This window comes from Nelumbo nucifera, chromosome 2 (genome assembly GCF_055504915.1).
Source record: "Nelumbo nucifera cultivar China Antique chromosome 2, China Antique-T2T, whole genome shotgun sequence".
Taxonomy (NCBI): Eukaryota; Viridiplantae; Streptophyta; class Magnoliopsida; order Proteales; family Nelumbonaceae; genus Nelumbo; species Nelumbo nucifera.
The window spans coordinates 95,625,187-95,686,134 of record NC_142650.1 but is presented as its reverse complement, the minus strand read 5'-3'; the positions used below and the strand labels follow the sequence as shown (position 1 = coordinate 95,686,134).

At 38.2% G+C, this 60,948-nt stretch overlaps 1 long non-coding RNA gene, 1 other non-coding gene and 1 pseudogene across 3 annotated transcripts; 1 reads left to right on the top strand and 2 right to left on the bottom strand.

Moving 5' to 3' along the window:
* Nucleotides 1-8,146: 8,146 nt before the first annotated feature.
* LOC148802573 (small nucleolar RNA R71) lies at nt 8,147-8,251 on the top strand. Its single transcript, XR_016083250.1, has one exon. It is a non-coding gene; the product is annotated as a small nucleolar RNA R71 (small nucleolar RNA).
* LOC148802572 (uncharacterized) lies at nt 8,221-14,286 on the bottom strand. 2 transcript variants are annotated; one of them, XR_016082226.1, is made up of 4 exons: nt 13,858-14,286; nt 13,328-13,447; nt 11,361-11,410; nt 8,221-8,724 (listed from the first exon to the last, which is right to left on the bottom strand). It is a non-coding gene; the product is annotated as an uncharacterized LOC148802572 (long non-coding RNA). The 2 variants fall into 2 exon arrangements; XR_016082225.1 differs by having other exon boundaries at nt 13,328-14,275.
* An 11,380-nt stretch (nt 14,287-25,666) lies between these two features.
* LOC104590283 (wall-associated receptor kinase 2 pseudogene) lies at nt 25,667-38,660 on the bottom strand (annotated as a pseudogene).
* Between the last annotated feature and the right edge of the window lie 22,288 nt (nt 38,661-60,948).

Genomic DNA, 60,948 nt, shown 5'->3' with positions numbered 1-60,948 from the left:
ACAAACCCAGCATTTGATCAACACTTATCTTTAATCAACTGGGTACGATAGCGCTCCATATTAATTAATGATAGCATTAAGCTTTGTGAAAACAGTTAAACCAAAACAACAATAATTGAGATAGCTGCAATTATTGAATCTTGTTCCATCGATTCCTTTTAGGTTAAACCATGTCAATACATTGGTCAAAGGCTGTCACAAACAATTGACCCAAAAAGATATTAACCTAATTGCTACTTGTACCACTATTCGTGACAATTACGGATCACCGAAATCATGGATAGCAGTAGGAAAATCAACATTAATTCAGTTTGTCAGACTAATTAACATTAACATCCAATAAAAATGTGCACAAGAACCAATGAATACTTGAATTAAAAAGCAAGAAAATAAATTAACTATAGAACTTCACAATGACACAATCGAACATCAGCCCTTGAACCAGAAAAAAAAATGCTTAGCTGCTCATGATCTACGCAATCTCCATGCTTTGCTTCTCCATGGCCGAACTGATCTTCTTGAGTTGCTTGATGCTTGATTGCTGGATGATTGAGTGATGCTAGAGCTGGTTTGCCCCCTTCTTTATATAGCCAAAGGAGATGGCTGTTTTCCAACTCCTTCTAGGAGATCATCTTATCTTTAGGGAGTCTTGATATTGTTTTGAACTAATCCTATCCTATCTCTTATCTAATCCCAACCTTCTTATCCTTATAGGATTACATTCAGAGTTTAGATCTAATAAGACTCTCTTCCTCTTGGGAGATTACATTCGAATTAGAACTCTAGATTCTTGTATCCGAGTTGGGCTTCTCTGCTACTTGGGCTGCTTCCAGGTTCTTCTGCGAGTTGGGCTTCAGCTGTTAAATGGGCCTGGCTACGAACTTGCTCTGACTTCGGGCCCGGTTTCGTACTCGATGCCGACCGAATCAGTCAAAGCCCAAAACATAAAAGTTGTGGGTATTTCTTTCTTCTTTCTAATGCTTCTTGAATTGCCCAATTCGGAGTCTGAAATTATGAGTTAGGCCCAGATCACTAACTATCGCCGAAACTGTGCAAAATCACACGAATTGGCCTGTTTTCTTCCAATTGCCTTCTTTATTGCCCTCAATCGAAATACAAGAGTAATGAGTATATTTAAGTGCTAAAGTAGTGTAAAAGGATGAAATTAAGGGGAAAAAATAAGGTTTTTCTAAGTCTCATCAATTAGACATGCAAGAGGATATTGAGGTTCCTCTTATCCTAGGGAGACATTTCCTAGCTACGGGGAAGGCAATGATTGATGTCCAACAAGGGCTATTCAGCCTTAGGATTCAAGATGAGGAAATAATTTTTAAAATGTCTTATGCTATGAAACATGCATCTTCTTGTGATGATTCTTGTTACATGGTTGATGTTATTGATTATGCGGTTGATGATTGCTTTCAGGTTAGCAGGTTGGCCGACCCCCTTGACCTTTGCATACAAGAGGGATGAGCTACAAGAGATGAAAATGAGGAGATTCAAAGCATGGAAGCAATACCTGAATGCCAATCCTCACTTTCAAGGGAAGGGATTTCTCATGTTGGAGAGCTTGGACAGACCGCCAATACCAACAAGCAAGCTTTCAAACCACGAATCTCCCGCCCCTTGAGCTGAAGCAACTTCCACCACATTTGATGATTGATTATGCGGTTGATGATTGCTTTCAGGTTAGCGGGTTGGCCGACCCCCTTGACCTTTGCATACAAGAGGGAGGAGCTGCAAGAGATGAAAATGAGGAGATTCAAAGCATGGCAGCATACCTGAGTGCCAATCCTCACTTTCAAGGGAAAGGATTTCTCAAATTGGAGAGCTTGGACAGACCGCCATTACCAACAAGAAAGCTTTCAAACCACGAATCTCCTACCCCTTGAGCTGAAGCAACTTCCACCACATTTGGAGTATGTTTTCTTAGAGGCATCATCAACTCTACCGGTAATCGTATCAGAAGCATTGAGCCCTTTGCAAAAGGAAAAATTGTTGAGAGTGTTACGGGAACACAAGACAGCATTGGCTTGGAAGGTAGCCAACATCAAGGGCATCAACCCATTAGTATGCATGCATAGAATTCTGATGGAAGTTGGTAGCAAGCCCTCAGTTCAGCCCCAAAGACGTCTGAACCAGTACATGAAAGAGGTGGTGAAGGCTGAAGTCATTAAGCTCCTGGATGCTGGGATTATTTATCCTATCTCTGACAGCCCTTGGGTGAGCCCCGTGCAAGTAGTACCCAAGAAAGGTGGCATAACCGTTGTACCAAATGAAAAAAAATGAACTCATCCCGACTAGAACTTTCACCGGGTGGCGAGTATGCATTGACTACAAAAAGTTGAATGAAGCCACACGCAAGGATCACTTCCCTCTCCCGTTCATTGACCAAATGTTAGAGAGGCTGGTCGGGCATGCGTATTACTATTTCTTGGATGGGTATTCAGGTTACAATCAGATTCCAATTGCACCGAAAGACCAAGAGAATACCACCTTCACTTGCCCTTATGGTACCTTTGCCTATAGAAGAATGCCATTCGGATTGTGTAATGCTCCAACAACTTTTCAACGGTGTATGATGCCAATATTCTCTGATATGGTTGAAAAGTTCATGGAGATTTTTATGGATGATTTTTTAGTCTTTGGCTCTTCATTTGATGCATGTTTGAACAATTTGGAAAAGGTACTTAGGCTGTGCAAGGAGACACATCTAGTGCTGAATTGGGAGAAGTGCCATTTCATGGTGCAAGAAGGCATAGTGCTCGGGCACAAGATTTCACAGAGAAGTATTGAGGTTGACAAAGCCAAGGTGGAGACAATTGAGAAATTTCCACCACCAACATCAGTCTGAGCTGTGAGAAGCTTCTTGGGCCATGCTGGGTTTTACAGAAGATTTATCAAGGACTTCTCCAAGATAGCCAAGCCACTGTCCACTTTGCTTCAAAAGGAGGTAGCCTTTGAGTTCACAGCCGAATGCCTACAAGCATTCAACATCCTGAAGGACAAGCTGATCAATGCACCCATTATGATAGCATCGGATTGGACACTTCCATTTGAGCTGATGTGTGATGTGAGTGATTCAGCCGTAGGAGCTGTGTTAGGACAAAGATTGAACAAACACTTTCAGCCGATCTACTATGCTAGCAGAACCTTGAATGATGCTCAACAAAATTACGCCAACAACTGAAAAGGAACTACTAGCGGTAATCTTTGCTTTTGATAAGTTTCGTTCATATCTGATCTTGTCCAAAGTTATTGTGTATACAAATCACTCGAAATTAAGGCACCTACTCGCCAAGAAGGATGCAAAACCGAGGCTGATTAGGTGGATCCTTTTGTTGCAAGAATTTGATGTTGAGATATGAGACAAGAAGGGTACCGAGAACCTAGCTGCTGATCATCTTTCCCATTTAGATAATGTGGATTTAGAGGAGAAGACAATCAGCACCATCCGAGAAGAGTTTCCGGATGAACAACTCTACTCCATTCAGGAAAATTCATCACCTTGGTATGCTGATTTTGCAAATTACCTTGCTGCACATGTTATCCCTCCTCATCTTTCATATCAGCAGAAGAAGAAATTCTTCTCTGATGTGAAACACTATTTGTGGGAGGATCCCTTGCTGTACAAGGTATGTGTAGATCAAGTCATAAGGAGGTGTGTACCCGAGGAGGAGATGGAGTCGGTGCTCCGGTACTGCCATGATAGAGAAGCGGGAGGCCACTTCGGAGCCAACCACACTGCAGCCAAGGTTTTGCAATCCGGTTTTTATTGGCCTACCTTGTTCAAGGATGCTCATAGGTATGTGTCCACATGTGATCAATGTCAGAGAGCAGGTAACATTTCCCAGAAGAATGAAATGCCCCTCACTAATATTCTGATTTGTGAAATTTTTGATGTATGGGGTATAGACTTCATGAGACCCTTCCCGATTTCTTTTGGCAATAAGTACATCCTAGTGGCTGTTGATTATGCATCTAAATGGGTGGAAGCCACGACTTTACCCACAAATGACTCTAGGAGGGTAGTACATTTCCTAAAAAATCTATTCACCCGATTTGGCACACCCTGAGCTATCATTAGTGATAGGGGAACCCATTTCTGTAACACCCAGTTTGAGCGACTGATGCGAAAATATGGTGTTACACAGAAATTAGCTACCACATATCACCCTCAAACCAGTGGCCAAGTAGAATTAGCTAATAGGGAGCTCAAAAGAAATTTGGAGAAGATAGTAGACTCTGCTAGGAAAGACTGGGCAATTAGGTTAGATGATGCATTATGGGCATATAGAACTGCATATAAAACACCCATCGGCATGTCTCCCTACAGGTTAGTTTTTGGAAAAGCATGTCATTTACCTGTTGAATTGGAACATAAGGCATATTGGGCACTAATGTTCTTAAATTTTGATTCACAAGCCACATGAGCAGAGAGGCAGCTGCAGCTGAATGAATTGGATGAGTTCAGACTTACCACCTATGAGAATGCCAAGGTTTACAAAGAGAGAAATAAAAGATGGCATGATAGGAAATTGTTGAGACGTGATTTTCATGTGGGTCAACAAGTGTTGCTGTATAATTCCCGTCTCTGGTTGTTCTCGGGCATGTTGAAATCGAGATGGTCTGGACCTTTCACCATCACACAGGTTTTCCCCTATGGAACCCTAGAGGTCACCCACCTAGCATAGGGCACATTTAAGGTGAATGGCCAGCGCCTCAAGCCATATATAGTGGGAGGAACATTGCCTACTCCATCCACTGTGTACTTAGATGACCGATGATCTCACTAGACTGGCGAGTTTCAGAAGAACTGTCATAAACTTTTTTGTTTGTTTTCTTCTTTTCTTAGTCTTATCAGTTGAGTTTAGTTTAGTTTTTATTTCTTAGGTTGTTAATTGAATAAAGCTACTGTTCTATCTCTAGTTTTATGTGATTCTCTGCAGCTAGAGGCTTCCCATCAAAGGAGCTATTGTAGAATTCAGAATGATCCTCAGGAGAGTCCTCTAAACCCCTCTCCTTACTTGATATTGCTCTTCATGCCCTTACCCTCATTGCTGGATTCATTTTCACTGCCTAACACTAGGAGCATTGAGGACAATGTTCATCTCAAGTGTGGGGGAATTAGGCTATAGCCATGCACCTCACTCATCCCAATACATACATACATGCATGGACAGGCCGAATAGACTGAAATTTCCCCAGATTATTGATGATTATTAGGTGAATTCTAAGAGGGAATACATTGAGTCGAGGGAAATCAAGGTAAGTGTCCGAGTTTATTCTTATGAATGATCCAAACTTATCACAATTCATGAGGTTAAGGGAGCTGAATATGACTTTCAATATGACCGGTCCTAGCTACCTTCATGTGTAGAATAGACTTAATTGAATAATTAATGATCATTCGAGCTAGTTCACATCTGAACTGTTAATGCATGAGGTTCAATAACTGAAAAATAAAGAAAGAAAAAAAAAACTAAAAGAGTGTGAGATGGAGCATAAAATACACTCACACCAAAAGAAAAAGAAGAAAGAAAAAAATGCCTCATGTGAGATGGAGAATAAAATGCACTCACACCGAAAGAAAAGAGAGAAAATGCCCCGTGTTAGATGGAGCATAAAATGCACTCACACCAAAAATGTGGTTAAACAAACCAAGCTCATAGTAATGATTAATTTTAGAGGTCAAGTTGCTGATTTGCATGTTGAATGGAAGTGAATGTTAGAGCATGAAGAATTTCATATTCTCTCCTCCTTGTCTCTTATGTATGTGATAAAAATGATAGTTCATAGGAATGAACTAGAATACTTACAAATTTCCTGACCATTCAATGCATTCTCATCCAAAAATTCATCCGGTAAATGGTAATAGAGGGGGGGGGGGGGGGGTGATCAGTTTATGGGTTATGTCTTTGCTTGAGGACAAGCAAAAGCTTAAGTGTGGGGGTGTTTTGATGTATGCACAATTTACATATAAATTCTGGTGTTTATGCATGGTTTTGATGCTGATTTGTGTGAATTCTTACCCCAATTGAGCTTGATTTCAGGAAATTGTCAAAGGGGACAAGTCTAAGAAAAACAAGCATAAAACCATGCTAAATGAGGCCAAAGTGAAGGTGATACAGCCCAGCTGGGAGCAAGGCCCGGCCGAATGGTCAAAGGAGGGCTATTCGACCCTTAAAGTCCATGCAACACTCTTTGGGAGTGCCCAAAGAGAGAGCACAGCCGCAGCCTTCCAAGGGAGCTTATTCAGCCCAGCAAGGAGGAGGTCCAATTGTAGCTCAAGAGCAGCCCAAAGTGCAGCCAAGAGAGCTAAGGGCAACAACTTCTAGAAGGTTCAAGAGGCTAAAGACGCCAAACTTTCTAGATGAGAGAACTTTCTAGATGAGAGTACTTTCTAGAGGGGAGAACTTTCTAGATGAGAGAAAGGGGCTGAAGAGAAGGCTATAAAAGGAGAAGAGAGCTAAGGGAAAAGGGGTGAAGAAGCCATTGGAAGACTATTCAAGAGAAGAAGCTGATTTCGAATTTGGAGAAGAAGCCATTGGAAGAGATCAATCTAGGTTGTCTTCCTCCTTGATTTCTGCACAAGTGGTAATCGAATTCAGCTAGGGCTTTCATGTTTTCTCTATTAATTCAATCTTTCTTGTTGTAATTGAATGATGTCTCATGTAATTTCAGATTTGTAATTAGTTCTCTAGGGTTATTCGCATAGATTAGATTCAAATTTGATGTTTCTTGATTAGAAATTCAAAGAACTGCTAGCCGAATTGCTATTTTGTAATCTCAAATCTATAATTTCAGATCATGAAATTGTAATATCTGAATTACTTGAGATAGAATTCAGGTAGCTTTAATTCAGTTTGGCCGAATTATTCCTTGGAAATCCCAGAGTACTTGAGAAAGACTCTAAGATTTCAGATCTGCTAATCAAGAATCGAATTAAGTGGAAAGTTAGATATAACTTACACAATTTGGTTGGTGATCATTGAATCTGAAATGATACCCTATAATTTTAAATCTTAATGCATCCATGGGGATTAGATTCTTGCTAAAGATAGAAGAATCATCACTCATACATAGAATGAACATAAACTTGAGAGAGGCTCTTCATTGCCTTGGGGTTTCACCAAACCAAGGCTGAATCCTAATCTAATCGAATGACCTATAGATCTAATTGCTAAATCAATTCTGTGCATAGTTAGCTTGTCTTCTCAATTCACTTGCAAGGTGTTTGATCCAATGTTTTAGAGATAGTTTTGTAGTTAGAATTTCAAATTTGAATTAGATTTAAATTTCGGCTAATCAGATAAGAGTAGGCTGATATATTACTAGTAGTTGCTACATAAAGTCCTTGTGGGAATGATACTCTATTCATCACTCTATTACTTATGCGGCTAGTGCACTTGCTAGTGTAATAAATACGCATCACAAAATGATGGCTTTTACTTGTTCATTGGGATTCTTCTCGGTATTGCTAGGTAATCCTCCTTGTAGCCTTGCCGAAATTGCTTGAGCAAGTTGTCCAATTTGAGTTTCCAACCCTTGAGTTCTTGCCTCTGTACTATTGATAAATTTTGCCATCATATCCTCCAAATTTGTCTTCTTCTCTTGTGGATTTTGTTAGTGTTGCTGTTGAAAGTCGGGAGGAGCTTTTTGTTGGCTATTACTCCAAGAAAAATTTGGATGGCTTCTCCATCCTAGATTGTAATTGTTGGAGTAGGGATTTAAATTAGACCTATTGCCACTATGAGAAACAAAATTATCTTGTTCGGAAGAAGAAGAAAATGGATTTTCCACTTGACAGTCTACACTAGCGTATCCCCCTTGCCTACAAAACTCACATGAAAAAAAGGGAAAGAAGAAACACTCATAACTAAAACCCCCAAATTTTCCAATTTCTTATTTAATGCAACAAGTTGAGCTGATAAAGCAGTGATAGAATCGACATTATAAATTCCAACTCCCTTTTTATTTTCTCTCATTGCCCCATTGATAGCTATTGACCGCCATCTCCTCCAAAAGTTCATATGCTTCTTCGGGAGTTTTCCTCATAAGGATACCACCTGCAGCTACATCTAACATTGAACGATTAGATTGATTAATGCCACTATAAAAGTTTTTCACTTGCATCCAAACAGGTAGACCATGGTAAAGACACTTCCTAAGCAGTTCCTTAAATCTCTCCCACGACTCATATAAGGTTTCATTATCAAATTGAGAAAAAAGTTATGTCATTCCTTAATTTTAGCCATTTTAGCAGGCAAAAAATACTTAGACAAAAACTTTTGCGCCAAGCCATCCCATGTAGTAATCGAACATGCAGAAAGAGAATTAAACTAATCTTTTACTTTATCCCTTAAGGAGAAGGGAAACAACCTAAGTCTAATGGCATCATCACTAACTCCATTATGCTTAAAAGTATCACATATTTCAATAAAATTAGCAATATAAGAGTTAAGGTCATCATTGGGACTAGAAAATTGCACACTCATTTCGATCATCTGAATAATTGCAGGCTTGATCTCGAAATTGTTTTCTTGCACATTCGACCTCCTAATGCTTAATGTAGTACCATCCAGAGTAGATATAGCGTAGGAGCTCAAAGTCCTTGGATTATTTTGTTCTTTCTCTCCCTCGTTTGCTTTTTCAAAGTCCTTTCGATTTCTTGATCAAGGGGTATTAATTCTCCACCACTAGTGCGTGTCATGCACTAAGAACCTACAAAGAAAAGAAAAAAAATTAAAAATTTCCTAAAAAATTTTATAAAGCCGAACCCAACAGAAATTAAAATAGAAAAGAAAATTTTAAATCCGAAAATAAAATAAATAGAAGTTCAATCTAAGGCTAATTCAGGTAGTTTTGATATGAAATAAACTAGTCCCTGGAAAGTGTACTTTAGTCAGGCAAGTGTACTTTAGTCAAATGTAATTTATGTACAGTTAATTCAGGCAAGTGTACTTTAGTCAAATGTACGTATAATGATGAGAAAAGTGTTGATCCCACAGAGACTAGATCACAGTACCAAATCAATTTTAAACTAGCATAAGTTGAACTCGTGAATCAATTAAATGAATAAAAACTAAAAGAATTAATGCAAATCCAAGAACGTAATAAAAATTGAATTGATGGATATTTTAATCAAGCCCAGCCAAATAAATTGATTATGCCTTATCTCTCTCAGAATCTTCAATTTTGAGTACAATTCCTGCATGAAGACAGATTGTATGACAGTTCCTTAAATATAATTATCATCAAAGTATTTTTCAGGATTAAAGATCGATTGGAGATTCATGTTTCAAATGAATAATTTAAATTTCCTAGTTCCACAACCTCTACTACAAAGCCTAGAGAATGATAAAGTTAAGTTTTATGCTCAAACTAAATAGAGATATTTTCCCTCTGGGTTGTATCATGCACTAAGCTTTATGCTCAAACATTGTAAATACCTATAAGAAAATAGCTCTATCTCACCTCTACAAAGAACAAGATTACGTGTATGATTAGTTAATGCTCATCACAAATATATAGAATATGCAAACTTAGGAGTCTGATACCCTGAACAATTAACTAATTCGATTAATTAAAGAGATTGTATTACTTATTTGGGTTATTATTTAAAATCACTCTTCACTTTTCTATCTTTCTCTTGGGTTTACCCAAACTTTTGGACACCTCCAGTGAGATAGTAACCCTATGTCAAACTTTTGCCTTTAAATACCACACCTCCAGTGAGATAGTCCTTGTACCAAGAGAATTTCAAAAAAGTGAAGGGGAGTTTCACCTAATAACCCTTCTTTTAAGTCATCATCATAAGATTATGAAATTTAGCAAACTACAAAAAAAATGTGTTGTGGTTTTGGATTATGGAATTCAGATATGTATAAGATTTAAAGGAATTGGATAAGAATGCAGTACACTAGAATGAGACTGTAAAAGAAATTGGAAGATTCAAACTGGTTATCACATTGTCCCATCTAGCCCTGGATTACCACATTCATATTGCCCCTATTTACTCTAGCCTTAGCCAAACTGTAAGCCAAAGCATTTGTTGATCCTGGGCTCCACCAAAAACAAGCAGTTCAGGTTAGCAGACAATTTCCTTGTTTCCCTTACCAGAAATCTTAACATCCAAGGTACCTTGCTCAGATGTTAACATTAACATATTATTTCACCATAATCCTCTTGGAAGTAGAGATGGCCTGGATGGGTAATTGACCAATCTCTAGAGAACATGGTGGCAGAGCATTTGAAGTTGCTTTATTGCTGCAACTAATTAGTTCACCTATTGTATGAAGAGACACTAATCCCACTACACACTTGAGTGATGGCCGAGGCTGTTGTCATATGGCATTAGTCCCCACACATACATAATTAGTTTTTTTCTTCTAATTCTCAGAGACATTCAGAATGATTAAGCAGTGGATACATGGTACTGAAAGGTGCTATTCTCTTGTGGGATGTGGTGTAGGTGTAGGTGTAGTGGATACATGAATTTCTCTGAGAAATTCAGAAATTCATTTCATATATTATAAAAATAAAACGTATGTGGGATGTGATGTAGGTGTTATTTTCTTGTTTGGCTCAAAGGTTTCATTCCCAATTATATATGTACAAGAATCAGATAATGGATCTGACCATGATATATATCAATATATGCCACGTTAGTCAGAATGATATGCATGACAAACACACACACACATACCCCCTATATATGTGTGGAATGGATCCTATCATGATTGGCCTGGTACCTATAATTGTAGACAAAGTAAATTTCCAAAATGTAAAAAGATCATTGATGGTAATAGAGAAATGGATATAATAGGTGCATCCTTAAACCCAATTTGTAGCTTTCTGTGTTAGCTTGCTCAAATATGAAATAAAACAAGAAAAGAGAATGTTTTAATGAAAGTGTAATGGCTCATATAAGAATCCAATGAAACAAAAATGTTTCATAGGAAATGTAAGGATATGAATTGATTTTAAATTTTTAAAATACCATTTTTCTCTTGGTACATCATATAACTCCTACAAGGTGTGACCATTTTCTCAGTACTGTCACATTTGATATTAAGAGCCACGAGTCTAGTCAGAAACACTTCAATGAATGACCATGTGATACAAATCCATGAGCATGAGAGAATACAAGACAGTAAACAAAAAACTTCAAGTTTCAATGCACTATCATATGCATGATCAGGACCTTCCAAAACTTTGTGAAATGGTTACCTCTTTCTAGCCAAATAAGCAAGAAGTTGCCATTCATTTTCAAGCCAAGGTAAGAATTATTGCAGAGGTAAGAATTTTCTTAGCTGTAAATAGAAAGATGTTAAGTTGTTAAAGGTGGGATAACATACTCTTCTTCACCAGAAGAGTCAATCGACTTCATGGATGTGTTCTTCCTGGTCTGTAAGAAAAATAAAAGGATTAAGAACAATATGCCAGAACTTTGATTCTAAGAATGAAATATCTCACATCCTAGTACTTAAGCAGGAATTGAGAACACTAATATTTTAGAAAGTATAAAAAACTTCTTATTTACACTAACTATTCTAAGTAAAAATGTTAGAACAACAATGCAACCACAAAGAGAGGCCAATTGCTGATTAGGGTTTGCAGAGATCAGTGTCAATGGTGTGATAAGATATTGACAGCATTCAGATGGCCAAGTGCTAATCATGTATTATCCATCAAAAGAAAGAAAGGGTAAATTACAAACTGCCACCCTGTACTTAGGGTTTAGGGGGTGGTGACACTTAGCCATCAAAGCTTTGTTTTGCAACAAAGACCCCCTAAACTTCTGGGTTTCAGCACTCCCTCTGCTCTGTTAACAGGGTTGGACATCTTATAGTGTTCCTTCCCCAGAAAGTCAAGTGCTTGACATTGAAGCTGGAGCCATTTAATTTACTTGCATGCTTTTCTACACATAATTCAGGTCCAGGTGTAGGACGACTAGTCCCGGATCCATTGAAGACAGAATCTCTCCCGTTGATTGGTGAGATTCATTGGCAGGTAAATTTCTACTACCATCCATCTCATTCAGTGGGTTCTCACTCATTTGTCAATGTTCCTTGCTGCTCATTATGTTCACTATTGGAATCTTTAATTGACTTCTGAGAATCTCCATGTTGCTTCAAACTTGTTCCCAAAGTGTGGTTGTCTCTAGGGGATTCAGTATCAGAATCATCACCTCCAAACACTTATAGATTTATAAACATTGTACTAAATGACTAAAAGAAAGAAATACAGAGTTGAACAAAAATTTGCTATGAATTAGTCAAAAAATCTGTTCCCAAGCAAAGCAGAGGTCCTCTCTCAGTCTCTCTACTAAACATATTGGAATGGCAATGCGTTCTCCCCAATGTGGCCAAAATATAATTTTCCACCTAAAGAAGAAACCCAATTCATCATTTTTGTAAACAAATCCTCCTAAATAAACTCTTCAGTTCATGCTAAATACTTCTACTCCCCACTAACACCCAAAACAAGGGAAACTAATAGGAACTTTTTCATGATTTGATTGTTGTTTGCAATTTATAGGTCTCATCAGAAATTATCATCTAAATTGTCTATGCCTACACATGGCATAAACTTTTGTTTATGCGTCTATGTTTACGTACATAACATGTGTATATGACTATATGTTCACTAAAAAAAAAGTATTTGCATATGCATATGTTATCACACATTAAGTAGATTAAATCAAGCAAAAAGCATAAAGCTTAAGTTAAGTTTCACAAATTAAGTTTTCTCGTGTGATATTCCAGATAGTTCTAACGAAAAAAATGAATGACTGAATATGTTTAGGAGATGGTGTTAATTTCCGATGTAAGTGATATTTGCTTTTGTACCTTTAAATGGGGATCTGCAATCTACAACTAATTTGCAAAGCATCATAATTATATCAAAAGTGCTCATAACATTGTCAAAAATTAAATTCACAAGAAAAAACACTGAAATTTCAACACCGTCAGAAATCTCATACGCAAAATATGAGCAGGTATGAGAAAAAAACAACATAAACAAAAACTCCATTGACAAAAAGCTATGAATTCATAATTCCATTATTTCATCCTAGAGTAATGGATCCATGTTTTCCATCATTTCACCTATTCACCGTCCATTTGATCTCAAATCAGACTAAATTGAAACAAAGATGATTGAAATAAATAAATGCAGATAATGCCATAATCACTAGAGAGGAAATCACTCAAAGATCAAATAGATTATTTAAAGGGGGGAAATGAACTAGAATCTACGAAACCATTAAAAAAAAGGGCTGTGAGAAACCATAAAAAAATAGAATACTAAGAAAAAGACTCACTTAGAGCTTCTCGATTGATTTCTTCGTATAGTATGGGGCAAGGAAGATTCAAGTAATCAATTTTCTCCACAGCCTTGGGCTCATTGCCCTTAGAGGGTGCAGGAGGACGAGGAACAAAACCTACGTGGGAAGCCACAATTCACTTCTAAAATCAGAGAAAACAGTGAAGAACCATACGAACATGAAGCGCATCGATGGAGAAGGTTTTTTCTACTAGAAACTCCACTTGAACAAATTTAGGGCAACAAAACAGAAGCAGAGGGTTTGTTAAGCTGAATAGGTGGGCACATTAAAGAGAAGGAGGGCATAGGTTAAGGAAAAACTCTCCTCGTCAGGGTTTTCCATGGCCACAAACAGATACTGATCGAAGAGAAGAAGGCGGGAAGAATGATGCTCTGGGCTCCAAAAGGTTTTTCATTAGGTTACTAACTTGATGACCAAAGGGTTTTTCATCAAAAACCCTTCCCTTATACCCTTCGACCTCTTGATTTAAAAGTATAAATGTTAAACCCAGAAGGATATAGCATTACCTTCTCTTCTCCTACTCGAACGAATAAGGGTCGATGTTGACTTGGATATCTCCAAATTGAAAGAAATCTTCAGCTTTGGAGTCGCATAACACTTATAACCCTAGATTTCCTTCCCAATCTCTATTTGAGCAATGATTCAGTGATTCTCCCTCTACAATATTTCTTCTTCTTTCAAAAAACTATTATCCGGTTCTCTGCAAGGAGACCTTTTGTCTCGTCGAACAGGAAGTAGAGAGTGCGCGGGAGAAGTATTTTTGGCTTCCCCGCGTCCTTTTGTTAGACCAGTTCAAAGGTTTATTTTTAAAAGTGTTGTGTCTATTCTCTTAGAACTTCGTGCCTGTTCTTAAATTCAATAGAGGCGGTGGTCTTGGAAAGACCCTTGCCTTAGATATTAGTATAGCGGTGGTTAGAAAGACCGCCGACTTAGGCCATTTTTCTTGTAGTGTCAAGAAAATTAAAGGAGAAATATAGAAAAATTACATCAAAGAATGAATAGAATAACAAGAAAACTTTAACCTTTGGAGGTTGAAGACAAGTGTAGTAACTAAGCCTTCCTCCTTCTTAGATTTAGATTCTTCCTCTCCTTCTCTAGCTTGCTGAAACTCCTTTCTCTCTTCTTCTCTAGCGTGCTGAGACTGTTTCATCTTTTCTTCTCTGCCAAATTCTCTTTAAGGATGTGTTCCTTTGCCTTGAGCCTATGGTCCTTTTTATAGTGCAGCCTCCCCTCAATTGCTTCTCAATGCAGTCTCCTAATTCAACACAAATTATGTCTCTTAGTCTTTATCTCACTTGAATTCCTATCTCTTTTTCACTGCCAACTACTAGACCTGAAACTTGCAGCTCAAATTTCACTTCGTTGGCGGCGGAATTAGGGTGAGCGATAAACATAAGAGTTGTAGCCCTATCTCTTAGCTTTAACTAGACGTTAGAATCACCTTAATCCGAATTATAGGTAGAAAGCTATGCCAAAAATACGGGAACTATATCAAAACAGGACAATTCCCGATTTTTGTGCATACATATCAAATCCGACTTCAATGGTTTCTCTCCTTTATGGCTACATCATGGAGCATCATTGCTGCATGGTCCTTTCTCTATGATTATCTTGATCAATTAAATCAAACTCCTCATTAAAATTTCACAATTAAGCTCCAAATTACCTTGCAAGACAATTTCATCGTAATTAGTGCAATACCATGTTAATTCCAAAAACATTATTACCAAAATCATCAAGTTAGAGGTATGAAAATATGTGCAAATATAAGCTTATCAAGAAATAGATCATCGACCTGCTGAGCTGCGAAGAGATGCACCAGAGTCAAGTAAGCGGAATGACCGCGACTAGGCATCTTGAGATCTGCCAGCAAAGGAGAGGCAGATCTGTGGGGTAATCAATATGATTACCGGTGGACCAATTGTAGCAGGTTGTAGCACAACAATGGGCAAGGCAACAGTCTGAGAGCTTGAGCATGAGGACAAGAACCCGCTGAAGCACCCTCGGGTGGAGGAAGTGATCTACTTCACCGAGGACGATGCTCGCAGGGTCCAGTATCTGCACGACGATGCCCTCGTTGTCAAGATGATCATCAATGACTTCGAGGTGAAACGAATTCTGGTAGATTCAGGTAGCTCCACAGACATCATCTTCTTGGAGGCATTTGACAAGATGAAGTTAGATCGATAAGATCTCCAGCCAGAAGATACACCCTTGGTCGGTTTCAATGGAGATGTGGTGAAGCCCCTCGGTAGGGTCATAGTGCTAGTGGTAGCAGGAATGAAGCCCAACATGGTCTGATTTGATCACACATTCCTCGTGGTCACCACCCCGTCCCCTTACAATGTTATTTTAGGTCGACCCATCATGCATGCACTACGTACGATGATGTCAACCAGCTGTGGAGTGGGGGTAGTACGGGATGACTAGCTGGAATCACAGAAGTGCTACGTCACAACGTTAAAGGTCTAATCAATGCTAGTAGATGACGTCGAGCTGGAGCCGCCCCCTAAACACACCAACGAGCAAGCTGCATAGGTGGAGGATATGCTCTAGGTCCCGGTCTCATATACTGATCCAACAATGACTCTCCAGATCGGCGCTCACCTAAATGAACCACTTCGATCACAATTGGTAAGTTTTTTATTAAATAATCTAGATGTTTTTGTTTGGTCGACAACAGAGATGTTCGGTATTGACCCTAGTATAATAACTCATAAGCTTAATGTGGAACCTTTAGTCAAGCCAGTCAAACAAAGGAAAAGAAATCTTGCCCTAGAGCGGTGGAGGGTAGTAGATGAGGAGGTCGAGAAGCTCCTTGCAGTAGAATTTGTTAAGGAGGTTTAGTACCTGAGTTGGGTAGCAAATCCAGTCCTTGTGAAGAAGGCCAATGGAAAATGGCGCATGTGTGTCAATTACACCGACCTCAATAGAGCCTACCCAAAGGACAAATTCCCTCTTCCAAGAATAGTTTGCCTGGTAGATGTAACCTCAGGGCACGAGTTTTTAAGCTTCATGTATGCATACTCCAGTTATAATCAAATCCGGATGGACCTAACTGACCAAGATAAGACTGCTTTTGTAACAGAATTAGGGTCATATTGTTATAAAGTCATGCCCTTTGGACTGAAAAACGTTGGAGCGACCTTCCTGAGACATGTAAATAAAACTTTTGAGCCTTTGATAGGCAATATAGTGGAGGGTTATGTAGATGACATGATCTTGAAGATCCAGTTCTCCCCCTCTTTAATCGATGATCTTAATTACGCTTTTCAAATTCTAAGAAAGTTTAACACGAAGATCAACCTAAACAAGTGTGCCTTCGGGTTCACGTTGGGAAAGTTCCTCGGTTACATAGTGAACCAGCGTGGCATCGAAGCCAACCTGAATAAAATACAAGCAATCTTAGATATGAGACCACCCTAGACCATAAAAGAAGTACAAAGGCTAACTGTTTGAATTGCCTTCTTGAACCGATTTATGCCTAAATCAGTTGGTTGGTGTTTACCCTTCTTCAAGGCCATAAAAAAGAACGAGGATTTTGAATGGTCTAAAGAGTGCCAATTCACATTTGATGAGCTCAAAAAGTACTTAAGTACCCCACTGGTTTTAACCCAACCTGAACCTGGAGACGAGCTTAGACTATACCTCTCTACAAGTGACGAGGTGGTCAGCTCGGTACTAATAAGAGAAGTAGACTAAGTTCAAAGGCCCATCTACTATATAAGTTTTGCAGGCAACTGAGACTAGGTACCTCAACATTGAAAGCTGGCCTATGCCCTAATCTTTGCAACTCGGAAGCTACACCCTTAATTCCAAGCCAATATCATCATCACCCTAACTGATAGACCACTGAGGCACGTCTTACAAAAGCCCAAGGTCTCGGGAAGGATAACGAAGTGGGCCATTGAGCTAAGTGAATACAACATCCGGTTCAAGCCATGACCAACCATCAAAGCACAAGTCTTGGCAGACTTCATTGTCGAATGCACGTTCAGCATGCCGACCCCTGAGGTGGCTGAGCCGACCAGCATGTCGGAGGCTTCGACCAGCACGACACCCATTCTAGGTAGGGAGAATCCCAACTTGGGACGAGGAGCCCTGGATCCACCACAAGGATGGCTCGGCTAATCAGTGAGAAAGTGGAGCTAGACTCATACTGTATGGGCCAGGCGAAGTAAAGTTGTTGTACGCTCTTCGTTTTGGATTTGAAGAAACGAACAATGAGGTGGAGTACGAGGTGCTAATATCCAGGTTGATGTTGGCAAAGGAGGTCAGTGTGAAGCATGTCATGGTATACAGTGACTCTCAACTGGTCATGAACCAGGTGAATGGAGTGTACGAGGCTCGGGAACCCGCCATGACGGCCTACCTGGCCAAAGTGAGGAAACTCCTGCACGACTTCCACTCTTGGTTCATCTAGAAAGTACCGAGATCGGAGAATGCTAAGGCTGATGCATTGTCAAAGCTGGTCAGCATTAGTGACATCACCATGAGGACGGTGTACATTGAAGACATGCCGTGACCTAGCATCATGAGGGCGGTAGAAGAGGTCCTTACCATATTGATAGAAAAAACAAGCCAGATCAATCCTCTTGTTGACTATCTACTCCACAAGACCCTACCAGCAGAGCATAATTGGTCTCGACGGATAGAGTGTCAGTTAGCCCAGTATGTCCTCATTGACAGGCAGCTGTATAGGAGATCCTTCACACTCCCCTACTTGCGCTACTTGTGACCTTCAGAAGCGAGCCAAGTGCTACATGAGATCCATGAAGGTCTTTGTAGAGGACACTTGGGGGGTAGGGCTCTTGCCCAAAAAGACTAAGGCAAGGATACTACTGGCCTACTATGAAATCGGATGCATTGTAGCTCGTCCGGAAGTGTGATAATTTCCAAAGGCACACTAAAATACTTCACGAGCCCACAATCGACCTGAAGTATCTGACCAGCTAGTGACCTTTCACCCAATGGGGGATAGACATCCTTGATCCATTCCCACCTACAATCGAGTAGAGAAGGTTCCTGGTTGTTCTAGTAGGTTACTTTATGAAGTGGGTGGAGGCAGAGCAGTTGGTGACTATCACAGCCTAGAATGTACAAAACTTTTTTCCGGAGGAATATAGTGTACAGATTTGGACTGCCAAAGGTGCTGATCTCCGACAATGGGCAACAATTCGAGGACATTAAGTTCCAAAATTGGTGTGCCAAGATAGGGATCCAACAAAACTTCACATAGGTGGCGCATCCACTAGCAAATAGACATGCTGAGGTGATGAACAGGGTGATTCTTCGTGGACTAAAAGCTTGGCTAGCACGAGCAAAGGGTTTGTGGGTTGATGAGTTGCCCAGTGTCCTATGGGCCTACTGGACTACCATCAAGACCACGACAGATGAGACCCCATTCAATTTGACCTATAGTACGGAGGTTGTCATCCAACCTTGACTTGATCGAAATAGGATGAGGAGGCCAATGACGATGAGTTGTGGACCAACCTTGACTTGATCGAAGAAGTACGCGACCTGGCCTACATTTGGACTGTGGCTTACCAACAAGTAGCTCGGTTGAATTAGGCTAAAGCAGTGTTAACAAATTAAAATAGGGTTTTACAGAGGTGGGCTGAATTGCATCTTGCAATTAGCCATTAAACCCTCAGCCCATATATGGAATTTTAGGACTGTGAACAACCCATATTGAGCCATAGATTCGGTTCAACCAGTTTGGTCCAATCTGGGTCGAATGGATTTAGGGTTTGGTGTTTAATTCAAGATCCAATTCAAGAAGACTATCTGAAAATTAATCATGGTTGATGAATGACACTCAATAATCAGCAAATAAACATATCAGTGGCTTGTTTGTGTGGATCCAAACCTGCAAGAAAAAGATTAGTCACTGCTTGTAGATTTGATTTTTGCAAATCGTAGATCGCAGATTTCTCGTCTGCGCAAATGTCTTCTCCTCCACGTGAACTAGCTTCTTCTTCCAATGAAATAAAATAGAAAAAAAGCCTAATTTTTCTATTAATTTACATCAAAATCAAATCCTATACATTCCGTGTAAAAAATAAAAAAAATATTTACAGACCAAGAATGAATAGAATACAGCAGTTGCGCAGATTCATTGCACCAATAAAAGATTTCAATCTCCACCATACGAACAGCCCAAAATCTAAGAAATATAAATAGAACAACTCTAAATATATTAGAGATTAATAAAGATTTAATTTTCAGATCATTCGCCCAAAACTAGGAACCTTTTTCCCAATGAAACTACAAACTACACAAATCGGTTCAATTGAACCTAGCTCTGATACCATTGAAGGGATGGGAGATCCATCATATGGATGGCCGAGCCCTATAGGAAGGTTGGGCAAAATTTCAAAAATTTCTTTCGCTCCCATCTGGGAATCGCATTCCCTAATTCAGAAAACTACATTTTCATGGTTCGTTCTTGAATCCAAAACCGGACCAGATCTTAAACCAAAAGGGAGGAGAGGGATATAACTGATACAAAGTAACAACAACGCCCAATGAAGGTGTTCACACCCAAGCAGAAGACCAAAACCCGCCTCCATTGAAGATGACACAGTGTGTGATGAAGCAGGATCAACAGGACGACTCTTCAGCAAGAATGAAACAAGGGCTGGTGAGGACGACTTTAGATTGTTTCTTCAGCCAAGAAACAATATCAAGAACCTTTCTTGATCTGATCCACAAGTGGAAATCGAACTGGGTAGGGATGGCAAGAACAAGAGAGAACTCTGTAGATTACTATGTATAAAACTGAGGAATTCACCCCCTATTTATAGTCTTCTTTGGATCAGCCTCCTAATCTAATTAGGAGAGAGTTTCTTGACCCAAATTTGATATTTGGATCTGGACTCTTAAATGGATAAGACTTATCTTATCCTTTCAGCTAATCTTAATCAGATTATAAATCAGATATTGCCTCCTTTTAATTAACTAACTTAAGCCCAGTTCGAATTGGGCCTCAAGCCCATTAAACTTATGTGCTCACTTACTCCTTAGCCTGCTGCCCAGTTGGCTCTCTTTGTATGGCGTGTGACCCTTACATCAATCTACACTTCAGCTACATGGGTTCAACCCAGCCTTTGCTATAAGGCCTGGCCGATTTCACTATAGGAGACAGTGAACCCCTGAGTCCATCACCATGGGCTCTTAATGAGCCCAACATTTACACTAAATGGTTCTTGGATCCAACCACCTTATGAAAACCCAAGAACTATGGGCAGATGCAAGATTAGCCCATCAGGTATTACCCTCAATGGTTTTACACTTAACCTCTTAGCCCATAATGATCAAACATTGCCCGACAAGAGAGGACCTCTCCCTCAGCTGCAAGGTACAACGCTGCACTCTCTACTCACATGGATCCCAGGAATTAAAACCTTTTGCAAACATTTTGAAACCATAATATAAATATATATATCTCTATATAAATATATTTTACAATAACAAATTTCAACGTTTGAAATCAACTGCCGACAGTTTAGGATTCCATCAGAGATAGTGCATTCCCCGATCATTCACTTTGTCCGATAAAGGGGCTGATCCTATCACTATGATCACCCACTCAAGTGAATTCTCAGATTGTCCCAACATACCCAGTTTTGACCCCCTCTAAGGATCTCACTGATTGGCATATCAAAGACAGCCCAATCTGACACCTAGTGCAGTACCATAATCGAGTCTAGGGGTCAAGTGTAACATTTCAGTTTTTCCCTTCTATCTCCAAGGTCCAGGGCAATATTGGAATTTGGTTCGATTCAGGGTTTCAAGAAAACTTACACTACATGTACCTTAGGTTTCACCCTAGCAGTTGAGACAAGCCACCCCAACCAACTTGGCGGCACATTAGTGTCAGCCTTGGCAGGATAAATCTCCCTATTCCAACAGTTGTGAAGATTCTAAACTAACACGAGTCTCATAAGTGTCCAATTTAAGGGTATTACACAGAAACACACAACAATTACATGAATCAATTATGTACTTTATTCATTTACAATAAATGTCAAAAGATAGATCAATCTGATTGGAGCTAAGGGAATAACTGTCTAATAGTAGCCAACTTATAGAAGCAAATCAATTCTCTTCAACCTCTTTGGGATCACGTCGCACATCTGCTAGCCTTATCCTCATCCCGCCCAGATCGGACGGACTCGATAAGCCTTATTAGCTAGCATGAAGTTCACCTCCTGGCGCAGAATGGATTCCTAGTAGTGTGGGCCAAAGATATCAGAGGTGTTTCGTGAGACCTACATTAGCTCATCTATATATGGATACCAACCCCAACGTTTAAAGGTACATGCAATTTATTGCTCACTAGCCTACTAGCATATAAGCTTTTAGATCGCACACCAGAGAACTAACTTAAGCATCGGAGCACCCACACTGGATAAGCCACTCTAGGTCCTCTGAGCCTTCCTCTTTTGCAGTTCGACCAGCCAACAGAGCAGACTGACATCCGAATTGCCCTCTAGCTAAGGGCATCCAGATCGCGCACCATGAGGAGCCATCCATATAAATTTCTCTCTTTTTCTTTTTTTATCCTTTCTTTTAGACTTGGGTTAGTGGTACCACTATAAGTGGATTTTATATTTGAAAAAATTCATAACCACCATGGTTTTGTAGTGCAAATAGTAGACTTGAAGCCTTGCATCATATATTTTTACTCACCATTCTCTGGTAGGTATATGAGGTTATAAATAGGCATTATAACATGGTTATTGGAGGATGTGTAAACATATTTCATAGTTAATTATATGAATAAAAAACATTTTTGTTAATTTTATTAATGTTTTTTAAATAGGAAATCTCACGTCTTTTATGGCATGGTTTGGTGTTGGTTTTTTGGCTTCCATATAAACACATATGTTTACCTTATAATTCTAGATATTTTTTTTCTTGAATTCTATTAATAAGTGGATTATCAAGTTTGATCCCACCCTAGTTACCGCCTTAAATAAGGAAAAAAATAGTTTTGAGCAATCAATCTCCTTCCCTTTTTAGATCTAGATTATCACATAATATTGTAGGTTTGTTGCTGATTTGCATATTGGAGAAAGCGATCAATGTATCATATAAATTAGCATGTTTCATATGTTAGTGTTTTCACTATAACAAAGAATTCAGCAATGTCACAACTTTCATGAAGAACTTAGTTCATGTGATTTTCCAAGATACAAACTACTTGGGTTCTTTTTTAGTTGTTACTTTTTTCCCCTTTTTATTACCTTTATTCTCATTTATTGTATTTTACATGATATCTTTGTGGGCTTCCCATGGTGAATTTCGGTATGGAATCATACATGCAACTTGCTAAGCAGAGGGGAAGACAATCGATGAGAACAATATGGTAGGATTGATGCAAGTTCAAGTGGTTTTTGTACTTACAAAGAAGGCTGCTAAGTTGATGTAGATGAAGTTACAGTATTTAAGAGTTTCATAGGAGTTTTGGCTTTGTAGTTAGAACAGTAATGTTGGATTTAAGAGTAGTTAAGAGTCCAACTTATAACAAGTGTATGGATTTTGTTCTCAACCTGAAGGTGAGGTCCAAGTTATATCTTTTTCTACTTCTAATTTGTATATTTTAGGTGTTTCTAAAATTGCATAATGGGAGTTTGATTTATAAGCTAGGTAATTGTTGGCATTTATATTTCAGTTATTGAATTTAGAATTCAATAATTAGAATTTGATATATCAATGATACTTATTTCCTTTTCAGTTGCCAAACCTCCCTTGGTTATTTGAGAGTTTCTTAAACCTCCCCGGTGGGATGGCATATACTTTCAATAGCTCAATGAAAAAGCATTAGTAAATGCAGAAATTTAATTCTATTTACAAATTGTTTTTATTTAAAAATCAGGTTATTTTTTAGAGAACAAGTATTATCTTGAAATGGTTTTCACATTAAGGCTCGTTCTTGGTTTGGCAAGGTTTCACTTTTTTCCTCTTCAAAATAATTGATGGATATTTGTATTATGTTTTGGTTATTTTTCTTTATAGGGACTAGTGCATAAAATACTGTTAATAAAATGGGTTGAGACCTTAGTAAATATCAAACTTAATAAACGCTAATAAAAATAAAAAATTTAAGTATAAAAATATTAATTGATAGTTTTAATAATATTATTAGATAACTTATGAGTTGAGACCTTTATTGTGCAAAATGAACTCAAGATTAAAAATGATAAAAATTAATGAAAATTTAAAATGCAGAAGCCATTTTATTAATAGTATTTTATTGCAAAAATTACTGAGTAATAATAAAAAAGATAAAAAAATTAATTAAAAATAAGAATTTTAAATATAAAATATTAATTGATAGTTTTAATAATATTATTAGATAACCTTGTATTAATGAATTTCTAATTAATTAATAATTTTTATGAGTTGAGACCTTTATTATGCATAATGAACTCATTAAAAATGATAAAAATTAATGAAAATTTAAAATGCAGAACCTGTTTTATTAAAAATATTTTATTTCAAAAGGTACTCATATGCAAAAATTATTTAATAATAGTGAAAAATACCAACAATTAATTAAAAATCTGAAAAATTCTGAAAACCCTAAACATAATTAAAATACTAAAAATAATAAAAAATTATTGAAAATTAAGAATATTTCATATTAAAAAGGGTATTTTATATTAACAAATTTTGATTATTAATTTAATATTAATTAATAGTAAATAAAATTATTAAATCTTTCAGATTTTCCCGTGCATCACATGGGTCCTTGTTAGTAGTTGTGCTTAAGATTCATCAACGAACCCAATTTTGGCCCAATCCTGAGCCCAAACACAATATTGACCTTGGACTTGGTCCAAATGGGTCGGCCTGAGTTGGTATTAAACCAAACCCAACCCATTAGACTTGCAGCTAGACATGTTAATGGGCTAGGCCAGGCTAGGCTCGAGCCGGGCTTTCACTCTGTATTAATAGAATTTTCTAAGGCCCGAGCCTGAGCCCGGCTCGACCATCGGGCCAACAACTTGGGCCCAAGCCCGAAATTTAGCCCATATTGTTAGCAGCTAAATAGAGAGAGAGAGAGAGAGAGATTATAAAGAAAAGAATAAAATATATATATATATATTAAATTATAAATATATATTTTAATAAATATTATATTATTTATATATTTCATATAATATATAAAATACATATTATATATTTTATAAAATATATAATGTTGAGTCAGGCTGGGCTTTTTTGACAAATCCCGAGCCCGACCCGAAATACAGTCGGGCTTATTGTGTTAGGCCCGAGGTCAGGCCCGCGGGCCTAATTACATGACCAAGCCCGATCGGGGTGCGGGCCGGGCCATCGGGCTACCCGGCCCATGAACAAGTCTACTTGCAGCCCTACCGAGCTCAAACAAACCGGTTGGGCTAGGTGAATGGTAACTGCCTAGAAACTTAAAGCAGATTATGGGCTCATGAGTTGTGGCTTGCAATTAGAAGCAAGAAACTGGTTTGAGTACGAAACAAGAGAGATTTGGATTGGCTCCGTCTGGTACATAACATTAGTTAAAATATTCACATCAAGGCGATCATGGATAATTTAGATATTGCAATGCTACATGGCTATAGAGAAGTAATATGACTCATTTCAGGGATCATTCTCTGACTAGCATAATGTTAAAACTCTCATTCTTGTAATTGGTTGGTTTCTCTTTGGTAATGGTTAATAAAATTTTAACATGAGTGAAGTTTGGGATTATATATTTAAAAAATATATTTGATCTGAGTTTCTCTGAATATGTTGTTGAAATTCATCTTGACTTAGCTTTAAGAATGCACATATAGAAATGCATTAATTACAAAATATTTATTATTTAATATTGATATATCTTAAAAGTTACTTGCGCCTTCAGAGTGCAAAATGCTTTTAGGCTGAGTTTTATCAGAGTTGCATAGACTTTTTAGCACAACTCATTACAAAATAACCAAATATGTTATAGTTCATATCCTTGCAAACTGTTTTCCACATTAGAAGTTAATATACACAAAATTAAGATGCCATGCAACTATGTTCTTGTAATAGTATTCTAACTAAAACTTTGCACCTATGCTCTTACTTTCTAACTTATGAATTTAGATGTTTCTAATGACACATAAATCTATATAGAATAGAGTAAATCTCTTAAGAAATAGAAAATTCAAGCAGTATCCAGTGACAAGTAGTCATTATATTAAAAGTTACTATTCTTCTTTTCTATCAACGTAAGAATTTCACATCTAAATTATTACAAATCATATATATAATTAACAAGAAAAAACCACACAATAATCCAAAGACTTCTTTATATATAGTCATCGCCCACAATCTAATGATATTACAACTTGATTTCCCAAACTATCATATTCAGTAGTATTGAAGTTTTGAGAATTTGGTGGATCCCCAAGCAAGCATTCTACTTCTTCATGAGGTTCATCACAAAGATGTTTGTTAGACCTACGCAACCCCTCCAGTTCCATCGCTACTTCCTTCATTGTGGGTCTTTCTTCTCCCTTCACTCTTAGACACCTCTCTACAAGTTTAGCGACTTCATGAAGTTGATCCTCATTAGCTTCATAAAGCACTCTATCCTCCAAAATATCCAAAATATTTTCTTCTTTCATGGAACTAATAAAGTGGAGAGCCAAGCTTTTCTCTTTTTCAGGTCTATCAAATTCAAGTGCTTTTCTACCAGTTAATAGTTCTGCAAGAACTATGCCAAAACTATAAACATCACTCTTTTCTGTCAATCGACTTGTGTGAAAATATTCTGGGTCCAAGTACCCCATTGTGCCCTGTACTAATGTAGTAAACTGAGTTTGGTCTAATGGAACTAATCTTGAAGCTCCAAAATCTGACACCTTTGCTGTATAATTATCATCCAAAAGAATATTGGCAGATTTAATATCTCTGTGAAAGATTGGGGGAGAGGCTGCAGAATGCATATATGCAAGTGCTGATGCAGTTTCTGCAGCTATCCTTAGACGGTTGTCCCATGAAAGTGAAGATCTCTGTCCCTCATCATGAATATGATGGAACAAAGTCCCATTAGTAATGAATTCATATACTAACATTGGAACTTCAGACTCTAAGCAACAACCTAAAAATTTCACTACATTTCTATGGTTAATTTGGGAAAGAATAACCACCTCATTGATGAATTGTTCAACTTGGCTTTCATCAACTATTTTGGACTTCTTAATGGCAACTATCTTATTATTAGGAAAAATTCCTTTATATACTGTACCATAGCCACCACGACCTAGGATCCGATTCTCATCATAATTATTAGTTGCCCTTTTGAGCTCTTCTTCCGTAAATATCTTTGCAATGTCCACACTTACATCATATGAAGAAAGTTGTTGTCTCAGTAGGAGCCCTCCATTTTGTTGAAAGTATTTTTCCTTGCATATGTTCTTCCTTCTATTTTTTATTCTCCAATATAGCAAAGAGCAGACAAATAGTACAAATAAGATGCCAACGGAAACACCTGCATGGAGATGAGGGTGTTAGAAAATGAGCTTAAGTTGTTAGTGCATTTTTCTTTGCGAATTTTTATCTTGTTGTTAGAAATGGGTGGAAATAAATAAGGGGGTGTAAGATCAATTTGACCGTATTAGCCAAAAAATAAATAAATAAAAAAGAAAAGTTTGACCGCAATTGTTGATTTCCATTGATCTTATTATCCTTCTCATATCTTTCATTAGAGGTGCATGGTGGTATCCATTAATCCAGATTCTATAGGTGATATCCAAATTCAATTTGTATTTAATTGGATTGAACATGGATCTATGCTATTTATCTCATATAATATGGTCCATTTGATTTAAATCCATCAGCTTATTTATACTTAAAATTTCTATTATTCTATCTATTATTAAAATTGGTTTGACAGTACTTATGTCTTTATGGGAGAGTCAACATTGGTTCATGCTTTATAAACTTTATCTTTCAATACATCCTTTAGGTAAAAATAAAGTTTGTAAAACATAAAACAGAGTTTAAGATCAAAGAAGCCACAAAAAGCCACTGAAAAAATTGATCAACTCGGTTGATGTTCATTCTTAATGATATAGCAAAGCAGGAACCAGCCCCAACCGAACCAAAAAGATAGACCACCAAACTCCAAAAAGGATGCCATTACCTCTCTACTCATATACCAACTAGTTCTATAGAACTTCATCCAAGGATATATGGTTGAATTGTTTACTTGTCACATAGACAAAAAAAGGTTTTGCTTTTGGGTCATTTTTTAAATATGAGTTTTATATTATTAAAAATATTGGATATAGATCTAATTAGCAGGGTTTATTTATTAGAAAAATACTTTAATTCAATAGAGAAAGAATGAGATTTAATATCTCATATGGCAAGCTTAAAATGAAACTGTTTTTAAAAGTATTAAAAGAAATGCCCATTGGGTTCTAAGAAAAATCAATGGAATGATGAATATATAGAATCCTAATATTAATTCCAATAGTGATATAGTTATGTATAACATGTTAAATCTTCCATCTTTGTCATATCGTAGTGTTTTTATATTACTAGAGAATGACCCCATACTAAATACGGGGTAACTAAATGTGTGTATAATTTAGTTTGAAGTTTACTATTTAGTTAAGAAAAGTTAAATTAAAAAAAAACTAATATGGTCTTGTATCTTTGCAATTGACAATCTATTTTGACCTATTTTATTTGAAAACCATTATTAATTTATGTTTTTTTTTTTAATTTCATTTAAGATATTAAATGTGATCTTATTCGTAAACAATAACCCACTTTATTTGGGTTATTTACTTTTAAAAGTTAAATTAGGTTGCTTCCTAAAAGTTAATCCAAGTTTGTAACTAATAAAGTATTTTCTTTTTGAAAAAAAAATCATTTAAAAAATGTGGGTTTATGATAATATTTTAATGGGTCTCACCATTTGTACTTAATAGACTATGGATAAACATGTGTTAATTAATAAATAATTGTCTATTGGGAATGCTTAGGAGTGAAACTACCCACTTTTTAAATCCTATTTTTCACTTAATAGGATACTATGTGTCTAAATGGAGGTAGTGGGCTGTGGGTTTTAGCGGCAGCTTCTCAGAAAATTTCATGTGTCTAGTTTTCCAGAAAAATGAGAAGGCTACATGTCTAAATGGTGGGGGGTTGTAGCCTAGTAGTGGGCTGTGGGCTTTAGCAAGAATTTCTTAGAAATTGCCACGTGTTTAGCTTCCCAAGAAATAAGAAGGCCACTTGCTTGAATGGTGGGTGGTTGTAGCCTAAAGACCTTGCTTTAATGTATATATATATATATATATATATATGCATTGGGGGTTTTATGAATGACAAGAAGGGGACTTTTGGATTTTGTTTTTATAGTAGATTTTTCAACTTTGCTGTTATTATAATTGGTAAAGTGAATTTGGTTAAATAAAGAGCCAATTGAGGTAGAGCTTATAACAAATTTTAAAACTTTGTCATTTACTTATCAGAGAGGATGACAATAAATAATAGTTGTTCCATTACAAAAGTGATGGTGGAGGCATTGAATGGCAATGAGCTATCAATATCTTGGTGTTAGATCGTTACATAGATTAAACTAAGAAACTTGCAAAATAGTTTTCTTTTGTCACTTTTGTTCACTGACATTTCACTAAACTTGCTCATATTATACCTTAGAATGTTAGACTTTTGAATGAATGTTGTATATGAAAGAGTCCCTTACTTGTAGGGTTATATATGAATTGGATTCAGATTAGATTGACCAAAATCCGAATTTGATATGATTATTGAAAACTTGCAATTGAATGCGATCTGACTATTGAAAAGTTGCATTCAAATCTAATTCAAAATATAATTGGATTTGGTTTGAATCAAACTCCGCATTCATTTATAAAATAGAAAATAAAAACTTAATTACTTTTCAAATTTTATATATAATAAATTAATATAAATATAACATATTGACTTTATTATATATAAATTCATATATAGTATAATTTATAAATTTTTTATAAATTTTATATGTTAAAACCAATAAATAATTACAATCTAATCAAATTCAAATTTTAATTCGGGATTAGATGGTGTCAAAAGTAGAACTATTAATCTCCACCAAACAGGAAAATAATTTCATATTTGATTACATTTATATTATGCATTTCATTTTCATCATTAATAAAGAATTCTTTTTATTACACTTATTGTTTTAATTTGATTAATAAAAAATCATAAATGTGTCCAATTTTTCTACATTTTTTATAATTTTTTATATTTATTTTTATTTAAAATAATTATTATGACTTCATGGATTAACCAATTTGATTGGGATGGTATTGCTTAGTCACCACTTGGATGAAAGTATATTGTTTTGTTTATGTGTAAGTTTTAAAATACAACAGTTTATATTATTAACAAATATTAAAAATAGATCTTATTAATAGCATTCGTTAGTGAAAAAAATGTAACTTAATGAGAGATAATGGGAGTTTATACTTTAATATAAGATTTAATGAGAATGAATTAAATAAAGTGAAAAGTTTTTGTTGAAATTATGTTTTCAACCCTCACAATTAGTATAATGATTATTGCAATTTCATTCATCTTAATTAAAGTTTTGTAAAATACAAATTTACCCCTTAGATATATCAAGTTGAATGGGAAAATTTTATCCAATAAAAATTTCAGAAAATTACACCCCAATGCATCAACGTCACTATCTAGATCCCTCCTCTTGCACCCCAAACCATATCATGTATCACCTTGGCTCTTTTGACTGACTTATTCCTATTTTATTGCTGGAAAAATTTTCTTGGCATTCTCCTCCCCTCCTAGAAAGAACTATCCCTAGATTTTACCATTTGAACGACATCCTCAATCTCAACACTACATTTCAATGTAATCAAAGGTGGATAGGCCCCCTTGAATTTCTTGTTCTTCTTGCAATCTAACTAAAGTCTCAGCACCTTGATCATAACCATCTCCCAAGTCCTAACTCAACAACTGACTTTGTACACTTTCTATTTTCTATGTTCTAATCAATGTTTCATTCTCACCTTGGCCTAAACCTTTTCTAAGCAAGTCTCTAGGTTATGGTTCAGCGTAATCAAAGGTGGATAGCCCCGCTTGAATTTCTTTCCGTATTACAATCTGCCTAAAGTCTCAGCACCTTGATCATTATCATTTTCTAATTCAACCACCGAATTTGGATAGTTTTTATTTTCTAATTAAGTTCTAATCGATTTTTCATTCTGCCTATAGTAAGGAGACCTATTCTTTTATCACGACTGGATTGCTTGCCTTTAGTCTAAGCTTCTTCTAAGCAAGTATCTAGGCTGAAAGTAATATATATATATATATATATATATATGAAAATTGGTCCTGCCATGTCAGCAGCCCTCTCCTTGCTTCAAAAATTTTTTATTTTTTTAATTCTACATAATTCCCATTAAACCAATAAGTAAATCACATATGCTTAACTACATCTAACAACCATAAAGAAAGATAGATTTGCTTTTTGAATATTTAGCCAAGTGGCACCACTTTCCCCCACTTCCTCCTATATTGTCTCTAATTCCTATTTATCTCCTAAATTATCTCTAACTCTTATTTATCTCTTAAATTATCTCTAATCTAGTACAAAGATTCCCTTCTAAACTATTTCTGATTCCTATCTGTGCTCTCCCCCACTTTTTATCTATATCTATCTAAAGAAAGTTTCAATTAAAAAAAAAATTCAAAGCTATTTAAATGTTATAACAAAATTATATACTAAATTTAAAATATTTATTCAAAACACAAAAAAATAGATTGAATGATATTCATACTATTAATAATTCAATATTTTTACAAAATTCATCATGAAATTATGTAGTAACAATATAAACTATAATTTTGTGAATTATTCAATTTAAATGTTATTCAAATGATACAAATTTAACATTAAAAATTAAACATTATTTAAATATTTCAATACCTAAAAATCTTAAACAAAAAACATTAAAAATAGCTAAATAATAACACAAAATATTTAATACTACACAATAATATTAAAATAATGAAAATTTTTAAATATTTTACATATTACTTAAATATTTAAACAACAAAATATTTAACATGACAAAATTTAACTAGTTAAAATAACGAAATTATGAAATAAATTTAAAAGAAATCTTAAAAGTAGAAAAATAATTATAATATAATTCATAATATTCATATTAATAATAATTTAATATTTTAAAAATTAATAACGAATTATGTAATAATAGTATAATTATAATTTTATGGATTATTGAATTAGATAAATAATTAATATTTTAAGAATTTAAATAACAATATTATTTCAATAACTAAATAATATTGTAAATAACTAATTTCACTTATATCAATTAATAATTATAGAAAATAACTATCAACAAAATTATATTTATTAGTAATCATTTTACAATAATAGTGTATATTCATTATATATTTATATACTATAATTAATATTTTTTTATTTTCAGTAACTATGTATTGTTTTTTATAAATATGCTCTCAATAATTATTTATAAATGTATTTTTATTTTTGTTATTTAATAGAAAATTATCAATAATTATTGGAGATTAAACAACAATTATTTAACTTTTGATATTTAATTTATTATATTTTTTTATAAATTTATTTTTAGTAATTATATTTTTAAAATTTATAGATTAATACTTATTAGAGACAATTTAGTGTACTTTTAGAAATTTACCATGTAGTTGATACTCAATATATCCTTTTGGTCATTTCTATCATCAAATTGAATATTGGGTTGATGGGACAGTGTTTTCAAAATTAGATCAAAGCAGATGGTTAGACTAGAAAAATTGGGAATCAGACACCATTTTACCTAAAAACCGCTTTTTGTCCAAAAATCCATTTATTTGGTTAGCAAACCATTGACTTGGGCAGTCGAACCATCAACCTAGATGATAGTTTTCTGCCTTTTTTTGTTTCTCTATTTTTTTTTATTTTTTATTGTCAGAGCAGGTCATCCGTTCGGATCAAATAGTCAGACTATTCAACCCTAGAACTGTTCAACCCTAGAACCCTAGAACAACTCGCACTTTGTGCGGGCCACATGCGGGTCATGTCGTGCCAACCTTGATGACCCAATTTACACCTCTACTTGAACCCGTCCAATTCTAGGGATGGGGCAGGGAAATTCGAGGATTCCCCATCCTTGATGAGGAGTGGGGTGCCTTGCCCTTGAAATCGCCCAACATTGAGGAGTGGTTACCTTGCCCTGAACCCGCATGACACTAGGGATGGGGCGGGGATAGGGTAGAGTGTCTTGACTATAGGGCAGGGAAAGGGATGGGATGCCTTGCCCTAAGCCTACCCTACTGTCATTCCTATATAATTGTTAATTATTAGTGGAATTATTAAAAATGTTAGCTTTTATAATTATTTGTATTTATTTAAAATTAATCAAAATGTTATTTAAAAATAATAAAAAGAATAAAAATTATTAAAATTACTACTATTTATTAATAAAACTAAATTTATTAAAAAATATTTTCTCATATTCAATTAACAATAATTATTTTTGTAAATCAAAATTAAATGAAAAATAAAAATATTAAATCTTTCAGATATGCACGGGTCCCTACTAGTATAGGTATTTATACTAATATTAAAAAGAGGAAACAGGGAAGGAGAAGGGCCCTCTTCCACAAAGCTCAGATAGTCCTCCTCCTTTCATTGCTCACACGTGGTTAATTAGTTTTAAATCAAGTTATCAAAATATAAGAAGTCAAAATAAAAACCTTGCTATGTTTTAATTGCTTGATTATTTCTAATTAGATTTATATATGGAATCCATCAAAATTTTCAGTTTTGTAATAGTTTATTATTACTGTTGTTGTTTTATTATCTTAATATTACTTTATAATTATATATAATTATGAGTATATTATTATAATTTTATATTTTATTAATATTGTATTGCTATTGTTTTATCATTGCTTTAATAAAGTTTTATTAATAGGTTAATAATAGTTTTCTATTTTACTATTACTTTATTTATATTTTGTTACTATTATTATCATATTATTATTATTATCATGTTATTACTATTTTAACAACATTTCATTAATGTTAAGGTTTGGGGTTTTATTTGTCAAGAGTTTATTTTTTCGATAAACTTTAGAATGGGATCCCATTCCCCACTGGGATTGGCCATTCACCCTTTTGGTGGAATACCATTTCATCAAGAATGGGAATTAGAATCTCATTCTAATTAAATAAACAGTTGGAATCAAAATAGACCATTTCAATTCTGCTTCCAAGCACCTATTCTACATAACCAAATGGACCCTAATTTTAAATTCAAAAGAACCATCCATGAATTCCCACAAGATGGCTAGACAACCGTTGGAAAGCAGTGCTACCTATCCATCCATTCCTTCTTCTAAATAGCAACGAGGTGGGGCAGAGTCAATTTTATATATGCTATTTATTTATTTATAAATATATTATTTTTATTGTATTTTGTAATTTTTTATTTTTATAAAAAACATGTATATAAAAGATGAAAATAGTTGAAAAAATACTTATACTTTTTGTATTTATTTATTTAAACTATTATATTCAATTTTATTTTAATAACTTATTGTTTTCTAAAATTAAATTGGATCGGATCTAATTTGAATATCTGACATCCTTAATGGATTTGAATTTGAATCAATATCTCTGAGATCCGGTTGGATCTTCAAATTGGACTGGATTTGTATATACCCTAATTTGAATCAGATCCAATACATTTGCATTCTTAGATTTTGGGATGGACTTGAACTTGTCCTTGACCAAGTTGATTTACTTTTCTTAATTTGTAAATTCTTCTAAAAGTTTTAATATCTTTATGCTTTAATTTTTAAAGGGTATATCAACCATTAGGACGAGCTAGTTGGATTATGACATCCCTACCTAGTCCTTGGTCAAAATAGTTTCAAATTTCCCCAACTCACGTGCCCCCATGGGGGCTCGGATGTCCTACCAACAATGATCCTCTACTCACACTTTTCCTACATTGGGAATATCTTCCGCATATTCTCTACATGGGAGATGTTCCAATGTAAAGTTGTGTCTCATGGGTAGGATTCTCCTTTTTTTTTTTAATTATTTATTTATTTTTTAATTCCGTGTCTTTTTTGAAACAATCAAAGGAATGTTCTCCTTCCCCAAAAAAAATTATCTAAAATCTCTCTCTCTCTCTCTCCACACACACATAGACACATTTCCAAAATCTCAATCTCTTGCTGACATCTAGCCCCATAACATCGCAACCACACATGGAGAACATTTTCATCCTCCTACATAGTATTATGCAAGGGGTGATGTTCCCGATTCACAGGGGTAGTAAGTTGTAGATAGATGTGGGCAGAGTTTTGGTGGACAAGAGATCCGGAATCATTCCTAATAACCTAAATAATCTCCTTTCCTAAAATTTCTCATAACCTACCTCCCCCACTTTCTCCTAAATTATCTCAAATTCCCATTTATCTCCTAAATTATTTCTAATTTAGCAGAGAATTTCTCTCCAAAATTAACTTTAATTCCTACTTATCTTCTCCCCCACTTTTTATCTATATGTATCTAAAGAAAGATTGAATTAAAAAATTTAAGAATTATTTAAATATTCTAGTAAAATTATATACTTACATTAAAATATTTATTAAAAGTAGAAAAAGTAATTACAATATATTTAATAATATTCATATTATTAATAATTTTATATTTTATATAATTCATCATGAAATTATGAACTAAAAATATTTTAATAACTAAATATCTTAAATAACAAAATATTAAAAATAGATAAATAATTATATAAATAAATATTTAACATTATGTAATAACTTTAAAATAAATACAATTCTAATAAAAAATTATATATTTTGCAAATTATTGAAATATTTTAAATAGTGAAATATTTAACAAACCTAGATTTTAAATAGTTAAAATAACGAAATTATGTAATAAATTTCAAAAAAAAATCTTAAAAGTTGAAAATTAATTATAACATAATATTGAAATTAATAATAATTTAATATTTAAAAAAATTAATAATGAAATTATGTTATAATAGTATGAATTATAATTTGTGGATTTCTAAATTCAGTAAATATTAATATTTTAAAACTTAAATAATGGTACTATTTATATAACTAAATAATATTGTTAATAACTAATTTCACTTATATCAATAAATAATTCGAGAAAATAACTTTCAAAAAAATTAATAATCATTAATAATAATTTTAAACTCTTAATCTATATTTACTATATAGTTATATATACTAAAATTAATATTTATTGTATTTCAGTAATTATTTATTATTTTTGTGATTAATATATTTTCAATAATTATGTATAAATTTATTTTTGTTTTCTTATTGAACAAAAATTTTTTAATAATTATTGGAGGCTAAACTAATATTGTTTCACTATCCTAATTTTTGTTTTTGTTGTATTTTGTTATAATTTATTGATTAATATTTATTAGAGATTTAAGCTATTATTTGAGATTATACTATTAATTATTGTATTTGTTGTATTTCTATTAATTGTTTATTTTATTTTCATTATCAATATATCTTCAATAATTTTGTACTTTTTCTATATACTTTCAATAATTATTGGAGATTAAACTATTGTTATTTATTAGAGATTATACTATTAATTTAGCTAAAATTAGGAGTGTTCACGGGTTGGTTGGGTTCGGTTTGGTTGTAGGCTGTTTGGCCAACCAAATTGATCCAGTTAGGTTGGAGAGTTGGTTAGCGTGACCCGACTGACCATTTCTGAAAATTGGCCCATTTGGGTTATACTGTTTTGGGTCAACTTATGATTTGGTTAGTTGGTTCAAAAGATTTAAATTTAAAAAATTAACTTTAGATTTATAAAATTACAGTGACATTATTAAAAAAAATAAAAAATTAAATTTATGATATAAAATATTTTAGACTAAGAATTATGAAAAATTTTCCACTTTCTCGTGTTAAAAAAATATTTTAAATATAAAATATTAATATTTATCAATGGTTAGTTGATTCAATTTTGGTCAATTTACAATGACAAAAGCAAAAATTATCCAACTTGGTCGGGTTGAGAAATTATTGAAGCAAAGCTAACCGAAAATACTAGAAAACCAACAAACTTAGGTTGAGCGGATCAGATTGATTGGTTTCATTAGTTTGATGAACTACCCCAAGTGAAATTAATTAATATTATTTTTGTATTATAAAAAAATATTAAAAATAGTACATAAAATATAAATAATTATTAATTATTTAAAAAGTTAAAAATATAAAACAATTGTATTCTCTTATAGGTTTGTTTAACAACTCTCATACATCACATGTCCTGCTAATAAAATATTAAAATTAGGTCTCGAGTCAAAATCAGCCCCTACAGAGGTGCTCACAACTCTCATTACTACCGTCTCTTCCCTCTCTGTCTACTCCCGTATCCTCATCCCCGTTCTTCCAAACTGCTGTTTCCAGTTTTATAGCCGATTCTGGGGGGCCGATCTTTGCAACTTATAACTTTTCCCTACCCAATCCGATCGGTTCACCCTCCCAACAACTGATACCAGTCCTTCCATGACAATTTTAGCCAAGAACAATTCTCTATTTACTTCCAGTGGGAAGAAACATGTATGGAGTGGATCGGCCGGTTCGCGACCAGACTTGTAATCACAAAGCTCCTATGTTTTTCCAGCACAGATTCTCAAGACCAACATCAATGAATATGTTTTATTCATCGTAATTAATCAATTTATCAATAAGGTATAAATATTTTCGATATTTAAATAGTATATATTATGGAGATTCCGGACTCTGATCACAATACTTAGTTAATTGTCATGGGTTTTATGAAATTACCTAATGGGATTTGAAACACCCGAAGTTTGGCCTGTGAAGGTGGTGGAGCAAGATGGATGGGAATGCAGCCGCGCCTTCCGTCTCCCTCAGTACCAGATGGGCAAGAGCAGTAGTAACTCCCAGGTGTATTGACGCAAATTCCTGGTGATGAGCACTCGTTCATAGTTGAATTCAAGCATTCATTTATATCTGCGAACGATTTATATATATAATATAAATTAAACTCGAACTGGATTGATCAACGCTAAAAATCGAACTTTTAGAAATACTGATGCATGGTGAATATGAATGACGTACCCTGGCATCCATCTTGGAGATAGGGGTTGCCTTGGTAACCTTCCAAACATTTGCAAAGATATCCCCAACCGTTAAGGGATGTGTAGCAGCTGCTGTTGTTGCCACATGCATAAGTAGTCGCGTTTCTCATTGTAACGTTCTCGCAGGCTTCATTCTCTATTGACCAGTCGAAAACGACTGGAATCATTTTGTCATTTCTTGCATAGAAATCATCACGGCCCGAGAGATGAGATACCGAGGTGTACCACTTCGCAACAGAGATGAAAGAATAAATGCATGGATTGAGAGACATAGATGAATTATCTACGAAATCCAAATGCCAAACAAGATTCTTTGCCCCCTTGGGGATGGGGGCCTGGCAATAGCCCTTTCCTGCATTATTGGCACTGCTGCTGCTGCAGTTATTGGAACAACCGTACTGAAAGGATGTATACTGCTGGTGCTGATACTGGGAACTTACATTAGAGGAGACATCAATGTAAGCATGAGCGCTGCAACCGACGGACGTGAATACGTTGCTGCTGTCGGAATAGGTATAGGGGGTATTCGTCCAATCTTGTTTGATTCTGGCCTGCCCACGAAAAGGGGCCAGCCCAGGCTTATAACACACAGTAGAGGAATTTCTGCTCATAAAAGGCCTATAATAACACGAAGCAGAGGAATTTCTGGCCAACTCAGGGCTATCACGCGAAGCAGAGGAATTTTGGTAGCAAAGATATTGCATGAAGGAATGGACGTGCAATTGACCTTCTAATGATATGTCTGTAACTTCCAAATATCCATTAGACCCAAAGTCGTAGTTTCGGCCTGTTTCCGGATCCACAGTAGGAAGCAGAATCAATTTGGGAGGTTTGGAAGTTTGGTCGCAGGATAGTCGGAAGCCTTCTCTGTAGCAATTTTGGTTTCCAAAGCCAAACGGGTAGGGAACGGTGATGTTCCCACATTTGTCTGGGCAGCCGGGCTTTGCCTGCACTGACTTGGTTAATGATGATATTACCGGCGTCGTTGCTGCGCATAAACACAACACCAGCAGTAAGGGGAGCCGATGAAGCAGCCGCAGCAAAACAACCGGGGGAAAAGCCATTGACTATTGTTAAGTGGTATATCGCTACTCTTATTTTATATGTGTAGATCTCAAATCGAACAAAACGATTACATTGGAAGCATCCCCTGTACGTACTTGACTTGTATTTACATTCATGGTCAGTTTGGGAGCAAGCCCCATAAGCAAAATCATTGCGGGGCAAATCATTTTTATAATGATTTATTAAATTAATATATAGATTCAAATGCTACCTCGATAGAAAATAAATAATAGTGCAATATGCAACCCTCTGCATGCTTCTCTTTCACGCATGCGCCCATGCGCACCTATATTTATTAGGGTCAACTTCATTAACAATTTGGTTGTATTTGGAGAAGCACCAAGTATATGCAGCAATCTTTTGTTACTGGGTTTTACTTAACGCTTCGTTTGGATGCGATGTAAAACGTCATCAGTGTACAAAATGATGTTTTATACTGAATCATATAATAGGAAATTATTATATTTTAAAAATTGTGATAAAAAAGTTTAAGTTTTATATCGATAAAATTGATGTAGTATTTACATTGATAATTGATGTAGAACTTTATGTTTGATGAGGTTTTACGTTGATTCATGATGTAAAACTCCACTCCATTCAATTGCCAAAAGATCTAAACTGGAGTGGAGTTTTACATTGATTTTTATTTGCACTCCTAATTCCAAACACCAACAAAACTGAACCAACGTAAACTTTTACACCATTCCTGATTTACACCGATTTCAAATGCAACCTAAGGCTGCATTTGTAATCAGTGTAAAACGTCATCAGTGTGTAAAACGTCATCAGTGTAAAAATGCATTGATGATGTTTTACACTGAACCAAAAAGTGACCATTGCTTTTTTTGAAAATAGTGATGGGTGGAAGAGTGTAAAGTTTTACATCGATAAAATTGATGTAGTTTTTACATCGATTATCGATGTAAAACTTTACAGTTGATGAGGTTTTACATCGACTATTGACGTAAAACTATACTCCATCCAAACGCATGCAAAGCTGAACCGAAGTGTAGTTTTACGTTAATAATAATTACACCCTCTTTCCAAACCCATACAAAACTGAACCAATGTAAAATTAACATCAGTTCTTGATTTACATCGCGTCCAAATGCAGCCTAAGGTTCAATTTGGAAAGAGTACTAATGCAAAAATGTACAAACCAAATATATTCAAAATAATACAAAATTCAAGGTTTTGTATATAAATTTGTATTTGTATTCCTTCCAGACTTGGTTTATTTTATGATAAGGGAGGTTCTACTTATGATCAATATAAATTTGTATTTGTATTCCTTCCAAATTGAGTCTTAGTTTATTTTATGATAAAGGAGATTCTGCTTATGATCAAGTCATATTAGATGGGTTTAAATATGTGAGTCATATTAGATGGGCGAGGAGTAGAGAGAATCGGAGGGAAATTAAAGAAGAGGGAAGGTTGGAGGGGGGGGGGGTGTAGGGCTATTTAGTAAAAACAAACGCACATTAATTCGTAAAAGGTTAAAATAGGCATTTTGAAAAAATGATAATCTCTTTAACGTTTTCCATCTTGGTCGTTGAGGGAAGGGAGATATTTGTTGAATTTTTCAAAAATACAGGGGAGGTTTTTGCTAAAGTGAAAATATAGGGGAGGTTTTTATGATTGTCAGAAACTTTAGGGGAGGTTTTTATATTTTACCCTTTTATTTTTAATTGAATAAACAAATATCCTTCCTCTTTGTTTGAAAAAATTCCCTTCATTCATTTTCAGATTCAAGTTAGAAACAAGTACATGGATTAGCATAGTTTTCAAAATCGGACCGGACGATCGGACTGGAAAAACTAGCAACCGGTTAGGTGATCGGTTCCGTTTTACCCTAGAGCCGTTATTTTTCCAAAAAGCATTGATTTGGTTAGCAAACTGCCGACCTGGGTAATCGAACCATTCGAATCGTCCTATGGTTTGGCCATTTTTATTAATTGTTTATTTTTTTATCAAAAATGGGTCGTCTGTTCAGTTCGAATGATCAGACCATTTGACCTGGGAACCGGACCCTGACTGGTTTGTTGTTTGATTAAGTTTTAGAAACCTTGTGGATTAGTTGTACATGAGGGAGAGATTGGACAAGACTAGACTTGATAGAGCCTAAGGCCTCTGAGCATACGAGCTATACAGTGTCATGTTGTCCTACCGAACAACACCACGGGTTTCCACGGGTGAAGCCTAGTTCTACTTAACTTATGGCACTGAGGCTATCATTCCAGCAAAGATCGTCCAATCAACGCTTCGAACCTAGGTGTATAATAAAGCCGAGAATGATGAAGAACTAAGAAACAAGTTGGATCTGTTGGAAGGCATTCGAGAGCAGGTTCAACTTAGAGTGGCGACCTATCAGCAAAGGGTAGCCCACTACTACAACTCTCAGGTGAAAGAGCGACACTACAAGGAAGGGGACCTTTAGAGTAGGATATTTGAATGGAAGACCGGTTCCTCGTGCTTGGAACTCTCAGAATCTCCGAATGTACTACCAATGAGATAATCTTTGTACAAGAGCTTATAAATGAAAAAGTGCAAGTTCCTCCCCCCTTGGCTTTAGCATTAGTGTATGTTCTAATTACACACAATTGTTAGGACCCCTCGGCCGTGCAACTAGTCGAAGCACACAACCTTCACCAAGGTTATACTCTCGGACAAGACGATGGCCAAGAAACATGGTTCTTGATGAACCAGACGCCTACTTGATCTTCTCGCTATGGCCATAAACTACAAGGACCTCGGATATGGCATCGACCAAAGACTTCAGCCCACCATGAACAAACACACTAAATTTGACTAAGTACTTTGCTAAAACAGAAAGCATTCCATGACCTCGGCCAGGCACAACCCCATGACATCGACTACCCATAGGCTCACACCCCAAAGTCCCCAAGGAAAGCTAAGCCAGGCTAGCTAAGGTATGCGCCCTGCCTCGAACCCTCGGCGGCACAATGCGGCCTTGGCCTAGCTACCTTGATAGGGATAGGTAACAGGCTGGGAGAAAAAAGGCATTTGCCTCCCTTTCCTTCTCGTTGAGGAATGGAGCCCTGAATCCACAGTGGCGTAGCTCAGCCTCGACCTAGCTACCTTGATGGGGGTGGAGAACAAGCCAAGAGAGCTAAGGCATTCGCCTCCCTTTCCTTCCCACTAAGGAAAGGGGCATCGAGCCCTTGGTGGCGTAGCTCGGCCTCGACTGAAATCTCTTAACTTTGTTTCCTAAGCGAACGTCTAAGTAACAAGCCACTACCCTTTCTCTCTACTTGTGACCTCTCGAAAGGGGGAGGCCAAAAAGTATATTCAATGATGATGTATGTGTATTTTTACAAAAAAAATGGCCTCGAATGGGGGAGGGCAAGCCCCTTACAAAAATTTAAACAAAAACAAAAAGGAGAAGAAAGAGATACTTAGAATGGCCCTTTAGACTTTGGTGTTCCCTTCAGCCATTTCAACTGGCGTAGGCTGCCCCCCGATGGATGGATCCTCAGGTGGTGGAACCTCAACCTCTGGCTCAGGCAGGAGCCCCAGCTGGCTAGCGTCAAACTCGGGTATCAAAGCATGTAATTCGGCCTTGGTGTCTTCAATGCCCTCTAGGTATGCAAAAGCCCCATAGGCAGTTAGTGCCTTATTGTAGTCCACCGACATATTCCAGGTCTCCACTGCCTCCTCTACCCACTTCTTGACAGCCTCGCACCCCTCCTCGGCTCGGAGCCTCCTCTACTCAAAGGACTTCAACGTGACTTCAGCTTCTTATAAGCATCCTTCAATGCGTCCTTCAAATTTTTCATCAGCTCCTTTTCGGCCATGATCTCGGCCTGTAGGACCTTGGCCGCTCTCTACTTTAGCAACCCGTACCTCAAGTTGCTCCCTCTTCTCCTCGGAGGCCTTCAACAAAGATAGAAGGACCTCCACTTTATCGCAAAGGCCGATGACATAACAGGTAGCCTACAACGGAAACGTAGTTGTCAACAAAAGGGAATCAAGAACAAGGTAGCCTACAACAAAACAAGTATCACTTTATCGCAAAGGTCGATGGCATAATAGGCACCATTCCAGTAAGTAAGGCCTGACCAACCCCAGTGGAACGTACGCCACATCAGTAGCGGCATGTCTTCCCTTAGCTCAAATGAAGTATGAGTTCCCTCAATCGGGTGCCTCCTTAGTGTGCTCATGCCTTTGACACCGCCCTCGACTAGGCGGTCCTTTATGGCCAACCTATTGCCCCTTGGGGTCTAAAGTGGCTCGACTGGCCTCTTTGGGCCAGGTTCTCTCCGTCGGTCCGCCTCGACCGGTCCTTTCCCCTTCTTAGCTCCAGCACCAGTAGGTGCCTACAGGCGAGGTGTCCTCTCAACTGGCATCCTTCTCCTCAGCACCCGTTTCTTGGACGGGCTAGCGCCCAGGGTCTTCTTCAGCGATTTCGCCGCTTCCAACAACAACTCCTTTGCGTTCAGTCGCATCTCTACAAAAGCACAACAAACATGTTAGTACTTACGCACAATAAAGCAAGTCGACATGTTAAGCCGATAGTAGGAGCTCCCCTACCAAGGTGGGCAAGGCTGAGACCAGCCCACACCAAGGTTTCCTCCGATACCAAGGGCTCGGATTTGATAGTGTCGACCTCCTCATCCTTGTACCAAGGCGAAATCCTCTTGGATACGAGGTCTGGCTTTCCCCAATCCAACCTAAATGACCAACCCTTGGGACAAAAATGCAAAGAAGAACTTCTTCTTCCAGTTGTGCACCGACGACGGGTTATTGACCACTCTCCCATGACATGCTTGGAAGTTGTAAATACCCACCTTGGAGGGATGTTGCTGTTAGATAGTTTTTTATGCCCTTAGCTCCAATCGGATTTGATGTACTTTTGACATTTAGTGTAAATAAATAAAATACAAGTTTGATTCATGTTGTGTGGTATATTTCTGTGTAAGACCCTTAAATTGGACACTTAATGAGACTCGTGATAGTTTAGAACCTTCACAGCCGTTGGATAAGTCTAGGGAGATTTATCCTGCCAAGGCTGACACTGGTGTGTTGTCAAGTGTTGGGGTGGCTTATCTCAGCCGCCAGGGTGAGACCCAAGGCACATGTAGTGTAGGATTACTTGAATCCTTGAACTAGACTAGATTTCCAGTATTGCCCTGGACCTTGGAGATTGATGGGCAAAAATGGAAAGTTACACATGACCCCTAGACTCGATTATGATACTGCACTAGGTGTCGGATTGGGCTGTCTGTGACATGCCAATCAGTGAGATCCTTAGCGGGGGTCAAAACCTGGGTATGTTGGGACAGTCTGAGAATTCATCTGAGTGGGTGATCATAGTGACAGGATCAGCCCCTTTGTCGGACAAAGGTAATGATCGGGGATGCACTCTCTCTGATGGAAACCAAACAGCCGGCAGTTGATTTCAATCGTTAGAATTTTGTTTTTGCAAATTTATATGTATGATATATATACTTATATGGTTTCAAAATGTTTGCAAATGGTTTTAATTCCCGGGATCCATGAGAGCAGAGAGTGCAACACTGTTCCTTGCAGCCAAGGGAGAGGTCCTCTCTTGTCGGGCAGTGTTTGATTATTATGGGCTGAGAGGTTTAAGTGTAAGGACATTTAGGGTTGCACCTGATGGGCTAATCTTGCATCTGCCCACAGTCCCTGGGTTTTTATAAGATGGCTTGGCCCAAAGACCACTTAGTGTAAGTGTTGGGCCCATTGAGTTCATGTGATGGGCTCAAGGGGTTCATTGGGATTTCCAGTGAATTTTGCTAGGCCTTGTAACAAAGGTTGGGCTGAACCCATGTGGCTGATGTGTAGATCAATGCTTGGGTCCCACACCATACAAAGAAACCCAACTGGGCAGCAGTTTGGAAACTTATTGAGCACTGATTACTTATTAGGCCTAAATCCCATTTCGGCCTGAGCTGATATGATCACCCACTTAAGGTGGCGTATCTGGGATTAGGGTTAGCTAAAGGGTTAGGGTTCTAACGCTATCCACTCTTGGATACCACATTCAAATATGATTTGAATCTGGTAACCTCCTGATAAGATCAAGAGTGGGCTGACCTAATCTGAAGATAGGATTAAGATTATCCCCTATCCAAATACTGATTTGGATTGGGATAACTCCTAATGGGATTAGGAGATTTCTTAATCACTAAGAAAGGAGGAAACCCTAATCTTGAATTACAAGAATTTGACCTAGGGTTTTGTAGTGGGATCTTCTGCAATCTATGATAGGATCTCTTCTTCCTAAGCTGAAATTTGCATCCACGCCACTTTCAGCCTTAGGAACTCTTCCAGCCGCCGCCACCTTACTGCTTGGTTCGAATTCCTCTAAAGGGAAGATCAAGAAGCTAGTTCTTGAGAGAAGTCTTTACTGAAAGACAGATTTGGTTTGGTGCTCTAAGCCTCCAACGGATTCTTGCAAAGAGTTCGGTACGTAGGATGTACACTGTTGGTTCTGCCCCACCATCGTTGTGTCATCTTCAGCAGGAGCAGATCTTGGATCTTTCTTTGGGCGTGAACACCAACGTTGGAAGATTTTGACTCTCCGTATCAGGTATAACCCTTCCCTTGATCTTTGGTTCAGATCTGGTTTGATTTGGTTCAAGTAGATCCTTGAATATTTGATTCTAAAATAAGGGAATACGACTCCTAGTTGATTGAAGGGAGAAAAATTTTTGAAATTTGCCCACCTATTCCGCTGCTTTCTTGGCGTCCATACGATGGATTTCTCCCTCCTTTTAGTGGTATCAGAGCCATAGGTTTGAATCTTGAACCAAGAAATCAGATCTGAACTTGCGCAATTCAGTAGAAGCTATTCTATCCGGGTATTGCGTAGATTGCAGTTTTATTTCAAGAAATCATTTTTTGTATGGGCGATTGATCTGAAATTAATTTTTGTTAAATCTGAAATTTAATTTAGAACTATTCTTATTTTATTTCTGATTTAATGGACTGTTCGTACATGGAGTTCGAAGATCAGATTTGGCGCAGAATGTCTGCGCACCTGTTATTTGAGTTTCTATTCATTCTGGTCTGTAAAATATTTTTTTTTATTTTTCTAGACTGAATGTATAGGATTCAATCAAGAATGTAATTAATTAATAGAAATAGGATTTCTGTTTTTTTTTTCTTGATTTAGAAGATGGCGGCACTGGAGATTTGCAGATGAAGAGTTCGCTATCTACGTTTTTACAGTTTGGGAAACTGCAACCCTAATTACTGACCTCTGTTTTGCAGGTTGTACGAACAGTCCAGATCTATTTTTGATTGTCAAAAATTTGGAATTTTAATTTCAGATCTTTCATTGAATTGTTTCTTGAATTAAAAATTGTTTTTGGACCGTTTCGGACCAGATTGGACCAAAACTGTTTGGACCAAATCTAGGGTTCGGAAGGGGCTGTATTCAGTCCTATTATATCCGACTTCCAAGTCTGAAATCAAATTTTAATTGGAAGAACCAATTCGGCCCAACCTGTAAAGCCCAGTTTTAAGGGGTTAAAACTACAAAAGCCCAGTTTTACATAAAAGCTATATGGGTCGAACTGCTAACTGCAATTCAGCCCATATACCTAGATGATATTAATGGTTAATATTATGGATTTTAAATGGGTTGATTAATGGGCTTTACAGTAGTGCATTGATGGGATCAATTCTTCCATTTCATGTGATGTGTGGATGTTTGATGTGCTGCGACCATGGGCCATAAACATTTGGCCCATGATGATACGTTAGTGGCTCTTGCGCACACCATGGCTGAATGCACATCATTTCCATGGTGTCTCATACGGTCATTGGATGACCCCTTCCTTTCATGGTGGGCCCCACAACCCTGAAAAGGGACACGTGCGGAAACCCTAGCCGAATTGGGCCACCCTAAATCTGACTTTATGAAAGTTAGTAGGAGCCACTCTGGTTTGACCTAAATTAACTAGGGCGTAAAATTTTGTTCCCTCCAGCAAATATGAGTGCATGTGATAGGGAGATCCATATGATGGACTCTTTAAAAGCCTTCCGTCATTAGCGCAATGATGGGTCCTTCAGTAATGAGGAAACGCACCATAAAATTGGGCTATCCATTTGCTATTGGGTCTGTCAGAGTGTTTCATAAGATGATAGGGGCATCATAGACCGATGTGGGAGGGGCTTCACTAGAAAATGGGAACTCTCTCACGGTACCTTGGTGTAACCTGAATATGACGGGTTAGCACACACTAGACAGGAAGGTTTACCTAAAAACGGCTCTGAACCTTGTCTGACAAAGGCCAAAGGGAAACTCATACGATGAGTGGATATGATCCGTCATAGAAAGGTGGTGGAGTTATGCAGCTGAAACGGTTGGCTCCACGCACCCTATGTGATTTCCCACATTTCCAAAGACATCTTTGTCGTCTCCGTCACTAAGATAGGAGGGAAATCTCAAAGATGAACAAATGGAAATGGAACATAGATTAAAAGCCATATTTATGTAGGTAACATGAATCAAACTAAGGTTGTGGACTAATGTTTTGTTGTTTTATCAGAAAATAGCAAACGGACAATTTGCTAAGTTTCTTGAAGATAACAAGCTTAAGGGCCCAAACTATGCCAACTAGTACAAAAACCTTATGTTGGTCTTAACTTCCGAGAAGTTGGATAAGGTAGTTAAAAATCCTGCACCGGAGCGTCCAAGTGATAGGGCTTCTGAGGCCCGAAGGAGGGAATTCCAAGATTGGGAGGATAAAAGCTCCCTAGCCCGCTACTATGTCTTTGCCTCCATGGACAATCCAATACAGAGGCAGTTCAATCAGATCGAACTAGCCAAGGACATATTGGATAGTTTAAAAACGATGTACGAAGAATAGAATCATTCTACTCGGCAGAAGGTCTTGAAGTTGTTCATGACTGCGCAGATGTCCAAGGGGCAGAAAGTTCATGACCATTGTCTTCGGATGATGGGCTACATCAATGAGCTTGAAGCCCTTGGATCCGGGCTAGATCTTGCCACACAAGTGGATGCCATCCTTAATTCTCTACCTCCTTTCTTTAATCCGTTCATAATGAACTACAATATGAACAAGCTGAATGTCAGCGTCTAGGAACTCAGCAATATGTTGCAGAAGGCCAATGATTTGATAAAAAAGGATGAGCTTGTGGCTATGCTTATTGAAGCTAGCAAATCGGGCAAGAAAAAGAGGAAGGCAAAGAAGCCCCAGAAGAAAGCTGCCAAATCTAAGAAGTAGAAGAAAAATAAGGCATCCGATGCCTGTCACTTCTACAAGCAGGCCGGCCACTGTAAGAGGAACTATCCTGCCTACCTGGAATCTAAGAAAGGTAACTTCAAAACTTGTGTCATAAGACTAATTTGTTAGTCACTTCTGTGTCCTGATGTGTTGACTCCGGGGCTTCAACTCATGTGTGTAATTCACTACTGGGGTTCAAAGTTAACAGAAGGCTGAGTGAAGGGGAGGTGACGATTTTCTTGGGAACGACTGCAAGTGTTGTAGCTGCGGCAATAGGAACCTTAGAATTAGTTTTTAGAGAAGGAATTCTTGTACTTAAAGATTGTCTTTATGTATAGAACTTAAGAAGGAATTTGATTTATGTTTCTAAACTGTTTGATGATGGATATACTGTTTATTTTAGTAATATGATTACTGTTAAACAGAACAATAAATTCATCGCATGCGGGGAACTAGAGAATGATCTCTATGTTCTACGTCCTTCTCTAGAAACTAACTTAACTGAAACTACGTCGGTCGAAAACCCCAAGAAAAGAACTCGTGATATAGTTAGTCCCACGTGCCTATGGCATTACCGACTTGGTCATATCGGTATTGACCGAATCACAAGGCTGGTAAAGGATAGTCCTTTGGATTTTCTAACCGTAGAAGATCTTCCCACTTGTGAGCCTTGCCTCTAAGGCAAGATGACAAAATGACCATTTAACAATAAGCTTGAAAGATGTACAAGCACACTTGACCTTATACATACTAATGTATGTGGTCCCCTGAGTGTTAGGACTCGTAACCAACATGTGTACTTCATTACATTTACCGATGATTATTCTCGGTATGGTTACGTGTACCTAATGAGACATAAGTCCGAATCCTTTGAAAGGTTCAAAGAGTTCAGACAAGAAGTCGAGAAACAGTTAGGGAGAGAAATTAAGGCCCTTCGATCGGATCGGGGTGGCGAGTATCTCCCTGACAAATTTAGAGACTACTTGAAGGTCAACGGGATAGTATCAGAATTATCTCCTCCTGCTACACCATAACTCAACTGTGTTTCAGAGAAGAGGAATAGGACTTTGTTGGACATGGTCCGGTTACTTCTCATACGCTCGGAATTACCCACATCCTTTTGGGGATATGCATTAGAGACTGCTATCTACGTATAGAATCGGGTTCCAACCAAATCGGTTCCAAAAACTCTGTATGAACTCTGGACCGGAAAGAGACCAAGTGTTAGACACTTGAAGATTTGGGGTTGTCCTGTGCACGTTAAAAGAACGAGCGCGAACAAGTTGGAATCCAAAACCAGTCGTTGCCTATTTATAGGCTACCTAAAAGATTCGGTGGGTTATCTATTCTATGACCCAAATGAGCAGAAAGTGTTATGCAGTCGAAATGCCGAGTTCTTAGAGACCGATTACATCCTGAACACCCATCGTCAGGAAATAGTTCTTGATGAGTAGAGCTCAGGAGCAGTGGGAGATGTCCCACAAGTTCCAGGTAGTGACCAACCAAGAATATCCACCCGGGTATCCAGGCCACCGGTCTGTTATGGTTAGGACCAAGATAGTTAACTGGTGGAAGCCTTGACTAGTGAGGAGGATCCCATGACTTACGCGGAAGCTATATTGGACATAGATTCCCAGAAGTGGGTGGAGGCCATGAGAGCTGAGATGGACTCGATTGAGGCCAAAGGAATCTGGACTCTGGTAGATCCGTCATCTAGGGTAAAAGCAATTGGTTGCAAATGGATCTATAAGAGGAAGAAGGGCCCCGATGGCAAGATCGAGACGTACAAAAATCGTTTGGTGGTGAAAGGGTATACTCAGAAAGAAGGTATCGACTATGAGGAGATCTTAGTGAAGATATCTTAGTGAATGGATGTCAAAACCGTATTCCTGAATGGAGATCTTAGTGAAGATATCAACATGCAGCAACCGCAAGGCTTCATTGCTGCTGGTCAGGAACACATGGTATGTAAACTTAATAGATCTATATATGGACTTAAGCAAGCTTCTAGGAGTTGGAACATCTGTTTTGACTCTGCCGTCAAATCGTTTGACTTTGAGCAAAATCCGGATGAGCCCTGTGTATACAGAAAGTCCAATGGAGATAAGGTCACCTTCTTGGTGTTGTATGTGGACGATATCCTACTCATTGGGAATGATGTAGGAATGTTGATTTCGGTCAAGGTATGGCTTTCGCAACAATTTTCCATGAAAGATCTTGGAGAAGCTTCCTATATACTGAGTCTTCGACTCTACAGAGATAGATCGAAGTAGATAATTAGATTATCCCAGGCTGCTTACATTGACAAAATTGTCAAAAGGTACAGCATGGAGAACTCCAAGAAGGGAAACGTTCCTTTTAGACACGGAGTCACTCTCTCCAAGAAGATGTCACCTAAGACGTCTAAGGAGATTGAGGGCATGAAAGCCATTCCCTATGCTTCTGCCGCAGGAAGCATCACGTATGCCATGCTGTGCACTCGCCCTGACATTGCTCAGGCGGTGAGTGTGGTAAGCAGGTTCCAGGCCAACCCAGGGCAGGAGCATTGGACTGTTGTGAAGAACATACTCAAATACCTTCAAAGGACAAAAGAGTTTTGTCTGGTATTCGATGGTAGTTCACTACAAATTCTAGGGTATACTGATGCCAATTTCTAGTCAGATCTAGATGATAGAAAGTCTACATCTGGATATGTTTTCACGATAGGATTGTGTGTTGTTTGCTGGAAAAGCAACAAACAGGGGTCCACTGCAGACTCCACAACCGAAGCCGAGTACATTGCTGCAAGTGAAGCTGCCAAGGAAGTTGTGTAGATGAAGAAGTTCGTTCACAAATTGGGAGTGATTCCGTCCAGCACATCACCCATCCCGTTGTTGTGTGACAACAATGGAGCGATTGCCCAGGCTAAAGAGCCTAGGGCCCATTCGAAGTCAAAGCACATCGAGAGGAAGTACCATGTACTGTGGGAGACCGTTGGTAGAGGGGACATCCTAATTCAAAAGGTAGCATCAGCGGATAATGTGGCAGACCCATTAACTAAGCCACTCACACAGAAGATGTTTGAGAAACACGTGGAAAGGATGGGACTCCAGCTTGTACCAGATTGGATCTAAGTGCAAGAGGGAACTGTTAGACAGTTTTGTATGCCCTTAGTTCCAATCCGATTTGATGTACTTTTGACATTTAGTGTAAATAAATAATGTGCATGTTTGATTCATGTTGTGTGGTACATTTATGTGTAACACCCTCAAATTGAACACTTAATGAGACTCGTGTTAGTTTTAAATGTTCACAGCCGTTGGATAAGTCTAGGGAGATTTATCCTGCCAAGGCTGATACTGGTGTGCCGCCAAGTGTTGGCATGGCCTGTCTCGGCCACCAGGGTAAGACCCAAGGCACATGCAGTATGGGATTACTTGAATCCTTGAATCGGACTAGATTTCCAGTATTGCCCTGGACCTTAGAGATTGATGGGCAAAACTGGAAATTTACACCTGACCCCTAGACTCGATTATGATACTGCACTAGGTGTCGGATTGGGTTGTCTTTGATATGCCAATCAGTGAGATCCTTAGCGAGGGTCAAAACCTGGGTATGTTGGGACAGTCTGAGAATTCATCTGAGTGGGTGATCATAGTGACAGGATCAGCCCCTTTGTCGGACAAAGGTAATGATCGGGGATGCACTCTCTCTGATGGAAACCAAACTGCCGGCAGTTGATTTCAATCGTTGGAATTTTGTTTTTGCAAATTTATATATATGATATATATACTTATACGGTTTCAAAATGTTTGCAAATGGTTTTAACTCCCGGGATCCATGTGAGTAGAGAGTGCAACATTGTTCCTTACTGCCAAGGGAGAGGTCCTCTCTTGTCGGGCAGTGTTTGATCATTATGGGCTGAGAGGTTAAGTGTAAGGCCATTTAGGGTTGCACCTGATGAGCTAATCTTGCATCTGCCCATAGTCCCTGGGTTTTTATAAGATGGCTTGGCCCAGGGACCACTTAGTGTAAGTGTTGGGCCCATGGAGTTCATGTGATGGGCTCAAGGGGTTCACTGGGATTTCCAGTGAATTCAGCTAGGCCTTGTAACAAAGGCTGGGCTGAACCCATGTGGCTGATGTGTAGATCAATGCTTGGGTCCCACGCCATACAAAGAAACCCAACTGGGCAGTAGTTTGGAAACTTATTGAGCACTGATTACTTATTGGGCCTAAAGCCCATTTCGGCCTGAGCTGATATGATCACCCACTTAAGGGGGCGCATCTAAGATTAGGGTTAGCTAAAGGATTAGGGTTCTAACCCTATCCACTCTTGGAGACCAAATTCAAATGTGATTTGAATCTGGTAACCTCCTGATAAGATGAGGAGTGGGCTCACCTAATCTGAAGATAGGATTAAGATTATCCCCTATCCAAATACTGATTTGGATTGGGATAACTCCTAATGGGATTAGGAGATTTCTTAATCACTAAGAAAGGAGAAAACCCTAATCTTGAATTACAAGAATTCGACCTAGGGTTTTGTAGTGGGATCTTCTGCAATTTGAGATAGGATCTCTTCTTCCTAAGCTGAAATTTGCATCCATGCCACTTTCAGCCTTAGGAACTCCTCCAGCCGCCGCCACCTTACTGCTTGGTTTGAATTCCTCTAAAGGGAAGATCAAGAAGCTGGTTCTTGAGAACAGTCTTTGTCGAAAGACTGATTTGGTTCGGTGCTCTAAGCCTCCAATGGATTCTTGCGAAGAGTTCGGTACGTAGGATGTACACTGTTGGTTCTACCCCACCATCGTTGTGTCATCTTCAGTGGGAGCAGATCTTGGATCTTTCTTTGGGCGTGAACACTGACGTTGGGAGATTTTGATTCTCCATATCAAATATAACCCTTCCCTTGATCTTTGGTTCAGATCTGGTTTGGTTTGGTTCATAGATCCTTGAATATTTGATTCTAAAATAAGGGAATACGATTCCCAGTTGATTGAAGGGAGAAAATTTTTTGAAATTCGCCCACCTATTCCACTACTTTCTTGGTGTCCATACGATGGATTTCTCCCTCCTTTTCAGTTGCCTCGGGACAAATATGCATCGGAAGATCATCGACTCGACACCTCGGAGCCGAGCCATCACCATTACAACAATAATGGCTCTGACGGCGTTGGGGGTCAGTTGACTCAGAGAGATGTTGTAGCACCTCAGCAACTCAGGGATAAGGGAGGAAGGAGAAACCTAAGGCCAAACTAGAGGTAATGCTTGTGCACGCACACCTCACCCTCGTCTGGCAGCCATGACCGATCACTAGTGTCATGGACTCTAAGCCTATACACCTTTGGGATATGATACTCCTTAGCAAGAGCCTTCACTTGTTCTATGCTAAGGAGGTTATCCAACTCGGAGCAAGGATAGTGCTCTACTTCTATGCCCCGGGCTGCATACTCGGTCACCAACCTAGGGCTCGGCTCTAGAGCCTCTTCATCTTCTACCCCCTTGGGCGACCATAAGGCACCCTCGCCATCCCTCGGCCTCGTCGACCCAACACTCTCATGGGGAGAATCATCGCCCTGTTGGCTACACTTGATGCCTACAGGAGCAGTCCTCTCCCTCAACACTTGGATCTCAGGCCTCAAAGGAAAGCCCTCAAACTCACAGCCATAACTCTCATTACTGCTAGCCGACATGGTGGTAAGAGGTGAGCTTGGGCCCGACAGGTGGGAAAGCTCGTAGCACTCAAGGCCAGAGTTAGAGCAAGACATGGCTACGATTTAAGTCTTTACCTAACGGACGAGGTCTTGGAAAGTTTAAGGGTGAGCAAAGTTGAAGGCCAAGGTCTCTAAAGGTTCAAGCTATTAAAGGCAAATAGTGAAGATTGTCTCAACTAAGTGCCCTATTTAAAGAAAAATAGACGATCCAACGGCTACGGAGTGACCACCCTAGCAATCTAAACCGACGCCTAACATGTGTCGATCACCTCAGGAAGACAAAATGATGCCGAGCGAGTCAGTTGGTTCACTCACCAAGTCAGGCAGTTTGTTTGCTGATTGAGCCAGAAGCAACTCAACCCATCACAGATCAAGGGGAACATGCATCTCGTTCCCGTACAGAACACGGTACTGAGCCTTCGGCCCTTCTCGACTTTCTCGAGAGGTGGAGTCAACTCCAAAGCCACTACCACCAACAAGCTAAGGGAAGCCCTCGGAAGCCAAAGCCGACGTCTCCACGCTTATGAGCCAGGTTATCTCCGACAAAGCCAAAGCCAAAGCCGAAGTCTTCGTGCTTCTAAGCCGAGCTATCTCTAACCAAGCCGAAGCCGGAGATGACGTCTCTACGCTTCTAGGCCAGGCTATCTCCAATGAAGCCGAAGCTGAAGCTAAGGTCTTTGCCAGAATACACCACCTAGCACCTCCCAACAATGACAATACACTTCTTTGGCTGAAGCTGAGGTCCCCACTCAGACCTCCACCACGGCCTCGAGAGTAAGGGCAAATGATGTAGGCACATGTGGCACAGCTTAGACCGGTGACACGTGGCACCGTCCAAATGGCACCCTGGCCGTTCACTACTAACAAAATCCAGGCAGGTTCAAGTATAAATAAGTGGTGTCACTCCCTATGTAAGATATCTAGGAATTTATTTCTCTAAGCATGGTTTTTAAAACCGAATCGGTCAGGGGTCCGGTTACCGGTTCAAACGGTCCAATCGTTTGACCCAAATGGCCAGCCCGTTTTGACAAAAAATAGAAAAAATTAAAAAAATTAAAAAAATTGAGAAATGGTCAAAACCGTTCGAACAGTTCGAACGGTTAATCGGACGGTTCAGCGGTTTGCTAACCAAAATCAACGGTTTTGGGGAAAAACGGAACCGGTCAGGTGATCAACTGTCCGGTCCGGTCTGGTTTTGAAAACCTTGGCTCTAAGCTATCTTAAGCTCTCTGGTGACCTTGTCTGAGCTATCTCTACTCAGGCCTTGTCCAACCCTTGCTACACCTTTTCTAACTTGACCGTCGGAGTCTCCGCCCCTAGGATAACACTCAGGGCCTCTGATGTCTTCCTGTGCTTATAGGTTGGACCTTGAAGCTCTTGGCTCTATCATCCCTCGGACTCTATCATCCCTCGGACTCAGTCAGTCCTAGTCTCAGAAGTAAAATTACATTAGATGCCAAATGAAGACGAAATTAAAGAAATTGTCTTTTCTATGAAGCTTGAAAATGCTCCATGGTTTTGACGGAGTTTTCTTTTTTAATTGTTGGGATATAGTTGGTAATAATGTGTGTATTGAAATTCAAAAGATATTCTACACAAAATCTCACCCATGGTAATATACGTATACCTTCATTGTGCTTATCCCTAAGAAAGAAACTTCTAAAACCTCTACAAATTACAGACCAATAAGTTATGCAATTTCTATTATAAGATTTTTGCTGAGATTCTGTCTAGATGGCTAGCTGGCTTACTACCGAAGTTCATATCTTTCGAACAAGGAGCCTTTGTTCTGGGTAGAAGTATTAACGAGAACATTTGGTTGGTTTAGGAGATGGCCGACGGATTAAGCATCCGGCTACTAACTGGGCAAGGTTTGTTTGGAACAAAAAATTGCCTACCAGAATTTCTATGTTCATGTGGAGCTTCATCTATGGAGCCCTTCCGACTGATGACCATGTGAATAAAGAAAGGTATTAACATAGCCTCTAAGTGTTGTTGTTGCGACATGCATACTTCTGAAACCTTCCATCACCTGTTTGCAGGTGGAGTGATGGCTCAAAATGTTTGGAGTTTTTTTTTTTTTTTCACTTATTCAATATCCACCTTAACCCGTCCCAACATATATTGCTGACAGGGTAATGAGTTGGATTTTCTGATCAAGTTCACCCCTTGTCTCATTCTTTGGATTCTTTGGAAAGAAAGGAGTAGAGAGCCTTCGAATGCTAGCTAGAACCAATGACAATGTGTTTCACGTGTTGAATGCATGTTACAATCAAACTGTGAAAAGGAAAATTAGGTGGGTCTCTTGGAAGCTTCCTCTGCACTATCGGTTCAAAATGAATATAGATGGTGCTAGCAAAGGCAACTCGGGGAATAGGGGAAGAGGTGGCATTATTAGGGAGTCACCCGATGTCTTTTTCTATGTTTATTACAGGTTCTATAGCTATGCTACATCAATGCAACCTGAATTCTTAGCCCTCAATTGTCAGTGGCATACATCTTCAGGAACATTAAATGTGCTCTTGGTAACATGAACTATTCAACATTTGATAGCTAAAGGAAAGGTATAATAAGTGTGCATGTTTCCTTGAAAATTTTGCATTGGATGCAAAAAGAAATGAAAATTTTTACACTATTTCTCAATGCCCAAATGATCTTCAGCGTTGTTGCATCAAGATTACATTAATTTCATTACCACCCACTTTTCCTTCTCTATCTACTACCGTATCCTTATTCTCGTTCTTCCAAACTGGAGTTTCAGTTTTATAGCCGATTCTGGGGGCCCGATCCGTTCGATCTCACCCTACCCAATCCGTTCGATCCCACCCTCCTAACAAGGCAAAAATTGATACCAGTCCTTCCATGACAATTTTATTCAAGAACAATTCTCTATTTACTTCCAGTGGGAAGAAACATGTATGGAATGGATCGAACCCCCACGCGACCAGACTTATAATCTCAAAGCTCTTACATTTTTTTCCAGCTCAGATTTTCAACATCAACATCAATGAATACATTTTATTTATCGTAATAAGTTCAATTTATCAATAATGTATAAATATTTTCGGTATATAAATATTATATATATTATAGAGATTCCCGAGTCAGATCATAATACTTACAAACTACAAAGTTAATTGTCATGGGTTTTATGAAATTACCTAATGGGATTTGAAACACCGGAAGTTTGGCCTGTGAAGGTGGTGGAGCAAGATGGATGGGAATGCAGCCGCGCCTTCCGTCTCCCTCAGTACCAGATGGGCAAGAGCAGTAGTAACTCCCAGGTGTATTGACGCAAATTCCTGGTGATGAGCACTCGTTCATAGTTGAATTCAAGCATTCATTTATATCTGCGAACGATTTATATATATAATATAAATTAAACTCGAACTGGATTGAACAACGCTAAAAATCGAACTTTTAGAAATACTGATGCATGGTGAATATGAATAACGTACCCTGGCATCCATCTTGGAGATAGGGGTTGCCTTGGTAACCTTCCAAACATTTGCAAAGATATCCCCAACCGTTAAGGGATCTGTAACAGCTGCTGATGTTGCCACAGGCATAAGTAGTCGCGTTTCTCATTGTAGCATTCTCGCAGGCTTCATTCTCTATTGACCAGTCGAGCACGACTGGAATCATTTTGTCATTTCTTGCATAGAAATCATCACGGCCCGAGAGATGAGATACCGAGAAGGTGTACCACTTTGCAACAAAGATGAAAGAATAAATGCATGGATTGAGAGACATAGATGAATTATCTACGAACTCCAAATGCCAATCAAGATTCTTTCCCCCTTGGGGATGGGGGCCTGGCAATAGCCCTTTCCTGCATTATTGGCACTGCTGCTGCTGCAGTTATTGGAACAACCGTACTGAAAGGATGTATACTGCTGATGCTGATGCTGGGAACTAACATTAGAGGAGACATCAATGTAAGCATGAGCGCTGTAACCGACGGGCGTGAATACGTTGCTGCTGTTGGAATATGTTAGGATTGCAAGGATTTAGGATTGAATTAGGAGTCCTTTTGTTGTAATTGAATCAGGAGTCTGTCTCCTATAATCTTATCCTTGTAAACGTAGGAGACTCGACTGTATATATATTGGCATTCTCAGTGAATAAAATCAAGAAAATAGAAACCAGAAAAGCTCTGCTTTTACATGGTATCAGAGCCATGAAACAGGAGCGAGAGTCTGGCACGCTTGCGGGCTTCTTCTAGTTCTTCCTTGTCTTCGACCTTGACTTCTATCGTGCTCGGTTTTCTTCTCGTCTTTCGCTCAAAACTCGCCGAAACCATTCGGTTCTTGTGATTTCGGGTCGTCGTCGACTACGTGGCAAGTGGACGATTATTTTCAGGAAATCGGTGATTTGCTTGCTTCCGACCCCCTGCCGCTCCAAAATTGACCGACGAATCGACAATACAACAGCGGAAGTCATTTTTCTACTTTCAACGTCTCCACTCATAGAACAGTGAGGACAGCACTCCGGTCAATACACAACACTCTGGTCAATCTCTTCTTCATCCTCTTCGACGCGGCTGATGCCGTCGACAATAACGGCTTTAGCTTTAAGAGAAACGACACAACGGCTGTTGCTGTTGTAGAAGCGGAGGCAGAAGACAGCACGCTTGGACGAGAGTTCAGCAGCAGCGCCGTCGAAGAAAACGTTCTCTTGGAAGTGGGTTTGGAGGTGGAACGGAGATAAGACGTTCCACGACCTCTGGAGATCGGTGGCGGCGATCTCTTACCAGCGGCAGCGGCGATTGTGTTGCGTTCCGGTGGCGGCGATCTCTTAGAAACGCTGTGGCAGCGGTGATCGTGTTGCGTTTCGGTAGCGGTACCAGATCTCTTAAAAACACTGTGGCAGCGGCGATCGTGTTGCATCTCGGTGACAGCAATCTCTTAGAAACGCTGTCGACAACGCCTGCGTGAATAGAAGCATCACGGTTCTGTCGATCGATCGTGGTAACCACATCCCGGGCCTGAATAGAAGCCCACCGATCAGGACGGTCCCAGAGGAATCGCGCATTGAGGCTGTCGGAAGATCGGTCTCAGATTCCACGGCATCGAAATCGGTGCCTCTTCAGAGAGTTCCGAATAAGACTCACGAACGTCCGGTGACAGCGATCTCTTAGAAACGCTGTCGACAGAGCCTGCATGAATAGAAGCATCACGGTTCTGTCGATCGATCGTGGTAACCACATCCCGGGCCTGAATAGAAGCCCACCGATCAGGACAGTCCCAGAGGAATCGCGCATTGAGGTTGTCGGAAGATCGGTCTCAGATTCCATGGCTTCGAAATCGGTGCCTCTTCGGGGAGTTCCGAATAAGACTCACGAACGTCCGGATCTTTAACGGGTTTCCGGCAAATCGAAGTTCTGCGACAGGTTTTAGGGAGATCCAGTTTTTTGTGACGATTCTACCGCCGATTGAGGGTTTTCAGACACGGTGGTCGATATGGCTGAAAACAAAGAAAAAGAACACAGTGGGCGTGGTGGACAGAAACAAGGAACAGGGGCAGGAGGAAAAGGTCGTGGCGGCCAAATCAAGGCCCATACAACCAAAGTCTCTACACAAGGCAAATCAATCGATGCAGTCAAGACTGGGTTAAATGGACTACGTAGTGAGCAGTGGAATATGTTACTCAACCTTTTGAACACACAGAAAGAGGGGAGTCAACAAAGTGGTAAGCGAAAACTGTCAAAGTGGATAATAGACACAGGGGCTTCTCATCATATGACAGGAAGTCTCGAGTTGATGAGAGACTTAAAGAACATCATTCCATGCTCAGTCGGGTTGCCAGATGGGAAAGCGACAATAGCAGAGAAAGAAGGCACAGTTGCGTTGGACGATCATCTGAAACTGACTATGTTTTATATGTGCCTAATTTGAACTGCAATCTAATTTCTGTGTTGCAATTGATTGAGGAGTCAAATTGTATTGTTCAATTCACTAATAAATTCTGTGTGATACAGGACCAAACTACGAGGAAGCTGATTGGAGCGGGTGAGCAGCGAGAAGGACTTTTATTTCCGGAGCATTGCATCAGCGAGAGCAATGAAGACTATAGAGAGCAAGACCTGTGATATTTGGCATCAAAGGTTAGGGCATTATTCTCATAAAATTGTTAAGTTACTGCCTTTTGTTAGTACTAAAAATAATAAGGATGATAGTATTAAGGGTTGTGATGTATGCTTCCAAGCTAAACAATGTCGAAAAGAGTTTGTTTCTAGTAATAACAAAGCATCCGATATTTTTGAGTTAATTCATTGTGATTTATGGGGTCCTTATAGAACTGCATCTTCTTGTGGTGCTCATTATTTCTTGACAATAATAGATTTTTCTAGAGGTGTTTGGATTTATCCTTTGATTGATAAGACAGAAGTGGGACAAGTTCTTCGATTTTTTTTTTTGCTATGGTTCAAAGGAAATTTAACAAACTTGTCAAAGTGGTTCGTACTGATAATGGGACTGAGTTTGTCTGCTTGGCTAGTTATTTTGCTCAACATGGTATTATTCATCAGACCACTTGTGTCGGGACCTCTCAACAAAATGGGAGGGTTGAACGCAAACACCGCCACATACTCAATGTTGCCCGAGCATTGCATTTTCAACCTAGCATGCCTATTGATTTTTGGGGGGTTTGTGTATTGACCGTATGTTATTTGATCAATCGGACACCGTCCATTCTATTGAAGGAAAAGACTCCCTATGAAGTTTTATTTGGGTGACCTCTTTCTTATGATAATGTGCGAGTTTTTGGTTGCTTGGCATATGCGCACAATCATGGACACGGAGGGAATAAATTTGTCAGTCGAAGTAGACGGTGTGTTTTTGTTGGGTATCCTTTTAGAAGGAAATGATGGAACTTGTATGATTTAGAGTCTGACACGTTCTTTGCATCAAGAGATGTTATATTTTTAGAGGATGAATTCCCTTATGCACGCAAGGAGGATGAACAACCAAACAAAGCACAAGGTCAATTTCATTATGGAATAGGTGGGACAGATGAGGTGTTGGTACCGTCCACTTATTTACCAGGACAAGCAAATGGCGAGATGGAGACTGACCAGCGAGGTGAACTCGCAGAAGAAGGAGTCAGTGTAGAAGAAGGAACCCACGTAGACCCAAATGCCAATACTTATGAACCCATGCATTCTTCTGACGTTACCACAGAAAATGCAAGCGAAGACAGTCCTGACGTCAGGGGGGGGTGGCAATGTTGAGCAACAGCAGCACTCTGATTCTCTTTTAGGGCGTGGGCATCGACAGAAACAATAGTCCACAAGGTTAAGAGACTATGTGCTTCACACCACACAACGCTTGAGTCCCTCTTCGCGTCCCTTTG